Source organism: Quercus lobata, chromosome 1, assembly GCF_001633185.2.
Source record: "Quercus lobata isolate SW786 chromosome 1, ValleyOak3.0 Primary Assembly, whole genome shotgun sequence".
Lineage (NCBI taxonomy): Eukaryota > Viridiplantae > Streptophyta > Magnoliopsida > Fagales > Fagaceae > Quercus > Quercus lobata.
In genome coordinates, this window is record NC_044904.1 from 17,616,087 (window position 1) to 17,671,994 (window position 55,908).

At 33.9% G+C, this 55,908-nt stretch overlaps 3 protein-coding genes across 4 annotated transcripts; 2 read left to right on the plus strand and 1 right to left on the minus strand.

Moving 5' to 3' along the window:
• Nucleotides 1–1,766: 1,766 nt before the first annotated feature.
• On the minus strand, nucleotides 1,767–5,843 carry LOC115981597 (probable magnesium transporter NIPA6). 2 transcript variants are annotated; one of them, XM_031103874.1, is made up of 9 exons: nucleotides 5,568–5,843; nucleotides 5,399–5,455; nucleotides 4,493–4,583; nucleotides 4,223–4,383; nucleotides 4,008–4,135; nucleotides 3,644–3,781; nucleotides 3,134–3,226; nucleotides 2,732–2,852; nucleotides 1,767–2,611 (listed from the first exon to the last, which is right to left on the minus strand). In XM_031103874.1, the coding sequence occupies exons 1-9, from the start codon at nucleotides 5,689–5,691 to the stop codon at nucleotides 2,475–2,477; spliced, it is 1,050 nt and encodes a 349-aa protein (XP_030959734.1). In that variant the 5' UTR covers nucleotides 5,692–5,843; the 3' UTR covers nucleotides 1,767–2,474. The 2 variants fall into 2 exon arrangements, with proteins under 2 accessions (XP_030959734.1, XP_030959741.1); XM_031103881.1 differs by lacking the exon at nucleotides 5,568–5,843 and having other exon boundaries at nucleotides 4,493–4,614.
• A 10,330-nt stretch (nucleotides 5,844–16,173) lies between these two features.
• Nucleotides 16,174–30,799, plus strand: LOC115981610 (protein VACUOLELESS1). Its single transcript, XM_031103888.1, has 15 exons — nucleotides 16,174–17,128; nucleotides 17,938–18,228; nucleotides 20,491–20,630; nucleotides 22,367–22,472; nucleotides 22,566–22,658; nucleotides 25,649–25,738; nucleotides 25,865–25,978; nucleotides 26,115–26,222; nucleotides 26,309–26,382; nucleotides 27,080–27,134; nucleotides 27,835–28,016; nucleotides 28,394–28,523; nucleotides 28,815–28,917; nucleotides 29,769–29,866; nucleotides 30,292–30,799. The coding sequence occupies exons 1-15, from the start codon at nucleotides 16,313–16,315 to the stop codon at nucleotides 30,454–30,456; spliced, it is 2,565 nt and encodes an 854-aa protein (XP_030959748.1). The 5' UTR covers nucleotides 16,174–16,312; the 3' UTR covers nucleotides 30,457–30,799.
• Nucleotides 30,800–38,438: 7,639 nt separating this feature from the next.
• On the plus strand, nucleotides 38,439–43,104 carry LOC115950031 (LRR receptor-like serine/threonine-protein kinase EFR). The gene is made up of 4 exons (XM_031067286.1): nucleotides 38,439–38,756; nucleotides 39,861–39,933; nucleotides 40,160–41,066; nucleotides 41,511–43,104. The coding sequence occupies exons 1-4, from the start codon at nucleotides 38,439–38,441 to the stop codon at nucleotides 43,102–43,104; spliced, it is 2,892 nt and encodes a 963-aa protein (XP_030923146.1).
• The last annotated feature ends 12,804 nt before the right edge of the window (nucleotides 43,105–55,908 follow it).

Consider the following 55,908-nt stretch of genomic DNA (forward strand, 5'->3'; position numbering starts at 1 on the left):
AATTTTCCCATAATAATAATAATAATAATAATAATAATAATAATAAAACTATTTACCAATTAACAAATCTATTCAATTCTTAATTAATTAAATTATTACGCATTAGTGCATTACCCCCTATTGTCATTTCTCGCATTTTTAAAAACTCTTTAACAATTGATTCCAAATAAGCTTTTCATAGCTTTGAAGCATGGATGTCAATACCGTACCGTACCGGCCGTACCGGCCGGAATATACCGTACCGGCCAGCAATCCGGTACACTCGACCCCCCTGTTTCGTACCGGAAAAAATACCGGCCGTACCGGCCTCGTACCGACTGTACCGGCCAATTTCGGGCAATACCGGCCGGTACCGGGCGTACGGCCGGTACAGAAAAAAGTTTTTTTTTTTTTTTTTTTTTTAAAGTTTTGTAATTTTTGAATTTTTGTTAGGACAAAATGGCAACTTATTTGTATTAACTTATTAGTATTATTTGTTTTCTTAGTATGCAATGGTAACTTTTAAACTTTCTATTTTATTTTTTTATTTTTTTTCCTTTTTAATTGATACTAAAGTCTAAAATCATGAATAACTAGTTCTAAATTGAGGAAATGTTTATGGTAAACTTTTATATTTATTATAATATATATATACACAAACACATACATACATATAAATATATATATATATATATATTTATATTTATAAATATAAAAAATAGCGGTAAACCCGAAACGGTACACCGGTATTGACCGGTATCCGAAATATATCGTACCGGTGGCCAAACCGGTACGGCCTCCGGTACGGTATTGACATCCTTGCTTTGAAGCACTTTAATATTATGTTTTACCAAAGGAATGCTAAACATTTGGAACTTTTTAGAGAAAAACTCTATCAAAGTCATTACTCATTCTTTATAAATTTAAAATTTTAAACTTTAAAGCAATTTTCATTGCTGTCAAACACTCAAGATGCTTAAGAGTTCTTCAATTAAAGCTTTACTACTAAAATAGTTATTCTTTAAGCCTTACTTCATTTTTCTTGTCTGTGTTAAAAATATTTAGTGTTCTAAATATATATATATATATATATAAAATAAAAAAACACTTTACTACTAAAGTTTTACTTCCTAAAACAATACCAAACATGTAATTACCATTTTAACCATAATTCTAACGATTGCCTCACTTAAGATGAATTTGTTATTTGTCATTCCATACAAAAACATAAAAAGGAAATGCTAACGAGTGTCCTTGAGGCACTAGTTAAGAATCCAGTTAAAGAAAGTTTTTATGGAGAAAGAAAAAAAAAATTTTAATGTTTTGATAGTTTTTTTCATTTCCTATAAAAGTAACGTCAAAACTTTCCTAAAATGGATTGTTAACTAGTGTCCTAAGGACACTCGTTAGCATAACCCAACATGAAATAGGGTAACCCACAATTAACTTTAAACAAGTCTATTTTTTTGGCTTTTCAAATCATGAATGTGTGTGCGCGCACTCATGTATGTTCTGCTAGAACTTATTTTGTTGTTATATCTGAAATATATACAAATTCACATTTAAGCAGGGTAGAGACATTTTTTAAAAGACTAAACAACATGGAAGAACTTCCAAGGAAAAGTTTCTACTCAAAAACGCTTGCTTGAATTGGATTGTTCTAATTTATATGGCTTAAACTTCTGCTGGAACACAACTGACTACTTGTCTTACAAAATGAACACAATTTTTTGTTTCCAACGTTTACGCACATGGTTCATAACTCTGCATGAGCTGACGCAACAATGTAAGAGAGAAGATTTTATCGCTTTGATGGGTAAAATTAGTGTACCTACCAAAAGGGGGCCAAACATTCTCATTTATAGGGAAAGCCTAAAACAGATCACTCATTTCCACTCTCTAAAAAATATTCAGCTCTACAATAATCTACATCAATCAATTTATGAGGCTACGCCTAATTTAATGCTAATTTACAAGCATCTGCTTCTTGTCAAAGACAAAAGATCCCACCCCACCAACCAAGGGGAAAAATAAAGAAGAAACCATGATGTTACTAAGGAGCTCATCAACTTTGTAGATACTTTTGACAAAGTACTCTTGCCTTCCTTGCTGGAATTCAGGTTTCTGAGTCTTCAGAGGGTTCCCATCAAACTTCCCTAAAGCCATTTTCTTTATTTGACAAGTGAACAAACCACCCATTAGAAACCAGCAATCTTGGAAAAACTGTACAACTACGCACCTCAGAAAGTAACACTCATTTGTTAATGCATTCCTCCAAACTAGACACCAGAAGACATAAAATTGATGAAATCCCGGTGCTTCTCAAAAGCAACTGAACAAGTTCTAAAAATCTTCCACCATTGTATGTGTGATTATGACTAGAACTGGAAGCATGGAATCATCTGAGGGAATCTTTCTCAGAGTTCTTCAAATTCCAGTCTTGCCTTGCCCTTCCATTGGAGGTAACTGGATGGTACCATCTCATACAAAACTATCTAATACAATTCGTGTTTGCCTAAGCAAATTTCCTCCAAAGATGGCACATCTTCCTCATTATTATACTTCAGCAGCAATTCCCCATTTCCACTGCAAAGTCGGGTAGACAATGAAGGGGATACAGGTGCACAGCTACCTGTAGTTATTTCACAATAAAGCATGAAAATCCAAAATAACTCTATGTTCAATATACTGATGCAATTCAGAAATGAGTAGATCAGGGGGAAATTTTGGTAAAAATGAATTGATTTCACACCTTTAAAAGATGAGCTTCTCTCAAAGTCTTTGGTCACATGCAATAAGATTGTACCAGAGAGCACAACAATAAAGCCACATATTTCTGATGCTATGGTTCCTCCACTTTGGCCATCCCAATCCTGAAATCATAAGTTTCAATGTATAAGGTGCTCAACAAATTGGATTTACATCAAATAATGCCTGATTTTCCATAATAGCCAGATTTTTCTGTGTATAATAAAAATAATGCTTGGCTTGGCAAAGAAAATAACCAACTAGACATAAGGGTGATCACAGAGATAGCAGGAGAAAACTTTTTATACACCAGGTCTCTGCCCCCAGGAACTCCAGATTCAGATAATATGTGTTTATCAAAGTCTCAGTTATAAAATCGTAGTAAACTAGGCAGAGCTTAAAATACCTTAAACATTATGACACTGGCTAGGATTGTAAGCGTTGTGAACATGACGTAATATATGGGGGACACAACAGCAGTGTTGAATGTGTCAAGTGCCTGAAACATCAGAGTAATTTTTGTTAGAGCAGATACTACCGACTGAAAATTTTCAACTCGTAGGCATCCATGTCTAAGTCCTTTGAATTTACATAAAAGTTGAAGCATCCTTTAGGCAAGATATAACAATAGATAAAATAGGGATGCTCGCAAGCAAAGAATCATGGAAAAGGGAAATATTCTGGACTATGGATTGCTCAAAAAATTTTGGCAAGACTACATGTCAAGAAGCATGTCAAAACCACAATAGGCAAGTATGCTTATGTTCTTTAAGGCATTTTAACAGTATAAAGTAGCAAATGTAGAGGGAAAAAGAACAAATCATGGAAAAATTAGAAAAATTTCAAAGCAAGTAAAAGGGTAGAACAAAAACTCTGAAAATTATGCAGGCTAAATTAGAATTATCCCACTACTAACCTTGTTGAGATAATTCATCTGAGTGATGACAGATACAGCCACAACCATCATGAAAAACCATGTCTCTGCATAGATTAACTGATTCTTTCCCTCAAAACTTAACTTTATTGAAGTTCCAAGGGCTTTAACACTCATCACCTGAAAAATTATGACAAAATTGACACAAAAAAGAAAGAAAGAAAAAAAAGTGCATAAATAGTTTTGCCGTACTAATTTCAGAAGAAGAAACCACTGCAGCATGTAAGAGGTTCAAAAGCTAAAAGGTGAACATCTTTATAGTAGATATCATAAATGCTCAGCAGGAAAGGAACAAAAAAAAAAAAAAAAAAAACTATATAAACCATTAATAGTTGAAATGATATACCGAGAGAGAACCCATCAAAGAACAGATGCCGGTGAAAACTAACACATTTGAGTGCCCACAACGTGGTGCAAAATGGAAGACCAGAATGAAAACCAATACAATTACAGAGCCCACGTAAAGCAGAAATGCTGAAACAAAACAAAATTACTCAAGTTAACCATGAAGTGTGTGGTAAATGCAAAAGCAATACACAAGAATTAAGGTAAAATGTTAACCTGGTTGAGTTGCCATACTCCATATTTCCTGAACAGAAGTAATTGGATGCTCCTGTGGTGCATGGATAACAATTATGACAGAACCCACGATGCACATCACACAGCCCAACATCCCAAGATTGTGTAACCTTTCCTTCAAGATAAAGTGAGCCAATACAGCACTACACCATACAACCAAATCATTATAATAACAAACAATCGCATAATATGACACTCGAGGAATATACTGCATCCACTAAGAAAGAAATTGAAAGCAATACCAAAAATTACCTGACAATAATACTTAATGCACCTAGAGGAGTAACAAGAACAGCAGGGGCAAATGCATACGCAACAAAGTTTGCAATCTCTCCAACAATCACTGTATCAGAAATCATAAAACAAGATAGATTCTGCAGACAGTCAGAGCAACGTCAAATGCTGAAAAAAGGTTCACAATTTGTGCACTATAACCGGCAATTAATAAAGCCATTTGCTATGATTAGACCAAAAATGAAAGAAAAATAAAAACAAAAAGGTTAAAAGCTGCTCATCAACTCCTTATGCCACCAAAAAGGTGAAAGAGAACTTTTCTTTTTCTTTTTTTTTTCTTTTTTTTTTGTGCTTAAGAAAGAGAACTGAATATACAATACACAAACTGGAGCAAGATATGGGACACCGCAATTGATCATCAATGTGTTTAAAATAATTTTTAAATTATTAAATTCACCATTTTCCTAACAACTTAAGCTTGTGAGACAATTGATAGTTTATCATGGTATCAAAGCCAAGTTGTCTTGAGTTCGAACATTATCTCCACTAACTCTCATTAAAAAGCTAAAAATCCGACATGTTGAGTCCCACTTATTAAGGGGAGTATACGCCCACGCGTGGAAGGGAGTGTAAGAATAATTGTTAAAAGATTAAATTCATCATTTCCTAACAACTTCAACTTTTGTTACAATACGTGATTTATCACAAAGTAAAAGCTAATTCAAAATCAACCAAATTGGGACATTATGAGATCACATAGAAAACACAAAAGTTTTTGCACAATGATACATGAAAATAACAATTTGCATAACCCAAAACAAGCAACAAACTTAAGCAACAAACACAACAAATCAAACCAATTTTGATTTGAAAACGATCAGAATATACATAACCAATAAAAGAGAACAAAATTAAAAAGCTTACTTGTGGTCAAGCCTATCCACCATAGTGGCTCCAGAAGATAAGAATATCCACCAACACCTACAAATTCAAGAATCAAACACATACCCTTTTGAGAAAACCAAAAACCCATTATAAAAAAACAAAAATTGAGACCAAAAAAGAAATGAAATGAGCGAAAAAAAAAATTCACCAGCTCTAACACCAGAAGCTGCAGCTGCTTTTCTAAGGCCTTTCTTTTTGATGATGAAGCTGGCCCCTATGAACCCACTTGATAGCAAAGCCAAAATGAACCCTTTCAGATTTTCTTTAGTCATGTTGAAAATCTCTCCCTCTCTCTCTCTCTTTTTCTCTTCTGGGTTTTTTTTTGTTTTTTTTATTTTTTTCTTCTTTTCTTCATCGAAAATTGGCAATCACAAGCTTTTTCCAGGTCATCCTCGTTTGCAAATCTGTTGTGTATATTCTGAAGTTTAAACAATCATTAAGTTTTTAACCAAAAAAAAAAAAAATCATTAAGTTGGGAATAGCTATGGTGTAAAAACATGTACAACCATTTTATTTGTGAACATGTTTAAATGGGCTCCACATAATAGGAAAACAAGATTTTTCTAACAAAAGCTTCCCATTGAATTTTTTTTTTTTTTTTTTTTTTTGATAGACCCATTGAATTGATGTGAGAGAGTTATTCTTTTATCCACACTGATATGTCATTCTATGCTACACAGTTTTTTTCATAACTATTTTTGCTTTAAAAAAATATCTATCTAATTTCAATCATAGTTATAAAAAAAATTGTTATATTCACAATATTTTCAAAACATATTTAAAGTAGTAATTTATTATTTGTAGACAAAAAAGTAATTTAAATAATGGTTCAAATTTAAACCAATAATAATTTAAATTCGATTTCCACCTACTCAAAAAACCAATTGGAGTGTTTTTTTTAATTTTAGAAAGAACAATTATTAGAAATAGATCTCATAAATTGAAACTATCTTTAAAAAATTATAAAATACGTTGTAAAAATATTATGAATATAAAACTTCTCAAAATTGCTCCTTATAAAATTTACTTGTATTTATAGAATTGCTCTTTGTCTTATAGGAGTATGATTTTCTTTATTAGTTCCAATGTTACGTTTTACCAAAAGAAGAAAGAAGAAAAAGACCGCAACTATGAAGAAGATTTTTTATAAGGTTCAAATTGACTTAGTATAAACTTTCCTTCTCCCATTATTATATATTTTAGCTGGAAAACGTCCGAGTCAAAATAAAATAGAGAGCATGGGCCTAGATGTGAGGTCATCCATGAAATACATGGAGCCGTGTGTTGTTTGCTGTTGGTACTTTAATTCGAAGTTAAGACAATATAAACAAACACCGCATTGTTACAGATCCTGGATTATAAAATATAGGAAAAATGGTACCTGTTGTTTTTTTACAAGTTAGGGATTGAACATTTTTAGAAGTGCAGAGAGTAAACTAATCAAGAAGAAGAAGAATAATATGCCAAGCAATCCAATGAGAATGGCCCCACGTTATGCTTTTTGCTCTTTTCGGATTCTTCGATTTGGGTTCGGGGTCAATTACTTTACAGCCATGTTGGCAGCTGCCTTCCGAGAGGGCAAATTTGACTCGAGGTTCAATTCAAGCACAAGTTCAAACAAATTGAATACGTAACTAAATAACTTTTTCTGTGTGCCATTCTCTTAAATTTGCCTCGAATGCTGCAATATTGAAAGCAAAAGTTAACCAATGATTTAAGACTACTAGTTTATAAAATTGGGTCCCGTTAACGAGTACTTTTAGAGTATTGATTAAGAATCCAGTTAAAGAAAATTTTTATGAAAAAAAAAAACAATTAATATTTTGACAGCTTTTTTTCATTTCCCATAAAAGTGATGTCAAATATTAATTGCTTTTTTTTCTTTTCCCATAAAAGTTTTATTTAACTGGATTCTTAACCAGTACTCTAAGGGCACTCATTAGTAATTTCCTATAAAATATTTTTAAAAAACAGTGACGTGAAAAGAAAAGGTAATTAATTTCATTTCTTTATAGTTTTTTATATTATCTATATATGAAAGCAATATCAAAAAATTTCTAAAAATTTTAATTAACAAATGTTTTTAAAGCACTCGACTCATATTGAATTTAAACCCATATAGCATAAAATTCTTTTTTTTTTACAATTCCACTCATAAAAAATAAAAATAATAATCTCATAAAAATCTCATTTTTATAATTCAACCCAAGTGCATAATTTCCAAGATCTCGAAATTCAATCTTTAGAGTTTAAAATTCTAAATACTGCAAAAATTAAAATCCTAAAGCATAGAATTACTAAGATCTTGAAATTTAATGCTTAAACTTAGATTTTTCAATATAACTATTTTTTTTTTTTGAGCAATAATATAACTAAATTAAACTTATGGAATTTACGAGAAGTTGCACATTTTAGTGGAAGGCACTTGCCATCACACCAAGGCTCGATTCATACAAATATAAAATCTTTATTAACACGAAAAAACATCAACTTTGAAGGAAGGGAAAGGAACTTATACACAGGAGAAACTCTATCTTCTCAAATTTTTTGCCAAAAACTAGAAATTAAAACTACTGAGAGTTCAATGAAGGGAAAGGAACTTATACACAGGAGAAACTCTATCTTCTCAAATTTTTTGCCAAAAACTAGAAATTAAAACTACTGAGAGTTCAATGAAGCGATGGAAATCCTAAACCCTACCTAAAAAATTCTCTTGACCCAAGGGTCAAATAGTCAAATCCGCATTTTTCTTCTTATATCTATCTCTGTTATTAAGAAAGTGAATCCTAATTGGATTCTTCTTTTTTACATTCACGTTCAGAAGAATCATAAGATTCACAACAAAACATTTTTTGAAAAAAAAAAAAAAAAATTGTCACCTCACATGGGTTAATGTCACTTCTGGAATCCCAATCTGTAACGAGTTATATGCCATGAATTTTTATCTTTTTTTGGGTCAAGTCACAGAGACTCGAAGAGAACACTTTATTACGGCCTCTCTAGGCCGAGACACGTTTCTTCCTTTACATTATTTTAAATAAATAGGATGCATGGCCCTTGAGTGGAAGACTTAAAAAATAAAAAATAAAAAAAAAAAATTCATCAAAAAAAGAAGACTTTTACACTATGATTGGTTCTAGGCTTCTAGCTAGTGAAACGGAAGAGAAAGGAAAAGAGGAAGGGAAGGGGGGAAAGAAATGAAAGAGAGAAGAAAACATTTCTCTGGATATAGGAAAGAAAGAGAAGAAGAAAATGTGAAAATTCTATCTTTCCTTTGTTTGAATTGAAAAAGGAAGAGAAAGGAAAAATGCATATTTTTACTTTTGTATTCTTATAAGTAATGAGAAAATTCATATATTTTGAAAGTGTTAAAGATATATTAATCATTTTATGGTATAGAATGGTGGATCTCATAAAATTTGTGCTCTCCTTTCCTCCCATTTCCGTCCAAATTGGGCTGATAACAAAACAATGGGCTCGGGGCTCCACGGAAAAATAATCATCCAACCTTATCTGTTTTTCTTTTCTCTTGTACAACCAAACAACATAAAGGATATACATTCTTTCATTTTTCACTTCACCCCTTCCAAACACACACTGTTTAAACTTGCAGGGCCATACATGCTTCAACCAATTATTTACTCCGGTAGACCTCTGCTTAAAATAATAATAATAATCTGATTATTCAATTAACTCGATGACCTAATTTAAAAAAATAAAAACCGTGTCACCACTATCAAACTGGACATTAATACTCCTACTATAAGGAAAAACACGTAGAACTTCCAGCGTTTCATTCCCTTAAAATGGAAATTAGTGTTATAGTGATTCAGGTGGATCTCATGATGGTCCAATAAAATTTTGGCAACTTAATTGGTATGCTAAGCTTTTATTTGCCTAGCATAAAAATAGAGGCACGTACCCTAGAATATTAATTAATGAATAATGAGCCCTATCAAATTATGATATGTGATTTTATGATGGAAAGTGTGGAGCCTGAAATTCGAAATCCCAGCCCACTTCACATTAAAGGCCCAAGGCCCAAGCCGAGGAGCCCTACTGCCGAGGACGTATGATGAAAGCCCCTTAACGGCCCAAGAATGTGGCCGAGGACGATCTCACGCTCAACACCTCACAAAGCGCCTGAAAAAAAAAAAAAAAAAGACAAACTCAGTACAAGAGCAGTACAAGCGAGAAAGCTGCCAACACCATAATGTGGAGCTCAGCGCCTGACAAGCCCATACTCCATACCATGCTATCCAGTTTTTCCCAATCACTCTGACGTATGGATTGATATGACGAGTGATTACCCCCAAACAAGGAAAAACTGACATGTAGATGGAGAAAGGGAAGTGAATACTAGTATAAAAGGGAAGGAGAGCTAAAAAAGGGGGGATCCAACAAAAACGGATGAATGGTGAGAATGTAATTCCCCTCGGACTAAGTCCGAGGAGTCCAACCTTTCAAACTAGCTCGATGTAAGGCCTAGCTATACAAGCCAAACTTATCTTCGTATGAGCTTGCACGGGAAACATGACTAAACCGCCGTCTGACGACCAAGGTCCTGCCTTTCCAAACCCACTCTCTACAAATGATATTGTTTGGGCCTTTTTACGTGCAAACCCAACACTGTTAAGGTTCGTTACGAATCGTGTCCTTACAGAAAGCATTTGTAATGTCAAGTGTGATTTTATGACTTTTTCACCCTTCCTCAAGGACCTCTACCGAAGAAATGGTTTGCAATGGTTTTTTTTTTTTTTTTTTTTTAACTCATACTCGCAATGATATATGGTTGTGGAAGTTCTACTTTATAAGGAATTCTGCATAAAAGAATAGCATGAAGGTTGTTGTTATTGTTAATTGTTATATCACCAAACAGATTAACAAACATTGTAAGAATCCTTGATTTAGTCATTTCATTCCTTAGTATGAAATCTTTATTTAAAAAGCGGCTATGCTACTACAGTGCTTCGGCACTGTGTGCTCAGTGTGTTTGCACTGTGCAATCATTGTAGCGGTAGTAGTGCTTTGGTTTCGTGAGTCTTTTTTTTTTTTTTTTGTTTTTCTACGGTTTGTTTTGTCTTTTTTTTTTTGTCTTTGTCTATTCTTTCTTCTTTATATACAGTGCTTTTGGTTTGGTTAACCGGCACTAGAGCTACTGTCCCTAAAGTTTTTTTTTTTAAATATTTATGTAAGCTGGTATATATATTGTTATACTGCCACAATAAATTTTACAATATTTTCGCAATCATTGACTGACATTATAGCTACAGTGCCTAAAGTTTTTTTTTTTTTTTTTTCAATAATCGGTTTGTGTTATTTTTTTTCTTTATATAAAAAGCGGCTATGCCGCTACAGTGCTTCGGCATTGTGCACTCAGTGTGTTTGCACTGTGCAAGTACTGTAACGGCAACAGTGCTTTGGTTTCATGAGTCTTTTTTTTTTTTTTGGGTTTATTTTGTGCTTTTTGTTTTTTTGTCTTTTCTTTCTTCTTTATATATAGTGCTTTTGGTTTAGTTAACCGACTCTGGATCTACAGTCCCTAAAGTTTTTTTTTTTTTTTTTTAATGTAAGTTAGTATATATATTGTTATATGAACACAACAAATTTCACAATATTTTCACAATTATTGACCGACACTATAGCTACAGTGCCTAAAGTTTTTTTTTTTTTTTCAATAATCAATTTGTGTGTTTTTTTTTTCTTAAATACTTATGTAAGCTGGTATATATATTGTTATACTGACACAATAAATTTTACAATATTTTTACAATTATTGACGTGTCAATTTCTTACAAGTCAAAATAAAATAATAAAATATGAGACTGTGATCAACCAATAATTAAAAATAAATGTTTTGAGAAAATGTTATAACACTTATTATTCAGTACTTTTGCTTTATCGCGAATGCGCGTATGCACGGTAGCTACTGTAGCTACAGTGTTTTTGGTTTAGTTAACTAGCACTGTAGCTACAGTGCCTAAAGTTTTTTTTTTTTTTTTAAGTAATCGGTTTTTTTTTTTTTTTTTTTTTTTTTTTATATATATATATTTATGTAACCTGGTATATATATTATTATACTGATACAAAAAATTTCACAATATTTTTACAATTATTGAAGTGTCAATTTCTTACGAGTCTAAATAAAATAATAAAATATGAGACTATGACCAACCACAACTAAAAATAAATGTTTTGAGAAAATGTTACAACATTTATATTTTTTTTTTCTTCAATAATCAGATTATGTTTTTTTTTTTTTTTCTTTTAAATATTTATGTAAGCTGGTATATATATTGTTATACAAACACAACAAATTTCACAATTATTAACGTGTCAATTTCTTACAAGTCGAAATAAAATAATAAAATATGAGGCTGTAACCAACCACAACTAAAAATAAATGTTTTGAGAATATGTTACAACACTTATTGGGAAGTACTTTTAGTTTATTCAACTGACACGGTAGATACAATGCCTAAAGTTTTTTTTTTTTTTTTCCTTTTAAATAGTTATGTAAGCTGGTATATATATTGTTATACTGACACAACAAATTTCACAATATTTTTACAATTACTGACGTGTCAATTTCTTACAAGTCGATATAAAATAATAAAATATGAGACTGTGACCAATCACAACTAAAAATAAATGTTTTGAGAAAATGTTACAACACTTATTATGTAGTACTTTTACTTTATTCAACTGGCATTGTTGTTACAGTGCCTAAAGTTTTTTTTTTTTTTTTTCTCTTCAGTAATCGATTTTTTTTTTTTTCCTTTTAAATATTTATATAAGCTGGTATATATATTGTTATACTAACACAACAAATTTTACAATATTTTCACAATTATTGACGTGTCAATTTCTTACAAGTCGAAATAAAATAATAAAATATGAGGTTGTGACCAACCACAACTAAAAATAAATGTTTTGAGAATATGTTACAACACTTATTGTACAGTGTTTTTGGTTTATTCAACTGACACGGTAGATACAATGCCTAAAGTTTTTTTTTTTCAGTAATTGGTTTTTTTTTTCCTTTTAAATATTTATGTAAGCTAGTATATATATTTTTATATTAACACAACAAATTTCACAATATTTTCACAATTATTGACGTGTCAATTTCTTACCAGTCGAAATAAAATAATAAAATATGAGACTGTAACTAATCACAACTAAAAATAAATGTTTTGAAAAAATGTTACAACACTTATTGTTATCACAATATTTTCAATATTGCCAAAGGCCTTGTAACTGAATTGGCACCTCCCCATGTACAAAGTGCTTGGGGTTCTTGGGGGAAAATGTTCGAGTTGGGGGGTTAGCAGCATGTTGTAATTATCTCTCAAAAAAAAAAAAATTCACAATTGTTGAGATCTCAGTTTTTTATAGATCAAATAAAAAATTTTTAAGTCTACAACATTTTAACATTAATTTCTACAGTGCCTAAAGTTTTTTTTTTTTTCCTTTTAAATATTTATGTAAGCTGACATATCTATTAACTATATAAAAAGAGCCAAAGGCTCATGAATAATGTTTTATTGGTTTATTCAATTAGTGAGGTGCACTTTTTGTTTTTTTGTTTTTGTTTTTTTCTTCAAGTATGCCAATTGGTTTGAGCTTTGTTTTTGTTTTTGTTTTTTGTTTTTTTAAGATCTTTATATGTTTACTTTGTACTTGCAATGCAAGTTTACATTATAAATACACAAAAGTGGTTAATATTATACACATTTGCACAAAGAATGGTAAATATTGTACAAATTTTGTAAATGTGTACAAAATTTGACAATTTTTGTGTCTACAATATAAATTTACATTGTAATTAAGTACAATGTATACATAGAAATATTGTGAAAATGTTTTGACGCATGTGTCAATTCCTTATGGGTCGAAATAAATTAAAATAAAATAATAAAATATCATACCAAGATCTAGTACAATTAAAAATGTCGTAATATATTGTTGTTATTACAATATATTCACAACTAATAAGGTGTAAGTTATAGGTCAAAATAAAATAATAAAATATTGATCTAGGATCCGTCATGGTCTTATACGAATGAGATTAACTTTTTATGACATAATTATCAAAATTCTTAAAATTAATGTATTTTTTAATTAATGTAAATCTCTATTTATTTTAAAAATAAAATGATTTATATCTTTATTTTGTGATACAAATAAAATTTAGAATGGATCATAATCACGACTTTTTTTTCCATGGCTAGCCCTAACTAGTAAGTCAAATAAATAACACAAAATATCTCATTCATTGTTCTCTTTCTCTTCTTTCAACTATGTGTTACACCGTTCCAATATTTATCAATTAAATATACTATAAGAGCTTTCTCAAAATGTTAAAAACTACCTTATTGAATTTTAAATAAATGATCATATATATGAAGCTTCTTAATCACTTGAGTTTTCTAAAATGCTTAACAATAATATACTTTTAATTCTTGGGATATGTCTAATCCTTTTTTTTTTCCTCGACTTTACAATTAAACTTATAGTGTCTTAGCTTTCCACTCTCCAGTTTCCACACTAGTAGTTGTAAGTTGTAACAGACAGTTTTGATCTTCTTGCCTGATTTTTTATACTTAGTGTAATTTTTAAAAGATTTAGTTGTGGGCATGCTACGAAATTCAGGTCGGAGCATAGTTGCATAGATCTGATTTGGGCTTTCGAAGAAGAAAGCAAAGACTTCACCTTCCCTAGCTAAAAGTTCCTCAACAACGCCACCTTTTCATTGATCGAGATAAAACTTGAAATGAATGACTTACTCAGCGTCTAAGTCAGTCATTTCAAGATTTGGCTATTAGAAGAGTTGTCGGAAGCAAGATCAAAGATAGAGAAAACAGAAACGACAACATTTTAGCTCAGGAAAGAAATTATTTGTTTTATTTTAAAAACAAACCCTTCTTGTGTCGACATGCAGTCATTGTCGTTTCCATCATAGAAGCCAGAAGGTTTGTTTTTTCCCTCCTATGCCAAAGTGCATTAGCGAGTATGCAATTACACTTCACCCCTAAACTTTTAAGTAAAATAAAATATACTTTCTTTCTAGAAATCTGTTTGATCAAACTTTGTTAAATTAATGTTACAAATAGTGTGTAGTGTGTACTAACCTAACCTTTGCTTAAGAGCAAGTTTCCGAAATGATCCTCTATTTCAAAATTAAAATCCACTTATTTCAATTTTAAAGAGTATTTTAATATCTTTAGGGTCCGTTTGGATACCACTTATTTTGCTAAAAACTGAAAACACTGTAGTAAAATAATTTTTAAATATGTGAATAGTGTCATGAGACCCATTTTTAATAAAAAAGTTGCTGAAAAAAGAGGTTTGTGCGTTCAGTGAATAGTACACGAGATCCACTGACAAACACATGCTTGTGGAATACTTGTTGGTCAAAGAGGTAGTAGATCTTGTGCACAATGCACGGGACCCACTAACAATACCGTGTCTCACGTGAAATGCAAGTCTCAATAAAAAAAAAAAAAAGGTAAACACAAACACAACATGGAGAAACGCAATCCAAACGCATACTTAGTATGACTTTCTGTTTTTTCATTAGGTTGTGAAGAGATTTGTCATTACAAGTTTTTTGGTGCTCGATGATAAGCTTTGCATTATTATTCTAAATTTACTAGGTATGAAAAGTGTTATTTTCTTCAAACCTCGAAGAAAGAGAGTGTTTTTTTCCCTCTTCAAATTTGGAGTGGTTCCCCCTAATTTCAAGAGAGGAAAGTGTAATAAACAACAACAACCAAAAAAAAAAAAAACACATTTTACATAGCTCATTATGTCATTGCAAAATGGGTTGTACTTGTTCATCATAATGCAGTTATTAATTTATTATATATATTTCAAATATTTAATAGGTTTTAGTATTTTTTTAATTTTATTTTAACAATGTTAATCGATACTAAAAATTTCAAAATATTTTTTACAACAGTTAAACTGACAAGCTTATATTGGTTCTTATTTAAACTTACCACTGACATTATTTTTTACCTATCACTAACTCACATCAGTTGGGTGTAAAATAATTTGTTAATTCTTTTGTGTCCATAAACTTTCTATATTTTTCACATAAATGTTGTGCCATCCACTTTGTTATGGTTTACACAATCTTAAAATTCACTTAATCTCAATATGCTTGGTTATGTTCATGAAATTAATTATTATTGGTAATATGAATAATATCACCCAATTTATTTTAGTCTAAAATTCAAATTCGTCCATTAAATTTTACTGTAATTGTCAAATTATTTTGTAATATTTAATTTTTATCAATTTTGTTCCTCATTCTATAAAATTGAGCCAATACGATCATTTCTCCCAAATCTATTAGCAAATAATGCTGTTCAAACATTCTTTTCAGCCAAAAATCTAATTCAAAAGAGTCAAAACATTAATGAGATATGTCATTTAATAGACCGAGTTGTTTAATGAGTATTATTCAAAAAAAATTATAAAATAATGCCTAAACCACTTAATTTGCAAGTAAATTTGGACGAAAAGATAAAACTAACTTTATTAAATTTTTTCCCATCAAAAAAAAAAAAAAAACTTTATTAAATTTTTTTTCCAAATGAGTGAATAAATTGATAAAAATCAATATTTTGTTTCACATAAAATTGAAATTTAGTTTTATCAAAAAAAGAAGCAAGAAGCAAGAAGAAAAAAGAATAGCGTTAAAAAAAAAAAAATTTATTATTATTATTCCCAACGGACTAAAAAAACGGAAATGCCTTCGTCTTTTATCAGATCAAAAGCAACAAATCGAAAGAACAAAATAGTAGTACCCAACAAAAAAAAAGGAAAGTCTCATGAACCAAACCTCTCCGATCAAACGCCCAATCTGAATTTCTCTCATTTCCGATGGCCAACGTGTCGGTGGCCGCCGAGTGGCAACTTCTCGGCGACCGTTACTACCGGAAACCGGAACTCTACCACCCGATGCAGTGGAGGCACATCGATCTCAGCCGCAACAAAGTCGCCTGCGCGCCATTCGGCGGTCCGATCGCTCTCATCCGCGACGATTCCAAGATCGTCCAGCTCTACTCCGAGTCCGCACTGCGAAAGCTCCGCCTCTTCAACTCCGCCGGCGTTCCTCTCTCCGACGTCGTTTGGAAGAACACCGGCGGTCGCTTGATCGGCTTGTCGTGGAGCGACGATCATACTTTGGTCTGTATCGTTCAAGACGGCACCGTTTATCGCTACAACGTTCACGCGGAGCTGATCGAGCCTAATCTCTCGATTCTAGGGCACGATTACTTCGAAGAGAATGTGGTTGAGTGCGTGTTTTGGGGAAACGGCGTCGTTTGCATTACCGAGACCTGTAAGGTTTTCGCTGTGCCGGATTTCAAGACGAGGACGGTGGTGAGGCTGGCGGATCCGCCGCCGCCGCCGAGTGAGTTGGAATTGGAACTGGAACTGGAGCTGCCGCATTGCGTGGCGGTGATCGAGCCGCAGTATACTCTGTCTGGGAATGTGGAGGTGTTGTTGGCGATTGGGGATGGGATTTTGATGGTGGAGGAGGATGAGGTGCAGGCTTTGCCGGTGCCGCCCGGGGACGGGCCGCTTCAGAAGATGGTTGTTTCCGGTAATGGGAGGTTTGTGGCGGCGTTTACGCACGATGGCCGATTGGCCGTGTACTCGACTAGGTTCGAGAAGGTGTTTGAGTACCAATGCGAGGTATGATTGTTATATACAATGCCTAGAATGATAAGATAGGAAGGTTGTGTGTTATGGTTTGAGATAATTGGACAAAACCCTTTTGAAAGCTTAGGTTTTTATTGGTGATTGTGAGGTTAATTTGTCATGAACATGTTGAATTCACTATTGGCAACTTTATTGGTTTCTTTGAAGAGGTCTGTTAGGATAGTAGGGATGGGATATGTTTTATTTGAGCTATTTATGTTGTTACTTATTGCTATATTTTATGATATGCTGAAGGTTCATTGAGCTTATAGAGATTGTATATTTTGATATGCGATTTTGGAGTTTGTGTGAGTTTGATAGAAATAGGATTGCTTCTTTTTGCCTTTCAAAGTGAATTATTGGTTTGGTTTTATAAAATTTTGATTGTGATTTGACTGTAATGGAAATTTGATGGTGGGTTTAATTCTTTTTAAATTAAATGCCTACCTAGTGAGAACCCTGTTCTCTGAGCTGATGTTGCAATTAGAGTGATGCTGTCTTCTAAAGTGATGAGGAAAGATTGTATAAATACTGCTAACTGCTGCCCCAAATGCAACTCACTTATAATAATTTCTCGAACAAAATGGATATTTTTAATCTTCATGTGGCATCCTACCCTTCTTTCTTTTATTGTTTTTTAGTTTCGTTGATTAAAGGATTAGAGTAGCCTATAGTTTGTTGTTTTTTGATGGGTTCTTAGCACACTGCCTGTGTGGTTTTTTATTGTACCTTTTCATTGTTTTTGGAATGAAAATTAGAGTAACTTATATGCAAATTATCTTATATAATTTTCATGTGTACAGTCAGCTCTTCCTCCTGAGCAGCTAGCTTGGTGTGGGTTAGACAGTGTGTTACTTTATTGGGATGATATGCTTCTGATGGTGGGTCCTTCTGACGAACCAGTGCGCTACCTATATGATGAACCAGTAGTTCTTGTTCCTGAGTGTGATGGAGTGAGGATATTGACTAATACAAGTATGGAATTTTTACAACTGGTACCTAGTTCCACAGTATCCATCTTTAAGATTGGGAGTACATCACCTGCAGCTTTACTGTATGATGCGTTGGATCATTTTGACAGGCGCAGTGCCAAGGTAGGCTTCTCTCTCTCTCTCTCTCTCCATAGTGTAAACAGAAATGACTAATTTCATTTATTTATTTTGGCCTAATAATAAAGAGCAATCATCATGGAGCTGATGCCATAGGTTGAATTCTATTGTATCTATAAAAAAAATTCTATTTATTTTGAGCGATTCCAATTTCTTGATTAGTATGTTATTGGATTTACCATATTTCTCTTCCTTTTATTTTTGAGTCATCAAAGTTAAAGACAGTGGAAATTGATTATTAATCTCATTTGCTGATGAATACAGAAAAAAACTGGCATGGGCATACTTTGTCAACTGTCAGAAGCTTCTGAAATTTTTGTTCCTATACTTGTGAGGTTGTGGGTTCAAGACCCACTAGGTGTATGTGTAATTTACAAATACTACTAATAATAAAAAGCTTATGAGGATTGCAATATACCTAGTTAGACCACATTTTTTTTTTCTTTTTTTGTTGATCAGACCACATTTTCTTGTTAATTTGTTGTTGTGTACGAGTGAAGGTCTTTAACATTTTTTTTTTTTTTTTTTGGATAAGAAATAAAGATTCATTGATAATAAAAAGAGAGAGACACCCAAGTACACAGGGAGTATACAAGGGTGAACAAATCAAGAATGAACATTACAAAAATCAAGTAAATCCAAAATAGAAGAAAAAGGATGGTTCCTCCACACAGAGAACCAGTTCAATAAAGTTTTGAAAAATAGAAGCTTGAGGTCAGGCATGGAACGCTCAATGTCTTCAAAACACCTACTATTTCTCTCCTTCCAAATGCACCACATCAAACAATGAGGAACAACCATCCATATATCTCCATTACGATGGCGACCAAATCGACCTTGCCAGCAAGCAAATAGCCCAATGACAGACATTGGCATAACCCAATAAACTCCAAATAAACCAAACACCATATCCCACAACTCCAAAGCAACCGGGCAATGAAGGAAAAGATGGTCAACAGTTTCACAATTACACTTGCACATATAACACCAATCCAAAATGCAAACCTTTCTTTTCCTTAAATTGTCAATTGTCAGACATTTCCCCAAGGCAGCGGTCCATACAAAGAAAGCCACTCTAGAGGGAATCTTTTGCTTCCAAATGCTTTTCCAAGGGAAAAACTGCTCACTATGACCAACTAGAAGATGATAGTATGCACTAACCATGAACTCCTTACTCTTACAAGGCAGCCAACATCTCTTATTCTCCCCGATCCCCCTTATAGGAGTGCTATAAATGGTATTGATAAAGCTCCTGAAAGCTTCCAATTCCCGATTATGCACATCCCTACAAAAATGTATCTCCTAATGGAGGACACCATTGGTGTACCTCATTAGATCTGCCACACTTGCCTCTTTTCTATGACAAATCCTAAATAATTTAGGATAGCGGTTAGCGAGAGAAGAAGAACCACACCAACTATCTAGCCAAAGCTGCACTTTTGATCCATCTCCAATTTCACACAGAATAAACCGAGACAAAGAGTGCCACCCCCTTCTAATATTTTTCCACAAACTAACTCCATAAGGACCAGAGGAAGAGCTAGAACACCAACCACCCCAATCACAACCATACTTCACCTCTATCACTTGACGCCAGAGAGCATCCCTTTCTTGCCCAAATCTCCATAACCACTTCCCTAAAGCTACATTGAAAGTTCTCAGGTTCCTCATCCCCAACCCACTTGAAGCAAGCGGAGTACACACCGTAGACCAATCAACCAGATGAAATTTAGGCTCATCTCCTAGGCCACCCCACAGAAAATCCCACTGAAGTCTAGCAATTCGGTTGGCCACTGAAGCAGGAATAGGGAATAAAGAAAGAAAGTAAGTAGGAAGATTTGAGAGAGTGCTTTTAATTAAAGTGACTCTACCTCCCTTGGATAAATATAATTTTTTCCAACCTGCTAATTTTCTTTCCATCTTCTCTAGAATTGGTTTCCAAATTGACTTGTCCTTAAATTTTGCCCCCAAAGGAAGACCCAAATATTTCATTAAGAATGGTTTACCTATTGGTGCCCCTTTCAAATTTATCATCTCATGTCATATTGTCATTTTACCCAGTACAATATGAATTTAACATTAAGAATGGTTTGCATATACGTTTTACTATTTCTTTTTTACTTATTATTTTATTTTGGATTATAAATTGGTGTGAAGGAAATAAAAATTACACAAGTACTATATCAGTGGTTTAATGCTATCTTTGGAGTTACTTATAAAGATTTTTTTTTTCTCATTCTTTGCCAGGCAGATGAAAATTTGAGATTGATAAGATCGTCATTGCCAGAGGCTGTTGAAGCATGTGTTGACGCTGCTGGTCATGAATTTGATGTTTCTCGTCAAAGGACACTACTAAGAGCTGCAAGCTATGGTCAGGCCTTTTGCAGGTAGGTGTTGTTAGCTGATGCATTAGCATTTAATCTTATGAGAAATGTTATTAGACATTGTTAGTATTTGACTCATCAATAGCTAACATTCTGATATTTATGTATTTGATATTCGAAATATAGGCATTTCAGCTTAAGTTGTAAGGAATAAAGTATACCCACTCTGCCACGGCTCAAATGAGACTGGATTGTGATATATTTATATGGAATGGATTGGATATAGCTAAACTAAAATCAGGCTTGGGCCAGGCTCTGACTTTCATGTTTGAACCAGACCTTTATTGTCATTCTAGAGTACATAGTTTTAGGTTAGGCTTGATTGCTTTGTTGCATTGGGTCATATGAAAGTGTAAAGTCCTTTCATTGATCTCATTTTGGGATATTTTGGTGAATCAAATGATTCCAGTGATTTAACCTGGCTGCAAATTTGGTGTTACAATATTTGATAATTAACTATACATACGCAGAGACCGCGCGCGCGCACACACACAAATATGTAAAAGAATCCGCATAAACCTTTTGAGAAAGAAACAAAGGTTGGGGGAGCAGCTGGAGGAATTGGTTGGGGAAACACTTGTTTGACATATGGAATTTGACATCATTATGTTTGATGTGGTGTATCTAGAGGGAGAGGAATAGGTGCACTTTTGAGGATGTGGAGAGCTTGGGGTAGCAGCTTCTAGTGTCATTTAAAGGGTCTTTATTTGATTGTTCTTGGGCTTAGGGACTCAAATCTAGTGATTCTCTCTCAATTTTTACAGATTCCCTTTGTTCTTGTACATAGTTTTGAGTCTTTACTGTAGTTTTTGGCTACTTCATGTTCTTTTCCATGAAGTAGTCTTTTTTTAATGAAACTTTATCTTACATATAAAAAGAAAGAAAGTTTTATATGTCCCAGCCTTCAGCTATTCCCATTTTGGCTTCCTCTTTGGCTCCTGATATTTTTTTTTTTTTTTTTTTGCTTTTGAAGTGGCTACACATGGTGCTGGAAATGGCCAATGGCCAGATGCTTTACATCATTGCTTGAGTTATGAATCTTTGTTTCTAATTACTTAATAAAAAAAGAGAGCACTATTGCCAAGAGTCTTGTGGCTTGTTTGGCACCTCCTGGTGTTTCTTATGTAGATGCCTAGGGTTCAAATCCTCCCTCCCTCTTTGTATTAACTATAAAAACAAAAAGAGAGCACAATTATTTGTGAAGAGTATTTTGGTACTGTTGCCACTCATTTTGACATATCTTGGACTCTTTCCCCCTAAGAAGCATCAATACCAATACGGGATATGTTTTCTAGTACACAATAGACATGGGGATACATCAATTCTTGAAAATCTAGGGCATATACAGCACAGATACTTAAATTAGATAATATACAATAATTATTTTTAAGTATATATTATGCTAATTTTTTTATTATCTTAAAACGATACACAAGAAATGCTAAAAGGTGTGAAACGTGTCTAAATAATCAAACTAATTTAGAAGCTATTAGTTTTTTTTAGAGAAAAGATACAGAGGAGAAAACAATAAAAAAATTAAACAATTATCTCGTGGTATTTAAGAGTATTCGACATGTTTGATATGGATATGACTATGGATTTTAAGTAGTAGTGCTTCCTAGCGTTTACTTCCTTCTATTGCCTGTTAATTTCATGACTTTTAAATCCAAAGTCTTAAAAGAACAAACATATTTTCTGATTTTTTGCTGTCGGTAATGATATCCAGTTGGCTTTGGCAGCAATTTTCAACGTGACCGTATTCAAGAAATGTGTAAAACTCTGCGAGTCTTAAATGCTGTGCGCAACCCTGAGATTGGCATCCCTCTTAGTATTCAGCAATATAAGGTTTTCAAAGCTTACTGAATTCAGTCTCCAATTTCAAAACTAAACTTGCATGCTTTTTTCTTTGAATTAAACTGAATAAGTTTGTTGCCCCAGTTGCTCACACCATCCGTTCTGATTGGTCGTTTGATTAATGCACACCAACACCTTCTTGCTCTGCGGATATCAGAGTACCTTGGAATGAATCAAGTAAGTCTATATAACTTATACAGACTTTGCAGTTATGATAGATTTGTGTTGTTGTTTAATTTAATTTAATTTTATATAATTTTTTAAGGAAGAAATTTCATTCAAACAAAGAAATCGTACAAGGGATAATTTTAAATTATGATACATCCTCATATCAAGTTACGTTTGCATTGTTTTTTTTACACTGGATTTCCATAAGTATGCATGCAGCATGCCCCATCCACCTATTGGACCATAGTTTGTCTGGGATAATCATTTATATGTTGAGATTTGTACGGTACAATATGTCATTGGTCTTGTGGTAGTTTATTTTTATTGATACCATGGACTAGCAATGCTTTTTGCTTCCCATTTCATTGTTCCATTGTTGTGAGATTTGTTAGATACCATATGCCTACTCTGAAGTACAGATACAAAAAACTAAATAAGACTTATCCAGCTATGAGGATTCATCATTAATTTTATAAACATATATAAAAACTAAAGCATTTAAAACATATAGAATAGATGTGCCAAAAATGTAAAATCTTTTGCTGGCACCAGTAGGGAGAGAAACTCATGAGACTGGAAATGTGAAAATTGAAGCATGAAATTAATTAGCAGCACAATAAGGTTCATCTGGGGATTACTGCATCAAAGAACCCTACTCTTTCCAATGGAAACATCAGAGGATAGATAGGTAGGATGTAAGAATGGAGGCAGATATCAGAAACAGGCTGATTGCAAATATGTTTAGGTTTTAGAGTTATAAATTGAACATTTAATTACGAATTTAAGATGCAAATCCATATAATTATTGTTGAACGTTTTGAACGATTTTTTTTTTTTTTTAATTAATAAAAAAAATATTCATACTAAAAGTAGCTCAAGTGCAGCTGATGAGCTATAACTTAATTAGTGTTTCCTCCTCCCATAAAATGGGATGGAGGTGAGGTCATGGGTTAAAGACCCATTGTGTGCTTGTGTAACTTACCAATAATAATAAAAATGCAGCTCAATTTCACAGGGTGTACTAAAGAATTACCTTTAACAATGATTTTTGGCTGACGCATATCTATCATAGTTAAGTGAACCATAATCATAAAAGTTTAGTTTAAATGTAATGTGACTTGAAAATAAATATCTAAGCTAGCGACAAGATAGGCTGATTGTAAATTTACATTAGAGATTTAGTTTGAGTAGTTATTGATGAGGTTTTAGTGTGAGTTTGTGAGGCTAGAGGAGGCTGGAGCACTAGAATTGTAAGAGGTACTTATGGGTGTGGGATGTGGAAGAGCATTAGAGAAGGAGCAAAGAAGTTCTTTGGACAGGTAGTGTATAATGTGGGGGAGGGTCACCGTATTAGTTTCTGGCATGATCCTTGGTGTGGGATTACTCCTTTAAAGGACCTTTTTCCTAATCTGTTTACCTGTTCTCGGTCTAAAGAGGCTTGGATTTTTGACCTCATTGTATCTGCCTCAGAAGGGGGAAGTAGGAGCTAGAATTTTCAATTCCGCCGAGCTCCAGAGGATTGGGAGCAGGAAAATGTTTGTTCTTTCATTGAGTTTCTGTATTCCTCTATGCCAAGGGGTGAGGGGGATGATACTTTGACTCGGAAGTTGACTAAGAAGGGGGTGTTTGATGTGCGCTCTTACTATAAGTTGTTGTTTGGTCCTCTCAATGAGGTTTTTCCTTGGGAGTGTATTTGGTGTGCAAAGGTGCCTAAACGGGTGTCTTTCTTTTTATGGACATCAGCTAGGGATGGGATACTCACTATTGATAATCTAGTTAAGAGAGGTCAATCCTTGGTTAATAGGTGTTGTTTATGTTGTTGTGATGGGGAAATTGTGGATCATCTTCTATTCTATTGTAAGGTTTCTCATGCATTATGGAGTGCAATTTTCGAGGTATTTGGGATCCATTGGGTATTGCCAAAGACAGTTAGCTCTCTCCTCTTTGCTTGGAGAAACTGGTTTGGAAAGCATCTGTCAACCATATGGAATATGGTCCCAGCATGTTTAATGTGGCTGGTTTGGACGGAATGTAATACACGCATCTTTGAAGACAATAAGAGAACCTTAGATCTTTTAAAAGCTCTTCTCTTTGGTACTTTGTTTTAGTGGCTGCGTGTTTGGGGTTTTACGAATTGTATTTCCGTTTCCAAATTCTTACACTCTATTAGATTAAGTTTTTGAACCTGCTGTATTTTTTCTTGATCAGAATGTTCACCATCGTGAACATGAAGCTCAGCATTTTTGAATAAAAGTTTTATTACCTATAAAAAAAAAGTGATGAGTTTGTGAAACTTTTGATGTTTTTCATATCTTATCAAGTTCATATATATATCAAAATAATAATAATAATAATAAAGGTGTTTTAAGCAGTATAATTTTCTTGAATAAAATTCTTTTTGGAGATTGGGAAAGTAGTTAAGACAAATGTTTGAGAAATGCAAAGTACATGAGGTAACAATCTTGAAGATTTTTAAAAACCGACTGAGCTACACTTATTTCTTCAGCCACTGTATAAGTGGTGCCTATAATGTGGAGGTGGTTGTTTCTCTATATTGGCACCATACTAATAATAATTTAATGAATAAGCTAAAATCACGTATCCTGCCTCTTTCAACCCATCTCTACTAATTTCTACTTCAAAGGCCTTTTTTTAAAAAACCAAGAAATAAAATCTGACCAAAATATTAATGAGATGGAATATGGGTATTACTGATTGCTTGTTTATGTTCTAATTCATTTGCCTGAAAATGATTTGTGCTCTCTGCAATGTATATTGACAGTGAGTGACTTGCATATGTTGGTGTACGTCCTTGTTCTTAATGCTTCTTTATATCCCTTTCCTGCCTACTGAATTTTGGACATTAAGATACTGTCATACTCTCTGGTGTTCAATTGCAAACTAAAATTTTTTTAACCTCAATGTAGTTGCTGCCTTATATGGGAATCATAACTTCTTGTATATGTAAAATAACTTTTTCCTGATTATGAGTGTTGCAGGAGGTGGTTATAATGCACTGGGCATGTTCAAAGATAACTGCTTCATTAGCAATCCCGGATGCTGCTCTCCTTGAAATCTTACTGGATAAGGTTGTCTAGGTTACTTCAAAACTCTATGTGATATCTACTTATTTCATTCTGTGCAAATACAATTTATATATCTACTTATTTCATTCTGTGCAAATACAATTTATATCATGCTCTTTTGTGTTTCAGCTGAGATTATGCAAAGGAATATCCTATGCAGCAGTTTCTGCTCATGCAGATAAGAATGGCCGCCGGAAATTAGCTGCTATGCTTATTGAACATGAACCACGTTCTTCCAAACAGGTATTTTTCTACTTCTCTTTCTTTCTTTTGCATTTCATTAGCTAAAATCTGCTACGTTTTGATGCCCCACCAAAAGAAGTGCTGGGGCATTTAATGGAAAGTTTATTATATACAATTTATGATTCTTTCACTACAGGTCCCTCTTCTTTTAAGCATAGGAGAGGAAGATACAGCTTTGATGAAGGCAACTGAAAGTGGCGATACTGACCTTGTTTATCTTGTTTTGTTCCATATTTGGCAAAAGGTAATACTGCCACAAACTTAAACCAAAGTTTCTCTTTTTAATGATATCACCAGATGTGATACATATTCTCTTCTGGTTTGATGCAGAAGCAACCATTGGAGTTTTTTGGAATGATACAGGCCAGAATGCTAGCAAGGGATTTGTTTATAACTTATGCACGGTAGCTATACAGCCTTGTCTGATTTAGTTTATATTTTCGTTTCTCCCATGTAATTAATCTTTTCTAGGTACTATAGTTTGCAAGTGAATAAAAAATCATAGTTACTAGATGCTAATGGAACACTTGAGGCATTAAGTTTGGGTAGATCCTTGGGGGGGGGGGGGGGCAACTCTACAAACACATCCAAAGTAATGCTCTTGATTCAGTGAAATAAAATCTTGAAAACACCATGAAGGAAGGTATACATCCTGGGATTTGAAAACATGTTCTTGAAAAATATATTCTGGAGCTTAAAAAAATACAATGAAGATAAAACATAAATAGATTTTAAGTGGCCTTTAGGTTTAAGAGTAAAAGGTATGATTCCCAACAAGGAGAATCAACGAACAGCATAGGAGAGGAGAGAAAAAGGAGGGGGGGGGGGTGTGGGGTGTTGAGGAATTTCAACGGGATTGCAGGGCTTCTTATAATCTTTTTCAATTTCTTTGCCTTTTGGTTGAAACATTATACTAAAATAAAAAAATGGAATATGAGAGAGAGAGAGAGAGAGAGAGAGAGAGAGGCACTTGGGCTGCATCTTTCTCTGCTTTTGTGCCTAGGTTGTGCTTTTTCGGTGGTCAAAATGGAATCTTTAGCTGTTAAGTATCTAGTTTGTGTGTGTTCTATGTGTGAATGCTCATTGTGTTAACCGTTTCAGGTGCTATAAGCATGAATTCCTGAAGGACTTCTTCCTATCAAATGGACAACTCCAAGTATGTTTTAATTCTTTGAGATCAATGATTGTGTGTGTGTGGTATGCACGCGTGTATGTATGTTTGTGTGTATATAAAAGTTTCAGTTGAGAGTACATTTTGTGTTTGAAAGGGTCCTGTAGAGAGTAAGGATTAGGGAACCATAGGCTGGTAATCGTTTGTTGTATTTCTGATTATTATAAAGGGTGTTTAGTGTAAGATATGGTTTGAGCATCTGATTATTATAAAGGGTGTTTGGCGTTTGCATATCAAAGAAGATGTAGCAATAAATACAAGTATGATATCTAATCCACTGCCATACTATAATATGTTACTAGCAGTTGATGTTTCCTTTGTGCTTCCAGCCATGCATTGATTTCTTAGTTCTATTTTTTTTAATAAATGATAGTACTTAGTTCTATTTTCTACTACTGTAAACTTCCAGATAGGGTTACTTCTCTAAATCTAGAAAAGATTTAGCTGAAAGTGGAATCATAATTGTCAACCCAAAGGACAAGGGGGGTTTCTCTGTGTGACTAGTTAGAACAGTGGATCCTTGTACAGTTGTTGATCCCTACTCTTATTAGCTGATTTCTGTTTATAGTACAGGACTTGCAAAGCTAATTTGGTATTTGATTGAATACTTAATGAATTTTCTATTGATAATCTCTGATACGCTAGAACATTGATTTATGCTAAAAGTTTCTTCTGGTTTTTGTAGGAGGTGGCTTTTCTTTTATGGAAAGAGTCATGGGCAATAGGAAAGAATCCCATGGCAAGCAGAGGATCTCCTCTCCATGGTCCACGCATAAAACTTATTGAGAAGGCTCATAGTCTTTTCTCAGAAACAAAGGAACATACCTTTGAGTCAAAGGCTGCTGAAGAGCATGCCAAATTGATAAGGTGAGAAATGATTTACTTAGATTACTCATACCATTTGTTCCTGAGCTCTCTCTTTGTAATTAGTTCTCTTCTGTTTTTCTTTTTCTCTTCTTTGTAATCTTTGATATGCTTTGTGTTTTTGCATAAATCAGTTTTTTAAATATACATCTTTTTTACTTATCAAAAAAAAAAGTTATAGTGCCCCTTGTTATATCACTCTTCAAGACGCAGCATGTTTTATTGGTTTTACAAGGTTATATTAAATAAAAATATATGCCAAGTATTTAGGGTTTAGACATAGTTATTCACACTGCTTCTGGAGTATGAAATAACTATTAATACAAGATGTAGAATAATAAATAATGCTACTACTCTTTTTTTTTTTTTTTTTTCTATAGAATGCAACATGAGTTGGAGGTGACTACAAAGCAGGCCATTTTCGTTGATTCAAGCATCAGTGATACAATCCGCACTTGTATTGTATTGGGAAATCATCGAGCCGCAATGAAAGTGAAAACAGAATTCAAGGTTTGTAAAGTTTCTTCAATTGCTTCTTAGGGTAAACTAAAAATAGGGTTCATCTTGTTCCTCATTCCATGAAATTTTAATAGAAAAAGGGTGCTGAAGCATGTCCTTGGGTGAGAAAATAGGGTTCATCTTGTTCCTCATTCCATGAAATTTTTAATAGAAAAAGGGTGCTGAAGCATGTCCTTGGGTGAGAAAAGATTGAGCAATTTTCAGCTTTCATAATTGTTTATGTGCCACCTATTTGTTTTATCAGGTGCACTTTTGAAGTTGATTGTTGTTGATTTGTCTTAGGTTTCTGAGAAGAGATGGTATTGGCTTAAGGTTTTTGCTTTGGCTACAATCCGAGATTGGGATGCCCTGGAAAAGTTTTCGAAGGAGAAGAGACCGCCAATTGGTAAGTTTTCCGACTCTAGTTTAATTTAAGATGGTCATGAAAAGAAGCAAACACAATAGTAATCTTATTTTGTTTACATGTAATCTTCACTAGTTGTCTAATATTGAATCATGGATTTGATGTAATGTATGCATTGGGTAAGAGTATTTTAGTTTAGGTGGTAACTATTGTCAAGTATTCCTTCCAGTGATGTGCTCTTCCAATTTGTCAAATAGTTGATTTTTGACCAGGAAATACATGAAATCTTGGATATTGGTATCTTGCCCGAACCCAATCTGATTACTATGGTCTGCTGGCCTTCTTAAATCCCTTAATTTTGGTGGAGTATCTGAATACTAGCATCTGACAACTGTAACTTAACTAAGCCTTAATTGCAAGGAATGCTGTAAAAATGACAAATTTATATCAAATAATGAATACTAGCATCTTACAGATTTCAATAATTATAATTAAGTTAGGTGGAGTATCTGAATACTAGCATCTGACAACTGTAACTTAACTAAGCCTTAATTGCAAGGAATACAGTAAAAATGTCAAATTTATATAAAATAATGAATATTAGCATCTTCTATCCAAAAAAATATATATATATTTTAGCATCTTACAGATTTCAATAATTATAATTAAAACGAATCATATTGCTCTTAATTATCTATGTTAGGATAAACAAGAAATGATCTAATATCCAAGTCTATGAGTAATTTTTAGGGAGATATGACCTAGTCTATATCCAATGATTTTATCTATATTATAAGATATAATGGATTCAAAAGAGTTTTATGTCAAGGTTTTCTCTCTAATCTCTCTTGATGTCATAAGTTTATTACCTATTTGCATTTCTCTTCTAATAGGTTACAGGCCATTTGTTGAGGCATGCATTGAAGCAGATGAAAAAGGAGAAGCTCTAAAATATATCCCAAAACTTTCTGATCCTCGAGAAAGAGCTGAGGTAATTAAACTTGTTCAGCATATTATATGCACTTCAGATTCTGCTGCTTGCCCAGATTCAGTGCTATAATTTTTTTGCTGAATGAATTTCATGCTACTAAACGTGCCTAATAGACTGGTTAAGAAAAGAAACTTAAGAATCTAGTCTGTTAAAATAGTAGTTCAAGGTTCCAGCTTCCCACTTGTTATTTTCTGTGCGGGCCGTATATGTTGTTTCAAAATAAATTTCTCATTTTTGATTATGTGTTGTATGCATAAACAGTTAAGCGGTTTAATGATAGCTCATGTTAAACTTATTATTGCTTTCATTTTTCTGACTGCTTGCGTGAGAGTACTGGGTTTTTTTTTTTTTTTTTTTTTGAAAAAATTTATCTGTATAATACATATTCAAGCACCCTAAAGTGCCATTCTTTAATTTTTGAACAGTCTTATGCTCGGATTGGAATGGCCAAGGAAGCTGCTGATGCTGCTTCTCAGGCAAAAGATGGTGAATTGCTTGGTAGATTAAAATTGACCTTTGCACAAAATGCAGCAGCTTCATCAATTTTCGATACTCTTAGAGATAGACTGTCCTTCCAAGGTGTTTCATAGTATTCTGACGCCAATTTTTGTGTTTCACTCTCATTATTTTCCTTTCAAGCTTCTTTTCTGTGTGCAATGTGTGCATATTGTTCCCATTAAGTTGTGTATATTGCTGGATGAATGTAAAGGCACAATAGTTTGACAGTCACAACTGGAGTTTTTGTAATTGGTGAAGTGCTGCCCCACTATTCTGATTAGGATGTTTTCTAATTTATCCATACTACTTTGTTTGGTCCTGTATTTTATCTCGGTAATTGCAGAATATTATCAAAAAGACATTGCAGAAACTTAATTTTCTGTGTAAATGTTTTCTTGGATTAATGAATATTGATGGTGTAAGGCATTGAAAATATGGATGTCATCTTTCGTTCCAGTATACGCTTGGTTGAGACTTGAGAGTCTTGAGACCATGTATCATCGCGAGTTGAATCCCTTATAAATTTGTAAACAAGACTATCAAGTTTTCTTTGAAAAAAATAATAATGATATATATATATATATATATATATTTATATCTGTGTGTGTGTGTGTGAGAAAGTATGTTCGGTTCAGCTCTTTTACCCTTGTACTTGGTAATGATAATAATAATAATAATAATAAATTAAATATATAAGAAATATTTGAAAAAGGCTAAAAATATTAGGAATTTTATTACATAAAGTTTGTAAATTAATGTGATAATGAATATGATTAGTAACATATCAATTTGCAAATCTCATGGGATAAATTTGTAGTATACTAGATGTTAAGTGGTGCATTTTGAAACATTTTGTAATAAATTTTAACAATGTCCTATGTATAATACTTATTATGTCTTATAATATTTGAGTAATCAACTTAAATTATATGACACGTCATTAAAAAGAAAGGACAATCAGGAATATGAAATGAGCCAATTGTTGAGTGGATTAACAAATGTTTAATTATTTTCGTTAATTTTAAGCATATAATTATCTTTTACTTTTTTTTATTATTTTATAAATACAGTAGAATTTAAACATATTAAACATATGGTGTATGCTCTTATAATTAGAGTAAGACATCATTTAGTTTTTGGTATAGGTTGAGCTTGAACTCAAAACTCGCTCTAGGAATTTTTTTTTCTAGAGTGGTTATTAAGACTGTGGGGTGTTTGAGTACCGAGAAGAACAAGGAGCGGGACATCCTTCACTGAGCCATATGTAAAGTTCCTCAGTTGCTTGAGAAGAGGATGGAAAGGATACATGATGTCTTATGAACACCCGAGGAGGAGAGGTAACACTCTGGGGGAGGAATAGTGTGGTGGTAGAAAGCTATCTGAAAGGGTATACCTACCACCCTCGCATTGAATGCCCGGTAACAAACTTATTAGTTGCATTAATGAAGAAGTGACCCCTGAACAGTGTTTTCACAGCAAGCAACCCATTTCTACCACCTTCAACAAAGTCTTGATGGGACAAGTATCAAAGGAAGAGTTTTTGGGACATACACATGGAAGGCTAGGATGCAAAGAAAAGAGGATATATAAGAAGAAAGAAGTTCTACAATGGGTGGACTTCTTTTAGAGAGAGAAAAAAACAGAAAAGTAAGCAGTGTACTACTTGACAAAATTAAAGCAAAACATATATAAGAACTTACCCTCGGGAGGGACCGAGGATCGCTCTCTTCATCAATTGCTTAAGTCATACACTTCCTTGTCTAGGAACCACATTATTAGCTTTAAACTTAGGTAATCATTCAATTGTAATTGCCTTCACATCTCTACACTAAAACAATTCTATTGTTTGGGCTTGGGTTGAAGTGCAAGGCACCATTAACCTAAGTGGTCTTGGGCTTCCAAATCCAGCGCTTATAAAGACGTTAAGAGACTTAAATTATATAAAATCTTTCAAATTACACCTCTAAAGTTTGGGGATGTTTAGATTTTACACTTTAAAATTTCAAAATTTGGATTTTATTTACCCTTTGAAATTTGAAGTGTTTGGATTTTACACCTTGATATTTCAAAATTTGGATTTTACCCTGTATAGTTTGGGAGTGTTGGGATTATTCACTTCCAAATTTTAAAACTTCAGGGTGTAAAAATCCATACCCTCAAAAACTTTAAGGAGTAAAATTCAAACACCCCTAAAATTTAGGGGGTAAAATCCAAATTTAGAAATGTTAGGGTAAAAAATCCAAATGCTCTCAAACTTTAGAAGGTAAAATTCAATTTCTAAAATTTCAGCATATAAAATCCAAATACTTCCAAATTTTAGGGGTGTAATTTGCAATTTACTCTAAAATCTAATAAAAAGAGAACTTGAATATATTAAAATCACAAAAAAAAAAAAAAAACACAAATACATGAAATTTTACAATTTCCTTTTATTAAAATTCAATTAAACTTAACTTTAATTTTTGTCCTTGCAATATTTTTGTTGTATGTATAAACACTATTAAAAAGAATTTTTCTTATTACTTTAATTTTTATTGTGTCCATAACATTGATTTATCAACAATTTAACTCTTTCATCAAAAAAAAAAAAAAAAAAAATCTAACTCAATTCAAATTTTTTGATAGTACAATTTTGTTGTGTCAACATCATTATTTTAGTTGTTACTCAACTCACTGGTTTTTGTAGATATGTTTACACATATTGGTTTCTATCATTGTCTAGTTGCCTTTATTCTTTTATTTATTAACTAGCAGTAACATATTCCGAGTACAAGCCACATGTGGCAAAATTTTTCTTTAACTTTTAAGTGGTAAGTTTGTTGTTGGGCTTTCCCGCCACGCCCTAAGATTTAAGATCAGTAAATTAATTTTTGATATTGGACTTTTTTCCCCTTGTTTTAGATAAATAAAATTTGTTGTTGGACTTATTCTTTTTGTTTAAAAGGGCCAAGGATATTGTTAAAAGATGCCGAGTTTTAATTTTGTTGGGTTTAATTCCCTAAATCAATCACCTAATAAAAATTTAGGGTGTTCTTTATTATTATTATTATTTTATTTTATGATAGACAAAAATATTTTATAGAAGGAAGCCTTCCTCCCTTATTCTCATCCTCGGTCTAAGCCCTCTCTTATTGTTTGATTCCCTCTCTTACAAATTTATTGATTTGGGCCTAGATTGAACTATACAAGTTTACTATTCTAAGTGGGCTTGGGCTGATAGAATTTTTTGGTCCTTACATGTTCCATCAGTATTAGGGATATAGCCTTTTTTGACAAATTGTCAGCATTATTTTTATATAGAACCCAAATTAATACCAATTTTATTATTTGCAAATCACAATGGCATACTTGATAAATAAATAAATAAATAAAAGAATCAAATATTCATATATACATCAATTGATGGATCATGGATAGTTACAGTAATTTTTTTTTTTTTTTTAATGTATGAATGTGTATATATATATATCAGTGTATTAAGGTTATATTTGTAAATTATTTTTGGAAACATATATGTGGGTCACTAACTTAAAATTTTCCAGACAAATGTGAGCATAATAGAGTATGGTTCTGAAGGGAGAGTATCCATCAAAGGTGACATTTATAGTTATGGGATAATCTTGTTAGAGATGATCACAAGAAAGAAACCTACCGATGAAATATTTGTTGGTGAAATAGGTATGAGGCAATGGATTGCATCACTTCGTGACCGAATGGAAGTTGTGGACGATGGTTTGCTTAGGATTGAAGACAGAAGAGATGTAACTGCCTTGCAAACTATAATTTCATCTATCTTGGAACTAGGCTTGAGGTGGAAGACTTGACGTCAAGGATGTGGTGGCCAAGGTTAACAAAATCAAATTGACACTACTTGGAAACAGAAATAGGGATGTCTGATATTTATGTTATTGCTCAAATTTCGTATGTGTGCACTTGAAGAGACCTTGTTAAAGCTTGTGTTCCTTATTTTATTTTATTTTTTCGGGCCAAAATTTAGTTATTTTATTTTGATAATTTGGTTTGTAGCGATACTATAGGAAATTCAATGGTATCTTTTTGTAATTTTGGAATATGTATTTTTATTTAGACTGATCTTAGTAGATTCAAATAAAATACTTATCTGAGAATTTCTCAAATTTTAATGGATTCTTACTTTCTTTTCCCTTGATTCGTCAAGATTTCATTGAGGTAAAACAATATCTTGCTTTACTATATTTTTGTTCTGCGTTGTAAAACCCCAAATTAACCCGCCCCAATAAAACCTAATTTTTAGATAGGGAAACTCCTAAATCCATGAGTTAGGGCTCCCCAGATTTGATCTCCACTAGCTTCTTCCTCAGCATAAGCAACCAACTTGCACTCCTCCGTGGTAGGAATGAAGAAATTGAGGCTAACATTCATATCAGAAGTGAGATTAGTCCTCATGCATTGTAATTTTTTCTTGGATTTCACTGCTCTTTTGAATGTTCAGTTGTCCTTAACTGAAAGGAAATAATATGCGGAGAAAGTAAATATATATTTGATTTTAATTTACAAATACTCATTCTAGACGGGGCTTAAAAATTCCTTGAAGCTAACTCCTTGTAAAAAAAAAAAAAAAAAAAACACTTAATTCCATGACTTTGGATTCAAATCATACTACTTGAATTAGTCAAGCTCTGAGATTCCATTTCCATGTATATAATATATATGCTACCTTTAATTCTTCTCTGTCATCATCTTGCTTCCATATATTAGTTGGCCATTTTTTTTTCGTAATCATGATAGGGTATTGAATTCCAACTTCTAAGTGTGATTGTCAATCAGTTTACAGTTCAAAGGGCACTTCCTTAAGTGTGTTTGTAAATTTACCAATTAAAAATAGAAAAACAGATTCTATTTGAGATGAGCCTAATTTCAGCGAGAAAAAATCTTACAACTATTATGATTTATCCCATGTCATGTTCCATTTTATCCCTCTGTTTTCTTCGTCTACATTGACCGGACTAGAATTTTGGGACATGCCGCTTCTGGTAAAGTGGAAAAAATTTATATTATGTTCACACATAGGGTTGAATAACCATGTTGCATACCCATCATGAATATGATACATCTAAAATGATTTTGTATTAATAAGCTATACCAATGAAACTACAAGACTATCCTATTCCAAAGAGCCTTCTCTGTCTCTCTTGTGCACACACATTATGCTAATGGAAAGCATGGAGCCTTGAAAATCTGCTGTTCTTGGATTTATTATCGAATTACTTCGGTGGATCTTTGTCTCCAAACATGAGAGAACTAGATGCTATTATATTCATGGACTTGTCTTGTAACAAAATTACTGGAAATATTCCTAGTATCATTGGTTTTTTTCAAATTATAAGTGGTCTTAATTTGTCAAAGAACTCATTTCAAGGAGATATTCCAAAATCTTTTGGATCCTTGAAAGGATTGGATCTATTGGACCTTGATAGGCCAAGAATGTATTGACCCATTGTGATGAATTAATTGATTAATTAGCCAAGTTTATTAATTAATCAAATTAACATGCAAAATGCGTGGTAGCATAAACAAATCACCAATAAACTAAAGTATGCAGTGGAAATTAAATTGACACGGTGATTTGTTTACGAATGGGGAAAACCTACACGGCAAAAAACCCACCGGGTGATTTTAAGGTCACCATTCCCAAGAATTCACTATTATCACAACAAGTAGTTACAAGTAAAGGAATCCCAATACCTTATACCAACCTACAGTTGAACCCTTACCCCAATACCCAATTGGACTTGTTCTGTAGTGACAATCTCTCATTTTCAATGCGGAGCTCCCAATACGTGACTAACCAATTGCGCGGATCCCAGTACGCGACTTAATCACCAACTTGAGAAGGATGTTGCCTGCAAAGTTCTTCAGTTCATCACACGATGAAGATCATGAAGTTGCTTGGTCACAAAACCCTACGGTGTACAAATACAGCAACTTCTTCAAGAGAAAGAAGAACTAGGGCAAACTAGGTTTCTAGTCACACTTTTCTTCACACTTGTGGAATTGTGCTCTTGTGCAACTGTGCATCACCTTTTTCGGCCCTTAAAATAATCCTTATATATGTTTAAGGTTGTGAGAAAAGAAAGCCCAAACATACATTCACGGATTGGATGAAAAATCAGCTTGAAAAATTGAATTTCATAAACCTTGATAGATAGCCATCTATCGAGCTAGCTATCAAGCCACGGGCTTTAGCAGCTTTTCAACCTTGATAGATGCTAGTTGTCGAACTTTAAAATCCAGCACTTCATTACTTGATTCTTGGACAAACTTGCATGACTTTAACACTTAAACTTGAAACCTTATTTCTTGAAGCATTAAACACATCCTAGATCTACCCAATTACAAGTAAAGTGCGTTTTGTCAAAGGATTAGCCAATTACATAAAATATTGACATATGTTCCTAACATCAAATCACATATGTCCTAACAGACCTCTCAAACAATAATCTCTCTAGTGCAATTCCTAAGTCTCTTGAGGCACTTCCATATCTCAAGTATTTGAATTTGTCATTTAATAAGCTATCAGGAGAGATTCAATCTAGTGTAGTTTTTATAAACTTCACGGCAAAATCATTTTTAGGCAATGAAGAAGTTTGTGGGAATCCAATTTTTGGAGTTCCACCTTGCACAAGTCCAATTTCTTCTCAACGATCAAGGGTGAAGCAACTTTTGCTTAGATATATTATTCCTGCCATTACATCAATTATAATCTTTACAGCACTGGTCACTATGCTAAGAAGACACCCAAAATCTAAAATCTAGGTTCCAAGTTTTACTAACACATTGCATGCAATGGATTATAGAATGATATCATATCATGAGCTTTGCCATGGGACAAACAATTTTTATGAAAGAACCTTGCTTGGAATTGGAGGTTTTGGCTCTGTTTACAAAGGGGTACTATTTGATGAGACCATTGTTGCTATCAAAGTTCTAAACCTGCAATTGGAGGGTGCTTTTAAAAGTGTTGATGCTGAATGCAAAGTGTTAAGGGCAGTCTGACATAGGAATCTAGTTAAAGTCATTAGTACATGCTCCAACCCTGAGTTTATATAGCTTTGGTGCTACAATAAATGTCCAATGGTAGTCTTGAAAAGTGGTTATACTCTCACAACTATTGCTTGAATCTTGTTCAAAGAGTAAGCATTATGGTTGATGTTGCATTAGCGTTGGATTATCTCCACAATGGTCAATCAAAATCCATGGTGCATTGTGATTTAAAGCCTAGCAATATTCTATTGGATGAGGACATGGTTGTGCATGTTGGTGACTTTGGCATTGCAAAGATTTTAGTTGAAAACAAGGACACAACCCATGCCAAAACCATCGAGGGTACAATTGGCTACATTGCACTAGTATGCATGTATTAAGGTTAATTTCGTGAATAACATTAATAGTGGTTAATTTTAGGAATAACCATGAGTGTGGTAGTTTTCATCCGCTCAATAATGTAGTTGCATTAGATTCTTATGAATATACCCCATAAATTATTTGTTTTATGCATTTTGCTCACAAGTCAAATACAAATTAATTTTGTTGATAAAACAAATACAAATTAATTTAATATTGGAATCATTAATGCAATCATGGTATTGGCATGGCTTGCCTTATGCCCACTTATAGCCCATTTTATAGCCATCGACACTATTCAAGGTAATGATCCTATTTGATAAGTTATCTAAAAATTGACTAGAAAAATTCAGCTATGGCACTCAGTTTGAGAGTTGAGAGTTGAAAATAATTACAAAACTATTCCATCAGTATTAGGGATATAACCTTTTTTAACAAATTGTCAACATTACTTTTATATAGAACCCACATTAACACTAATTTTATTATTTGCAAATCACAATGGCATACTTGATAAATAAATAAAAGAATCAAGTATATATATATCATTTAATGGATCATGGATGGTACAGTAAAAAAAAAAAATTAATGTATAAATTTGTGTATATATATCAGTGTATTAAGGTTATATTTGTAAATTAATTTTGGAAACATATATGTGAGTCACTAACTTAAAAATTTCTTGACAAATATGAGCATGATAGAGTATGGTTCTGAAGGGAGAATATCCACCAAAGGTGACATTTATAGTTATGGGATAATCTTGTTGGAGATGAACACAAGAAAGAAACCTATTGATGAAATATTTGTTGGAGAACTAGGTATGAGGCAATGGATTGCATCACTTTGTGACCTAATGGAAGTTGTGGACAATGGTTTGCTTAGGATAGAAGACGGAAGAGATGTAATTGCCTTGCAAACTATTCTTTCATCTATCTTGGAACTAGGCTTGAGGTGTTCAGAAGAATTACCAAATGGAAGACTTGGCATCAAGGATGTGGTGGCCAAGGTTAACAAAATCAAATTGACACTACTTGGAAACATAAATAGGGGTGTCTGATATTTATGTTATTGCTCAAATTTTGTATGTGTGCACTTGAAGAGACCTCGTTAAAGCTTGTGTTCCTTATTTTATTTTATTTTTTCGGGCCAAAATTAAGTTATTTTATTTTGATAATTTGGTTTGTAGTGATACTATAGGAAATTCAATGGTATATTTTTGTAATTTTGGAATATGTATTTTTATTTAGACTGATTTTAGTAGATTCAAATAAAATACTTATCTAAGAATATCTCAAAATTTTAATGGATTCTTAGTTTCTTTTCCCTTGATTCGTCAAGATTTCATTGAGGTAAAACAATATCTTGCTTTACTATATTTTTGTTCTGCGTTATAAAACACCAAATTAACCCTACCAGAAAAACCTAATTTTCAGATAGGGAAACTCCCAAATCCACAAGTTAGGGCTCCCCAAATTTGATCTCCACTAGCTTCTTCCTCAGCATAAGCAATCAACTTGCACTCGTCCATGGTAGGAACGAAGAAATTGAGGCCAACATTCATATCAGTCGTGAGATTAGTCCTCATGCATTATAATTTTTTTTTGGATTTCACTGCTCTTTTGAATGTTCAGTTGTACTTAATTGAGAGGAAATAATATGCTGGGAAAGTAAATATGTATTTGATTTTAGTTTGGAAATACTCATTTTGACGGAGCTTTAAAATTCCTTGAAGCTAACTCCCCTGTAAAAATTTAAAAAAAAAAAACACTTTATTCCAGGACTTTGGATTCAAATCATACTACTTGAATTAGTCAAGCTCTAGATTCCATTTCCATGTATATAATATATATGCTACCTTTAATTCTTCTCTGTCATCATCTCACTTCCATAATTACTTGGACATTTTTTTTCCTGTAATCATGATAGGGTATTGAATTCCAACTTTTAAGTGAGATTGTCAATCAGTTTACAGTTCAAAGGGCATCTCCTTAAGGGCGTTTGTAAATTTACCAATAAAAAATAGAAAAACGGATTCTAATTGAGACGAGCCTAACTTCAGTGAGAAAAAATCTTACAACCACTATAATTTATCCCATGTCATGTTCCATAGATGTCTCGTGTTTATCCCTCTGTTTTCCTCGTCTACATTGACGGGACTAGAATTTTGGGACATGCCCCTTTTGGTAAAGTGGAAAAAATTTAGATTATGTTCACACATAGGGTCGAATAACCATGTTGCATACCCATCATGAATATGATACATCTGAAATGATTTTGTATTAATAAGCTGTACCAATGAAACAGTAAGACTATCCTATTCCAAAGAGCCTTCTCTGTCTCTCGTGCACATACATTATGCTAATGGAAAGTTCATACATTTTCCTCCTGTTGACTTTTCTGTTAATGCAGCCATGCGTACTTCAGTTTTTTCCCAATCTTCCAACAACTTTACGGATCAATCAGCTCTCATTGCCTTCAAATCTCAAATCACTTTTAGCCCAAACAATTCTGTCTTTGCTAGTGGTAACTGGTCCACAACAACAAACTTCTGTGAGTGGTTTGGGGTCTCATGCAGCCGACGCAAACAAAGAGTCACAGCCTTGAACCTTTCCTACGTGGGTCTCCATGGCAGCATTTCCCCTCATATTGCCAACCTCTCCTTCCTAGTCTCACTTGATCTTAAAAACAACAGCTTCAATGGTTTTCTGCCACATGAGATTAGTCATCTACACCGCTTGAGGAAACTTCGCTTGTCAAACAACTTATTGGAAGGTAGTATCCATCCAACAATACATAATTGCCAGAAGCTTGAATATTTAAATCTTTATAACAACAATTTTAGTGGTGGCATACCTAAAGAATTGGGCATGTTACCCAAACTTCGAGTTTTACGTCTTAGTAGAAATAGTCTACGTGGTACAATTCCATTGTCCCTCAGCAATATGTCGTCATTAGAGTTCTTGACTTTTGAAGATAATGGCCTTACTGGTCCATTTCCTCTTGTCATATTTAACTTCTATTTAACTCTTGGTCTTACAAATAATCACTTCTCAGGAACCCTTCCAATGAATCTTTGCACCCAATGTCCTAATCTTCAAGGACTGTATATTTCCGAGAATAAATTCAGCAGTAAGCTCACCTCACAGTTTAATAACTGTACAGAGCTTTCTGTCTTATCTCTGTTATACAATAAGTTTGATGGAAGTATTCCAAAAGGTTTTGGGAGTTTAGAAAAGCTTGAAGTGCTATATCTTGGAGGTAACAACTTAACTGGAAATATACCTCCTATCATAAGCAACTTGTCGATGTTACAAGAGTTTGGCATCGAATAAAACAACGTCAAAGGTGGCATTCCAAGTGATTTATGGTGTCTCCAAAATCTGAAATTTTTGTTATTTGAACTGAATGATCTCACTAGGACAATATCCCAAAATATTTTCAACATTACCTCTCTACAACAGCTCAGCTTGTCTGAAAATTCCTTGTCTGGAAATCTTCCATTAGATACTAGGATCTCTTGCCCTAATCTTGAAATTCTAACCCTTGGTTTGAACAAAATTAGTGGTCATATCCCATCATATCTTTCAAATTTTTCCAGCCTCTTCTTGGTAGATTTTGCTGGTAACTTTCTCTCTAGACATATACCCAGAAATCTTGGGAACTTAAAAAATCTAAAAAGGCTTTATCTAGGTGGAAATCAGTTGACAGCGAACCCTGGATATTAAGAGCATAGTTTCCTTTTATCTTTAACTAGTTGCAGATTTTTGGAGGAGCTACATTTATCCTTCAATTCCTTAAATATTACAATTCCAAATGCCATTGGAAAATTTTCACTTTCTCTTAAAGTCTTTGATGCAAGTGAAAACCAAATAAAGGGTCAAATTCCAAAGGAAATTGGTTCCTTGAAAAACTTGTACTTACTTGATTTGTTGGGTAACAATTTGACGGGAAACATACCATCCACATTGGGGGGATTGGAGAGATTGCAAAGATTGTTTCTTGTCGAGAACTTGATTGAAGGATCCATTCCAGAACAACTTTGTCAATTAAAGAACTTGGGAGAATTGTCGCTCTCTATTAACAGTCTCTCAAGAGCCATCCCGAATTGCATTGGAAACCTCAGTCTTTTAGAAAAATTCAACGTGAGTAATAACGCACTGACATCATCAATCCCATTGAATTTGTGGAGTCTTCAAAACCTGTTATTCTTGGATTTATCATCGAATTTCCTCAGCGGAAATTTGTCTCTAAGCATGACAAAATTGTCCACTATTGTAGTCATGGACTTATCCTGTAACCAAATTACTGGAAATATTCCCAGTATCATTGGAGCTTTCGAGAGCCTAAGTTATCTAAACATGTCAAAGAACTCATTCCAAGGAAACATTCCACAATCTTTTGGACAATTGAGGGGAATGGATCAATTGGATCTCTCAAACAATAATCTCTCTGGTGCTATTCCAAAATCTCTTGAGACACTTCCATATCTCAAGTATTTGAATTTATCCTTCAATAAGCTATCGGGAGAGATTCCATCCACCGGACCTTTAGCAAACTTCACCATAGAATCATTTTTAGGTAACGAAGCACTTTGTGGGAATCCAATTTTTGGAGTTCCACCTTGTACAAGTCCAACTTCTCTTGGATCAAGGGTGAAACAAGTTTTGCTCAAATATATTGTTCCTGCCATTGCATCAATAATAATCTTTGCAGCACTGGTCATAATGCGAAGAAGACATCCACAATGTAACATGCAGATTCCAGGTTTGCCTATCACATTGCCTACAGTGGATCATAGAATGATATCATATCAAGAGCTTTCTCGTGGAACAAACAACTTTTGTGAGAGTAACTTGCTTGGAATAGGAGGTTTTGGTTTTGTGTACAAAGGAATACTATCTGATGGGACTATCATTGTTGTCAAAGTTCTAAACCTGCAATTGGAGGTTGCTTTCAAAAGTTTTGATGCTGAATGCAAGGTGTTAAGGGCAATCCGACATAGGAATCTTGTCAAAGTCATTAGTACATGCTCCAACCTTGAGTTTAGAGCTTTGGTGCTTCAATACATCTCAAATGGTACCCTTGAAAAGTGGTTATACTCTCATAATAACTACTTGAATCTTGTCCAAAGAGTGAGCATTATGGTTGATGTTGCATCAGCGTTGGAATATCTCCACAATGGTCAATCAGAAGCTGTGGTGCATTGTGATTTGAAGCCTTCCAATATTCTTTTGGACGAGGACATGGTTGCACATGTTAGTGACTTTGGCATTGCAAAAATTTTAGCCCTAAACAAGGACGCAACGCAAACCAAAACTCTCGGTACACTTGGCTACATCGCACCAAGTACATGAGTTCGCCTTTGTCTATCTATTTAATTACTAGGCTAATTATGTACATTGCTTTAATAGATACAATTTTAAATATTAACATATTGTTTGGTAGTTCATAGCTCAGTTTTGTGATTGCATTATGATAAGCCAAGAATTTATTGACTCCTTGTGATAAATTAATTGATTAATTAGCCAAGTAAATTAATTAATCCAATTAACATGCAAAGCGCGTGGTAGCACAAACAAATCGCCAACTAAGTTAATATGCAGCAGAAAAATAAAGTTGACACGGTGATTTGTTTACGAATGGGGAAAACCTCCAAGGCAAAAATCCCACCGGGTGATTTTAAGGTCACCACTCCCGATAATCCACTATTATCACAATAAGCGGTTACAAGTAAAGGAATCTCACCACTCCCGAGAATCCACTATTATCACAATAAGCGGTTACAAGTAAAGGAATCTCAATATCTTATACCAACCTACAGTTGAACCATTACCCCAATACACAATTGGACTTGTTCTGTAGTGACAATCTCTCATTTTCAATGCACAGCTCCCAGTACGTGACTAACCAATCAATGCGCAGATCCCAGTACGTGACTTAATCACCAATTTGAGAATGATGATGGCTTGCAAAGTTCTTCGATTCATCAACACGATGAAGATCATGAAGCTCCATGGTCACAAAACCTAATGGCGACCAAACGTAGTAGCTTCTTCAAGAGAAAGATGAACTATGGCAAATTCTGTCTTCGGTCACAATTTGCATGGACAAAACTTTACTCTATACTCGTACAACCTTTGACGGTCCTTAAAATAATCCTTATATACGTTTAGGGTTGTGAGAAAAGAAAGCCTAAACATGTACACACGGATTGGAGTGAAATTAGATCTGAAAACTGATTTTCATAAATCTTGATAGATAGGGTATCTATCGAGCAGCTATTAAGCATCAGGCAAAACCTGCCTTTTAAACCTCAATAGATGCTATCTGTCGAGCTAGTTGTCGAGTTTTAAAATCTAGCACTTCTTTACTTGTTTTTTGAATAGATTTGTATGGCTTCAATACTTGGATTTGAACGCTTGTTCCTTGAAGTATTAAATACATCCTAGATCTACCCAATTACAAGTAAAGTGCATTTTGTCAAAGGATTAGCCAATTCTAAATGACATATGTTCCTAACATAATTCACATATGTCCTAACAATCTCCCCTTTTGAAAATCTGTGACAAAACCACAACAAACAAATGAACATATGAGAGAAGTCATAAATCACTCAACTCATTCTCACTTGTTGAAAACAATAAAATCTATCCTAACACAAACTCTTGAAAAACCTTGCAAGAAGAGAGTTCATGTCAAGAAGACTTTGACAACTTGTATTTTTGAAACACTTTAAACAAAACTCATCACGGCATCTTAGTGTGAAACAGAAATAAAAGATTGCATACAAGTAATAAGAAGCATGTGCATAAAGAGAGAAAAGAAACAACACATAAAGATATAGGTGAAAGAAAATAATAACAATCTCAATATATATATATATATATATATATCAATAATAAGTACAAGATTTGCTATCACAAAGTAAGAACAATGTATCTATAAAGGATAGAAGTGAAAAAAAATATATAAGTCCTCACTACGTCCCTCAACAAGTATAGACACTCCCTTTAACAAAAATCTCCTATACTAACTCTCCCCCTAAGTACATAACTACTCTCATACCCAAAACTACTTCCCCTTTTTGTCACGAATGACAAAGGGCAAGTAACTCAAGCAGTCATCTCACCATCACTGGAATAGCTAGCACCATCATCCTCATCACCATCGCCATCAGAGCCACCATCATTGTCCTTCTCCTCAGAGTCTCTAGAGAAGGAGTGGAAGACTCTATGAAGCCACCAAGGCGAGCCTGTCGTCGTGCAATATGACTGACATAGGTGTTCACTTGACACAACTTATCGCTGAGAGTGTCAAGGCGAGCATCCATGTGTTGAAGCTACGCCATAATCACCTCGAGGGTCACACCATCCGCGGAAGAAGGAGTGGATGTGGATGGAGCTGAAGAAGCTAAAGGAGTCTCCATTTCAGTCCGTGACCGCTTTGGTCGAAATTGGGCCTCACTTTGTCTAACAATCGCCTCATCAATGGCACATATGAGAAAGAAAGAATCCGACACGAGAAAGGAGACAAAAAAGTGGCGAAGGATCCTCGTGATAGCTGAAGGAAAGATAAGCTTATCACGGGTCGCCGTATCCCTATATACATCACTGAGGGAAAGAATGAAGTGAGAAGGGAAGTCTATAGAGAGGTTCTCTAAGAGAGATAATAAAAATTGAGCACAAGGTTCTGTGATAGAGTTATAGTCAGACAATGGATGGAGAACAAATGTCATCACCATGTTAAGAAACCTTGGACCTTTAGCAAAGGCCGAGCAATGGGTGTTTTGATGACCACCCCACGATGAAGGAGTCTCACAAAAACGAGACATGAGCTCATCTTTGGACACAGTCCTAAGACGATCATAGTTGGGGTAGTCAGGACGCGCTACCCTCAGGACATGAAGCACCTCAAATACAAGATTCGGAGTAACCACAATGTGCGTTCCTCGATCGCGAATGACAAAAAGAGGTACTGAATAATCGAATTCATGCATATTGGAGTGAAACTCCTGTATGATCACAGAAGGACAAGTGACAGGGATGCCATAAAATGCCTCCCAACCTCTACTGTAGATAACAGTGGGAAGGTCAGTATTGAAAAAATCCAATAAGATGACTTGGCATTCCAAATGAATGCCTCGTTGAGAGAAGTTCTCCGAGAAGTCCTTACAGACTTTCTCATCACGAAACTGAAGATGAGAAGGGGTAGAATCAGAAGAAGATGCCCGGGAATGAAGAAGATTCTGTGACGGAATGGACTTACGTTTAGGTGCCATGATGCAGACTAAAAGAATGAGAGAGGGAGAGACAAGCAGAAAAGCACCAACAAAATTAATATCAAAAGATAGAAAAAAGAAGGTACGTATGCATGAAAAATGCTTGAGCATGTGACATGCAACAATAAAAGCATCATGGGCTCAACCCAATCCAAACCTACCAGCACACATTATTGCAACAAAGTAAACACACATCTAAAATGAATGAAACATTGTTAAAATGCAAATGTGATGCAATGCATGATGATTTAAACTTATTTAAACAAAAACCAACCCAAAAATTTTGTGAAAAACTCATCAATTTGAAAACCCCAATTTTTTCAAAAAAATCCCAAAAGTTAGGTCAAAAAGATGAAATGCATGATAAGATGAGTGAAATGAGATCATACTAGAGGAAAAAGAAGATCTTTAGGCCGAAAAGCTTTTGGGTTTGAAGTTTAGAGAGAGAGAGAGAGAGATGAGTTTGGGAAGGTGAGAAGACAAGTTCTGTCGAGAGAGATCAGGAAGAAATGAGAGAAATTCGTGTTGACCCTATACATAGACAGATACGCAGCTCGATGGATCGAGAGGTGTCAAGAATTAAAATGTGACAGAAAGAGCTATCGAGAGGTATCCACAACAAATAGACCTCGATGGATTGAGAAGCTATCGAGGAGACAGAAACTTTCTCGATAGATAAAGAAGCTGTCGAGAAGCTATCGAGACAAATTCTCAAAAACTTCAATGGATCGAAATTGCGATAGCAGCTGGCAAGAAAGGAAGATCAAGAGCTCGATAGATAGCCTAGCTGTCGAGAGGTATCGAGAAGCTATCGAGATTGCTTAAAACAGTTTTTCAAATGAGAGAAAAATACAGACATGAATGCAATCAATCAAGCTACTCTACCAAGGATCCAAACAACATTTTAAACTCTCAAAAACATTTCTCAACAAGAAAGTGTCAAGCATATAGATCCAAAACACACACACTAAATAAGTTTAACCGATTTTATATTTCAAAAACAAGTTAAGACAGTTTAGTGAGCATACATTAACACTTGTATTCCTTGTGATAACTAAATCACATTGTACTTGCATATGTATATTGCGTGTTGTGTGTGAAAAATATCACAAGATTGTACAATTGTCTACATGTTATGACGATTTAAGATATAAGAAAATCAATTTAACTCACACACGATCATAACTGCTTGATGGGGACTATCACCTTCGAGGTTGAAAACAAACAAACAAAAACATGTTAAACAAAGCATAGTATAAAACTAGACTGACTTGAAACAAGAAAGTAAAAACACAAGTAATGAAATCAAAAATAGAAAGGGAGAGAAAGAAAAGTGACAAAATCACTTTGAGCCTTTTTCCTTCCACACCTTGGAAGAACCGCTCCTTTTAGCGAACCCTTGAATCAGCAAAGAGGTGAAAGAATTGCAACCGTTCAAGTTCGAAAGGAACATGAGGGTTTTGAGAAGATCTCCAAGAGGAGCAAGAGATGATGAAAACTGACTCTGGTTTCCAGATGAGACCATACTGTTGCTCTGTTGAGTGGCTAGCCACTTATAGCAATTAGGTCGAGTATGTCTAGTTGCTCCACAATGATGGCAGAGATGCTGCTTCTTCTGTTTAGACTTTTGGGTATTACCCTTCTTAGCCCTAGGGATTTTAGTTTCTTTCTTAACAAGTTTAGGGGGTGCTCCTAAGATAGATTTACCCTTGTCTATGTTCTCACTAGCTAGCACAGTTTTGACATCATTGTTCTTAGAGGAAGCAATATTAGGAGGAGAGAAATCATACCCTAAACCGGTTCAATCAGAAACAGATTTCTGAAGGCTGAGCATCTCATCAAGCTTTGCACTTGAAGTCCTTTCTAGCTGAGTTCTGACTTGGAACAACTCTACCTCAAGCTTCTTGGTCTTCTTAGCCAAGAAATTATTCTCAAATCTCAGTGCTCCAATAGTCTAATTGGCTTCATCAAACTTTGTGGAGATTTCTTCTCGTTCAAGCTCCACATCATTAAGCTTCTTGGTGGCCAACCTATACAACTTCTCATGCTTTTCTAAGACCTTATATAATTTTGCATAAGCTGTGTGGATGTCATCTTGCTCATCCATCTTTTCAAACTTAGACTTCACTAAGTCCTCTTCTTCATCCATATCTTCAATAATCCCATCAGTATGATTGACAGTGGTAGTGAAGGCATTCAAAATTCCATCATCCTCATTTTCAGAATCATCCTCAAGTTTGGTGTCGCTCAATGTAGCAGCAAGTGCCTTGCTTTTCTCAATGGTCTTGAGATATGTGAGGCACTCCTGTTTCATATGTCCAAAGCCTTGACACCCGAAACACTTAGGTCTTGAGGGAACAGTGTACTGACCGCCATCCCTAGCATCCTTTTTCCCTTTGTCTTGGCTTTTAAACTGAGAAGAACTAGATTGCCTACGGTCCTTGTTGAAGCCATTCCCATTGGCATTCTTCATGAAATTCTTGAACAGCCTTGTGATGTAGGACTTCATTTTAGAATCTTCATCGTTTGAAGACTCATCCATGTCACTGCTCTTGGCTTCAATGCCATGCTCTTGTCCTTACCCGATTTTCTGATTCTTGTCAAACCCAACTCATAGGTCTGCAAATTGCCAACCAGCTCTGTCAAAGGAATTTTGTCGAGGTCCTTTGATTTCTCAGTTGTGGTGATCTTGGCATGAAATCTCTCAAGTAGAGATCTGAGCACATTTCTAACAGTCTTGGGTTTGGGAATGGTTTCCCCAAAATTAAAGGCTAAGTTCACTATGTCCTTAAGCTTGGCATAGAACTTATCAAACGACTCACCCTCCTCCATCTTGATCTTTTCGAAGTCTCTAGTGAGCCTCTGAAGTTTCGAGTCCTTGACAGCTTTGGTTCCCTCATAGGTTGTCTGAAGAATGGTCCAGGCTTCCTTAGCAATTTCCATCGAGGATATTTTCTTAAACTCATCATTCGTGACCACACTGAATAAAGCATTCAATGCCCTGTTGCTGAAGTTTGCCGCCTTGATCTTAGCATCATCCCAATCGGCTAGTGCTTCCTTTGGCTTGGTCCAACCTATCTCCAAAGCTTGCCACACCTTTTCATCTAATGACTACAAGAAAACTCTCATGTGTATTTTCTAGTATGCATAGTTAGCGCCATTAAATAAAGGAGGTATAATTAGAGACTATCCTCTATCCATGACAAACAGGGGTCAATGGATCACATAGCAAAGATTAACCCTAATTAGAGTGTGTTTGCTCTGATACCACTTGATAAGCCAAGAATGTATTGACCCCTTGTGATAAATTAATTGATTAATTAGCCAAGTGAATTAATTAATCCAATTAACATGCAAAGCGCGTGGTAGCACAAACAAATCACCAACTAAGTTAATATGTAGCGAAAAAATAAAGTTGACACGGTGATTTGTTTACAAATGGGGAAAACCTCCAAGGCAAAAACCCAACCGGGTGATTTTAAGGTCACCACTCTCGAAAATCCACTATTATCACAACAAGTGGTTACAAGTAAAGGAATCCAATACCTTATACCGACCTACAGTTGAACTCTTACCCCAATACACAATTGGACTTGTTCTGTAGTGACAATCTCTCATTTTCAATGCACAGCTCCTAGTACGTGACGAACTAATCAATGCACGGATCTCAGTACACAACTTAATCACCAACTTAAGAAAGTTGTTGGCTACAAAGTTCTTCAGTTCATCAACATGATGAAGATCACGAAACTCCTGGGTCACAAAACCCAATAGCGTACAAATGTAGTAGCTTTTTCAAGAGAAAAATGAACTAGGGCAAATTTTGTCTCCAATCACAATTTGCATGAACAAAACCTTGCTCTATACTCTCGCAACCTTTGACCGCCCTTAAAATAATCCTTATATATGTTTAAAGTTGTGAGAAAAGAAAGCCTAAACATGTGCACATGGATTGGAGTGAAATCAAATCTGAAAAACTGATTTTCATAAATCTCGATAGATAGGGTATATATCAAGTAGCTGTCGAACATCGGGCAAAACCATCCTTTTAAACCTTGATAGATGCTATTTGTCGAGTTAGATGTCGAGTTTTAAAATCCATCACTTCTTCACTTGTTTCTTGGACAGATTTGCATGGCTTGAACTCTTGTTTCTTAAAGTATTAAACACATCCTAGATCTACCCAATTACAAGTAAAGTGTGTTTTGTCAAAGGATTAGCCAATTCTAAATGACATATGTTCCTAACATGATTCACATATGTCCTAACACAATAGATACATATGAACATACATTTAAATTACAGTGTGACTGGTTCAATGGATAATTAATTAATTACTTGTTAGTCTCTCGGGTTACTGGTGTTAATTTATTCTACAAAATTATTATTTTAAGAAAATAAATAAATAATTTGTATTAAAGCCATTTGTTATATGAGCCATGCTCACTAATCAAATATGAATTTTTTCAATAAAATAAATTTAGTGTGAGTTTCAATATTGGACTTGTTAATAGAACTACAATAATGTTCAGCTTGCCTTACGCCACATATTAATTAGAACCAACTTTATAGCCATTGACACTAAACAATATAGTGGCCATGGTAGATCTAGTGATGTCAATACTTAAAATAAAAGTTGTGAAAAATATTGTATTCCTATATTTATTGGAAATGAAGACGTAAATGGATAGGTAGGTACTCGAAGATGTGTTTATATTTTATAGAATTAAAAAAGAAAAAAAAAAGAAGCTTGCAAGTATGGTTACTATTTTTACACCACTTAAACCCAGTATTGCATTATGGCACGAAACCATCTAGAAACAAATGAGACTTGCCACTAGTCGAACCCATAATTCTAAGACTATCATGTGTGATGGATCATTTGGATTCCTACCACTAAACCACCTCCCAAGGAGATATAAATGTGCTCAGATTTATCTTGGGTAATTGAACCAGAAAATAATATATATACATATATACTCCTATAACAAAGGTAAACCCTAAGAGCATAATATCAAATGTATTTTTATTTTTATTAGAATCAAGATAATAGCAAATGGACATATCTTGATCATATCATAATTTTTTTTTTCAATAAATCAAATCTACATATATACATCAATATATTGATGATAGATGAATACAATAAAAAATATTTAAAAATAAAATATAAAACTTGCATGAATGTGTGAATGGTTATTTTTATAAACTTATTCTCTCTCTTGTTGGCAAGCATGTGGACCACTAACTTATCAACATCTTGACAAATGTGAACTTGGCAGAGTATGGCTCAGAAGGGAGAGTGTCAACCAAATGTGACATTTATAGCTATGGAATAATATTGTTGAAGATCATCACAAGAAAGAAACCCACTGATGAAATGTTTGTTGGAGAACTAGCTATGAGGCAATGGATTGCATCACTTCCAGATAGAATGGAAGTCGTGGATGATGGTTTACTCAAGATTGAAGATGGAAGACATGTAACTGGTATGCAAACTGTTCTTTTATCTATCTTAGAATTAGGCTTAAGATGTTCTGAAGAATCACCAGATGAAAGACCAGACATCAAGGATGTTGTGACCAAGGTTAACAAAATCAAATTGGCACTACATGGAAACATAAGCAGGGGTGTCTAATATTAAAATCTGTGTTATTGCTCAAGTTTTATTTTCTTTTTCTTTTTCTTTTTTCGAGATGTGATTATGTGACATTGGTTTGGTATGTCCTCTAATTCTGTAAGGTACTTACAAATGGTGTTAATTGGGAAAACAAAATTAGTTAAAACTATCCCAAGTTATTAGTATTTGAAGTTAATATATTTGGCTTTTAATACATGGTATAAAGATGATTTACTTAAACATTCTAAAATGTTGTATGAAAAAGGTATTTGGAGTCTTATGCATAAGAAAACCTATACTCTTAGTATCAATAGGCAAATAATGACTAAAAAAAAATTTCACTTTGTCAGCCCCACATACAATGGGTGTGGAACTATGTATTTATAGCAACTATATGAAGAATGGCATAAATACCAACTGTATTAAGGAATGACACATATAATTACACAAATGTTTTCAATACATGCAAATATGTATACAATTCGTTTGCAATAATTTGCGCACTTTTTTTTTTTTTTTTTTGCTTAATAACTAAGTACAATTTGAAATAAGGTTTAGGTTGAATTTGATCATCTAGAATTTGGCAAAAGGAAGCAACTTGATGAAACTATGGGCTAACCAGTCTTTTGTAGGATACATAGTGATATGGCAAGAATGTATTGACCCCTTGTGATAAATTAATTAGCCAAGTTTATTAATTAATCAAATTAACATGCAATGTATGTGGTAGTACAAACAAATCACCAATAACTAAAGTATGCAGTGAAAAATAAATTGACACAGTGATTTGTTTACGAATGGGGAAAATCTACACAACAAAAACCCCACCAAGTGATTTTAAGGTCACCACTCCTGAGAATCCACTACTATCAAAATAAGCGGTTACAAGTAAAGGAATCCTAATACTTTATATCAACCTACAATTGAACCCTTACCCTAATACCTAATTGGACTTGTTCTGTAGTGACAATCTCTCCTTTTCAATGCACTGCTCCTAGTATGTGACTAACCAATTGCGCGAATCCCAGTACGCCACTTCAATCACCAACTAGAGAAGGTTGTCAGCTACAAAGTTCTTTTGTTCATCCTAAGATGAAGATCATGAAGTTGCTTGGTCACAAAACCCTATGGTGTATAAAACACAACAGCTTCTTCAAGAATTAGGGCAAACTAGGTTTTTGGTCACACTTCTTCACTCTTGTGAAATTTGCTCTTGTGCAATTGTGCGTAACCTTTTACGGCCCTTAAAATAATCCTTATATATGTTTAGGGTCGTGAGAAAAGAACTGAGAAATCTGTTTTTCATAAACCTCGACAAATACCTATTTGTCGAGCAACTGTCGAGCCACGGGTTGGAACAGCTTCTTCAGGGCTCGATAGATGCTAGCTGTCGAGTTTTAACAAACAACACTTTTCACACTTGAATCTTGGACAGACTTGCATGGCTTTAACACTTGAACTTGAAACCTTATTCCTTGAAGTATTAAACACACCCTAGATCTACCCAATTACAAGTAAAGTGCGTTTTGTCAAAGAATTAGCCAATTACATAAAATAGTGACATATGTTCCTAACATGTGAAACACATATGTCTTAACACATAGCATATACAATGCAACCATTGGCAATCTTTTCCTTAACAAAATAAAAACCAATCTTAAGGTGCTTCGTCCTAGCTGGGAACACAAAGCTTTATAATCATATATATGTCCCAATATCATCACAATGAAAAATGATAGACTTGAAAAGCAAACATATGCGTTATATAATATTAGGCGAACCTAAATTGTATCTCTGATATATCACACTAAATGCTAAAGAGTAATAATCTCTAATTTCATGTTGGATCTCTTACGTGTTTGTTTTTTAGTGTTTGCTTGATCTGATTTAATTTTATTGATTTATTTTGATTTAAAAATAAGTTTATGAAAAATTATAGTTTCTTTTGAAATTGTACATTGTCTGATATATATATATATATATATATATATAAGCAGTAACTTTTTAAAATTTTTTTACATTTTCTTTTGAAATCAAAATAATACGGAATAATAAAAGGCTAAACCAATCATACACACAACAAACCATGACAAAAAATTTCACCTAAAAATGTGCAACATGCCATTATAGAGTGTTTATGTAACAAAACTTCCATTCCAATTAGCATTCAGAAAAAAAAAAATAAAATAAAAATCTTGTTGTTTATCAATATATTTCAAATCATTCATTTATAAAAAAGGACCTCATTTTTCATTCAAAATTAAAAATATCTATGATTGAATTTTTAAAAATTCCGTAGGATTACCCTTTAAATTTACTACATTTCGTTAACAAGCTTTATTTATTTATTTATTTATTTATTATTATTATTATTATTATTATTATTATTATTATTATTATATAGGGATAGAAATTTAATTAGTGAGTTTAATTGAAGTAAATGAGTGAATTATAAACTTGTAGACAACCCTCCCTCCCCCTCTCTCTCTCTCTCTCTCTCTCTCTCTCTCTCTCTCTCTATATATATATATATATATATATATATAAGGTTAGTTAATTCTGAAATCAACCTCCTTTTGAGTTATAAATATACACAAACCAAAAATTGCAAGAACCAACATCATCAAGGCATCCCAATTCCCAAAGGTAAGAAATCTTCCATTATATATATTTTTTAACTTTTCTAAATCTTCATAGTTTAGTTTGGAATTTGGGGGTTTTTAATGATTTGAATGATTAAAGACAACTTAAATAATTTCATGTTTTAATATTAGAATTTTAAGAAATGCATATTTAGATTTTACTTGAAACAACGAATTATAACTTGATCGCATTCAACCAAGGGATTTACAAAGGGGGAAAAATAAAAAATGCTTGAAATTGAGGGCCCTGACAAAACCCACTCACGTAGTACATGTTGGGCGAGAGTGTAGCTCTATCACTTGGCCAAGACGAAGACCCAATAATGATCCACTTGGCCTAAGTAGACTAATACATATCACATTGGTTGCAACTAGAAACACTATGTCAAACAAAACTCGAGGTTTTAACAGTAGGATTATTTTGACACAGCACACACTTCAAATCAGTTTTGGATAAGAAAACATAATCTCTTGGCACTGCTCTATATATTTAGTTGTTTTGTTGTGAATCTAAGAGCCTTAGGCTTTGTGTCAGTGTGGGCTAGGCATTGCCTCATGCTTTTTTGTAAACTTTGTTGGGCACTCTGAGCCCAACATGTAATTACCTATCTTGCTTGTCGTATCCAAAAACTAAAATACATCCCACTTTGGGTCATAATTTAGCCTAAAACATGCAATTCCTAAAATAAGAGTTCCTATCTCGATTAGAGAACTCATCAAATTAAAATTTTTTAGTCAACCCATGGCAGTTCCTGAATTCGATGCTAGTGATGTCCAAAAAAAGGTGTTGGCATTCTACTGTTCAGCAAAATATTTCACATCATATTAATTTGACATCAAAAGCTAAAAACAACAAAGAAGATGCACATGTATTTTTCGGGCCAGTGGAACTGGCCACCTTCTACATGTAGAGCCCTTCTGGCACCCCTTCTTTCTTTTTGTACATCACTTTTTCCTTGGCTTTCTTGAAGTCTACATGTGTCACCTGAAGCAAATGTAAAGATATGAGCCAATCCAAGGAAGCAACAATAGATTAATCAACCAATACCCTTCATCAATAATAACCCAGACCCACAAAAGTTGAGAACAATGCACCCAAGCATACCTCATTCAGACTAGTACCAGAACATGGCATTATCCATTACTGTAGAAACCTTGTAGCAATATCTTTGTCATACAATAACTTTGTTGGAAGTATTACAAAAGGTATTGGGAGTTTAGAAAACCTTGAACTGCTCTATCTTGGTGGTAACAATTTAAGTGGTAACATACCTCCTAGCGAACCTAGCCTAGGTAACCTTTTGAGGTTATGAGAGTTCTATTTTGAAGATTACAATATTAAAGGAAGCATTCCGAGTGATTCATGGCATTTTACTAATCTATATATATTGAATTTTGAATTGAATGATCTCACAGGGACAATACCGAACAACATTTTAAACATTTCCTCTCTACAAGGGATCTCCTTAATGGAAAATTCTTTATACGGAAATCTTCCATTAGATACTGAGCTTTCTTGTCCTAATCTTGAAACTCTGTATTTGGGTGGCAACAAACTTAGTGGTCATATCCAACCGGATATTTCAAATTGTTCCAATCTCGCCCAAGTAGATTTTGC

Excerpts from the sequence above, each read along its gene's own strand:
- LOC115981597 (XM_031103874.1), bottom strand. The coding sequence starts at position 5,691 with ATGACTAAAGAAAATCTGAAAGGGTTCATTTTGGCTTTGCTATCAAGT. Across the intron at positions 4,384-4,492 it reads GCATTAAGTATTATTGTCAG|TGCTGTATTGGCTCACTTTA; the intron begins GTAATTTTTGGT and ends TGTATGGTGTAG. Across the intron at positions 3,227-3,643 it reads AGATGAATTATCTCAACAAG|GCACTTGACACATTCAACAC; the intron begins GTTAGTAGTGGG and ends CTGATGTTTCAG.
- LOC115981610 (XM_031103888.1), top strand. The coding sequence starts at position 16,313 with ATGGCCAACGTGTCGGTGGCCGCCGAGTGGCAACTTCTCGGCGACCGT. Across the intron at positions 20,631-22,366 it reads TATGGTCAGGCCTTTTGCAG|CAATTTTCAACGTGACCGTA; the intron begins GTAGGTGTTGTT and ends TGGCTTTGGCAG. Across the intron at positions 22,659-25,648 it reads AGTACCTTGGAATGAATCAA|GAGGTGGTTATAATGCACTG; the intron begins GTAAGTCTATAT and ends TGAGTGTTGCAG.
- LOC115950031 (XM_031067286.1), top strand. The coding sequence starts at position 38,439 with ATGAGCATGATAGAGTATGGTTCTGAAGGGAGAATATCCACCAAAGGT. Across the intron at positions 38,757-39,860 it reads TCAAGGATGTGGTGGCCAAG|ATGTCTCGTGTTTATCCCTC; the intron begins GTTAACAAAATC and ends CATGTTCCATAG. Across the intron at positions 41,067-41,510 it reads AACTTGTCGATGTTACAAGA|ATTTTTGGAGGAGCTACATT; the intron begins GTTTGGCATCGA and ends AACTAGTTGCAG.